The sequence below is a fragment of the Pseudonaja textilis genome, chromosome 3, assembly GCF_049901715.1.
Source record: "Pseudonaja textilis isolate UNSWEBS1 chromosome 3, rPseTex1.2, whole genome shotgun sequence".
Taxonomy (NCBI): domain Eukaryota; kingdom Metazoa; phylum Chordata; class Lepidosauria; order Squamata; family Elapidae; genus Pseudonaja; species Pseudonaja textilis.
Genome location: NC_141992.1, coordinates 18,572,284 through 18,644,372, shown reverse-complemented (window position 1 = coordinate 18,644,372; position 72,089 = coordinate 18,572,284). Strand labels below are relative to the sequence as shown.

The window sequence follows — 72,089 nt, the reverse complement described above, 5'->3', positions numbered from 1 at the left end:
GCTGTGCTTTATGGGGCTCTACTCACCCACATCATCTCCCTCAGGATGAGAATCTGCAGGCATGCTTATCTCCCTGTGCCCATTAGGGTATCTTTCCAAATTTATTAGGTTGAGAGAGAGAGAATGGTTCTACTCACAGACCAAGATCAGTTGGCTGGTGATAAAATCTGAGAATAAGTCCAGAAATACAGAATGGGGAGGCCATGCCAGCATCCCTTCTTTATGGCTGTGCAGACCTATGGAATATGGAATTGGTATGTCTAGTTTGATGAAAGGAAGGATGAGGGGTGACATGATAGCAGTATTCCAATATCTCAGGTGTTGCCACAAAGAAGAGGGAGTCAAGCTATTCTCCAAAGCACCTGAAGGCAGGACAAGAAGCAATGGGTGAGAACTAATCAAGGAGAGAAGCAACCTAGAACTAAGGAGAAATTTCCTGATCGTTAGAACAATTAATCAGTGGAACAAATTGCCTCCAGAAGTTGTAAATGCTCCAACACTGGAAATTTTTAAGAAGAGATTGGATAACTATTTGTCTGAAATGGTATAGGATTACTTGCTTAAGCAGGGGGTTGGACTAGACGACCTCCAAGGTCCAAGTCTGTTATTCTATTCTATCTTTTCTTTCTTTTAATTCTTTGCACTAGATGATTGATATGTTTCTTCAGCATCTTGTCTTCATTTTATTTAATCTCCATACTGTTCTGTCTGCCTGATTTGTAATTACAGCAAGACACTGGAGTATGGCATCTATTACATTAATTACACACAAGTGACAAATGGTTTTCATACATCACTTCCAGGCCCTGGAATCTAAACCCAATTTTTTCTATGCAGACAAGAGACCAGAGGCTTAATTCATTTACTCATACCTCCCTGGGGTTGGCCTCAGAGGTGGTATTCAACAGGTTCTGACCAGTTCTGGAGAACCGGTAGCGTAAATTTTGAGTAGTTCGGAGAACTGATAAATACCACCTCTGACTGGAGATTTTACAGTAGCCTTTCCCTGCCATGCCCACCAAGCCATGTCCACAGAACCAGTAGTAAAAAAAATCGGAATCCCACCAGTGGTTGGCCTGTATGCTAACAGGAGGCCTGAAAAGGCCATTTTATTTCTTACTAGAAAAGTAGAGATCCAGCAAATGAAGCCAGGGGAAAAAAGCAAACCGTGAAGTTAAAGAATGCTAAGAATTCTGAGTTTGTTTTAACTGTGAAAATGGTGTGGTTCCCAATTCTTCTTCACAAAAGCTATACTCAAGGCTGGACAAGCATTCTTCTCCTCACAGCAGTTTTCCAGATGGGAAGGCATGTTATCTTTGTGGTTGTATTTGAAATAAGTACTGAAAGCCTACCAATGGAATTGAGATTTTGACTTCTGCTGCTGCTAAAGCATATGTATCATCAGCTATGAATTCCACAACTGTAGCTCTCCAATCATCTAACTTTTTCACCCTTACACATAGACAATATCACCAGCAAGTGAGTCTGAGATTTGCAGCTCTTTAAGAGAGCCGATCTTACAATGTAGGACACAACTCTAGCCTTCTTCAGAAGACATGATCATGCACTGAATTAACATGGAGAGGAGATGCGGTGATGATCTGTCATGGTGAATACAAGCTTGCTCCATCCGTCTCATCCATCTCCAACACTGAAGCCATTGTCATGTACACAGGCTTCCCTGCTGGAGACATTTTGGCTGTAAACATGGATGATTGAGGTGGGAAATGTTGGTGTGCACTTCAACCACTCATGTATCGATTCATGCATTGTCAGAGGTGGCCCCCAGACCCCTGCAATAATTCTTTCTCTGGAATTCAGTGCTCTCATGGGAAATCAAGAGCTTGGCTTGAGTAGATAGGATACTTTATTGCACATACAAGCAACCTTTGTTATGATGAAGGGCAGCTTCTACTGAGGCTAAGCATCTACTTGAATGCACAATGACACAAGTTTACATCCTGATCGTTTTTTCCCGCCCATTTCTACGGACTACTTGCAGTTCATTTCTCATGCAGGCCAGTCATTTGTATCAGCCCTGGGTTTATAAGGTGGTTGCATCTGGTCCTCATATCTTGAAGACCAGTTGCAACCACACTTGACTGGAGGAGGATTTGCTTTAAATATTCTGAACCATGATCTACACTAATTAATCTGATCTACACTTCCATGTTTCCCTCAAGAGTTGCAGCTCAGGCCAGTATATTTCAGCCCTTGGAAATTTAGGAAAGTGGTCTATTTTCTCTCCCCTACAAATCCTTGGTCTTGGAAGAGGTGGAGTCTTTATAAATCTCCTTCTACTGGAGGAAGGAAATTATATACATGCTTGAAGGCAGCCAAGGAAAATTCAGATATTAAACAAAAAGAAAAAAAACACTCCCCAACCTTCAGCATATATTTCGTTAGAGGACTTTACCAGCTGATTGATGCATCTCCAAGGCATCTCCTTTTAAAAAACCATCTTATCTTTATTCTAATACCCATGCTTCTCCCTCCCTCCCTCCCTCCCTCCCTCTCCCTCTCTCTCTTTGTGTTTTTTTACTAAGACTGCTCTGCTATTGCATTTAACAATGACTCAGAGAAGCTTACATTTCTCACATAATCCACATTATCAAAACTAACAAAATAATGACATTCTTGATAATCCAGTCAGATGGTGCTATTTCTACTAAAATCTATTCATAGCTCACCCATCTACAAAGGCCTTTTAGAAAAGCTGATCTTAATTGATTTCCAAGCTGCAGCATGGAATCAGCCAAATTTATCTACAGGGTTACTGTATGCTCCACCAGCAAAACAATCTACTACAGGGAATGTTCACACTCAAAGTTCTTGATGGTGAAATTCTCTGGGATCAAGCCTCCTTAATACATGTCTTTCAAGTTTCAGTTACTTATTCAGATTCCATGACAGTTCTTGTAAAGAACTTTTTCAGATACACTTTTTTTTAATGCAGGTCTGGGTTGAGCATAGAATACAGAACACTTTTAAGTCATTGGTGCTGTTCCATCTGCTACAATCCAACCATTCTTATAAAAACACTAATGAAACATTTTGTATTATCTCAGTACTAGATAATGTTAAACTAATGGGAATTAAAATCCAATGTTAGTTAGTTTACTTTATTGTCATTGCACCTCGTACAATAAACTTAAATGCCATCCTCAGTGTACATTACACACACACAAAAAAAACCACACATCCTTCACATAGCAATAGCACTTAGACTTATATACCACTTTACGGTGTTTACAGCCCTCTCTAAGTGGTTTACAGAGTCAGCATATTGCCCCCAACAATCTGGGTCCTCATTTTACCAACCTCAGAAGGATGTAAGGCTGAGTCAACCTTGAGCCTGGTGAGACTCAAACTTTCAAATTGCAAGCAGCCGGTAGTCAGCAGAGTAGCTTGCGGTACTGCACTCTAACCACTGCACCACCATGGCTCATTATTATGTACATGCTATACAATTGAAATGAAAACCCCTGATATTGCATTGGCAGATTGAGGTGGGCTAATTTATTTTCCTAATTAATGTCATGGAAAGAATGCAGAGAAGAGCAATAAGGATGATTAGGGTCCTGGAAGCTAAAACATATGAAGAACGTCTACAGGAGCTGAGTATGTTTAGTGTAGTGAGAATAAGGACTAGGGGAGACAGGAAAGCAATGTTCTAGACTACACAACTCGATCAGAGCAAAGCAATAGATGCAATCTACATAGACTCCTGTAAAGCCTTTGATTCAGTGGTACACGACAAACTACTCCTAAAACTAAAATCTTATGGTATCTCTGGACACCTGCATAACGGGATAGAAGCATTCCTGTCAAACAGACAACAAATGGTCAAAATTGGGAGCGTCCTATCAAATTCTGTACCTGTCAACTGTGGTGTCCCCCAAGGCAGTGTTCTAGGACCAACTCTTTTCATACTCTACATAAATGACCTCTGTGATCATATCAAGAGCAACTGCGTTCTCTTCGCTGATGATGTAAAGCTTTCAACACCACAGACAATAATGCTACCCTTCAAGAAGACCTCGACTATGTATCAGAATGGTCAAACAAATGGCAACTTCAAATCTCAATAAATAAATGCTCTGTCCTACATATTGGCAAAAAAATTAGTAAATAAAATACAAGCTGAATAGTCAAGACCTTGTTGATGATCCAGACTCTGTCAAGGATCTTGGAGTACTCATCTCTAATGTTCTAAGTGTTAGAGCCCACTGTAACTACAGAGCCAAAAAGGCATTAAAAGTTGTTAACCTAATCCTGTGTAGCTCTTTCTCTGGTAATATTACACTAATAACTAGAGCATACAAAACATTTGCTAGACCAATACTTGAATACAGCTCATCAGTTTGGAACCCACATTACGTATCTGATATTTACACAGTTGAGAAAGTCCAGAAATATTTCACAAGAAGAGTTCTCTACTCCTCTACTCGTTGCAGAATACCTTATGCCGCCAGACTTGAAATTCTAGACCTAGAAAACCTAGAACTACGCCGCCTTTGGTCCAATCTAAGTATAGTATATAAAATCATACATTGCAACCTGTTAATGAATACTTCAGCTTCAACCATAACAACACAAGAGCAAACAATAAATACAAACTCAAGGTTAATCACACCAAACTTGATTGCAGGAAATAAAAACTTCAGCAACAGAGTGGTCAATGTCTGGAATACTCTACCTGACTCTGTGGTTTCTTCCCCAACCCCCCAAAACTTTAACCTTAGACTGTCTACTATTAACCTCACCCCTTTCCTAAGAGGTCTGTAGGGAGCATGCATAAGCGCACCAACGTGCCTACTGTCCCTGTCCTATTGTTTCTTTTATTTTTCTTATATGTATCCATGTATTCATAACTATGTTTTTACTTATACCTATTATCTTGTAAGCAATTGACAAATTTAAAAAAAAAATATTTGAGGGGCTGCCACTATTTTCCAAAGCAACAGAAAGCAAGACAAGAAACAATGGATGGAAAGTAAGGAGAGAAGCCACCTAGATCTAAGGAGAAATTTCCTAACAATTAATCAGTGGAACAACTTGCCTCCAGAAATTGTGGGTGCCCCATCACTGGAGGTTTTTAAAAAGAGACTGGATAGAGACTGGATAGTCTGGAATGGTATAAGATCTTCTGCTGGAGCAGGGGGTTGGACTAGAAGACCTCCAAGGTCCCTTCCAACTCAGTTTTTCTATGTTCTATATACAAAGCATATGTTCCACCCCAGAAAACCAACTCTCATCCAAAACCAATACCCCCCTTTTTTTTTATCAAGATGCTGTCTTCAACATTAACATGAATAAAACAAATCTGGCTAGAAAGATATCTACAATATTCTATTAGGCATTGGTAGATTAGTATCCTGTCATTTGAAAGGTCCTTGTATTTATATGACACTTGAGTTTTGAAGTGATCATTTTTAGAGGACTTTGACAATGTGTATTTCACAAGGTCCCTCCTGGGCAAAATAAAATATTTGGATATGGAGAGATGGCTAAGAACAGCCAATGAATCATTGGAAAGCTTGAGAGAAAAGAAATTGAACACACAGTTCAACTCTGGAGCAGTATGGTTCCTTTAAAAAATGTATCCTGAAGCATTGCTAAGTTCACTTGAATTAACTTTAGGAATCAGAATCTGTTGATTGTCCAGAGGAAATAATCAAAGCTGGAGAACCATACAAATAAATGCAAAAACCAACATAGTAAACCAACAGGACTCTTCTGGCAACCTGGAGAGATTGAAAAACTTAGGCGCATTTAATTTCTCTTGGTGCATTATTCACAAATAGGGCATTTCAGCACTAAAGAAAAAGCAGGGTTGCACTAGAGCCGTGATGGCGAACTTATGGCACGTGTGCCACACTTACCTCACTATGCATGCACGCATCTCACAGCTAATTTTTGGCTGGTTTGAGGCCTTTTTCAGCCTCTCAGAGGCTTGAAAAAAGCCTCTACAGGATGAATAGGCCCGTTTCATCACTTCCTGTAATACCGGAAGTGATGAAATAGTCCTATTATTCGGCCTGGAGGGTTTTTTTTTTTTTTCAAGCCTCTGGGAGGCCAAAAAAGGCCTCAAACCAGCTGTGAGGTGCAGTGCAGGTAAGAGTGTGTGTGTGTGTGGGGGTATTGCATGTGCATGTGCAGGGGGCGTGCACACATTGCCTTCTGGGTGCTGGCACGCGAGCAGGTGGGTGCCAGCACATGCACAATTTTTGGCACAGGAGCAGGGGTGGGATTCTACCAGTTCATGCCTATTCGCTAGAACCAGTTGTTAACATTCTAAGCAGTTCAGAGAACCAGCTGTTAGAAGAAATTACTGGCCTAATCCTGTAAGGAAGGCAGGAAGGAAACATTCTGGTGTTGCTTACAGAAACTGCCTCTCCATTAACCCTTATTTCATTCTTGGCAGGACTAGATTTCCTGTCTCAGGAACTTCTCTGGAGTTATTTTCCCCTTCCTTTGCTGGTACTTTGCTTGTGTGGAGTGATCATTCAAAGTTACAATGGCACTGAAAAAAGTGACTTATGACCATTTTTCACACTTACGACTGTTGCAGCATCCCCACAGTCATGAGAGGCCAGGTGAGGAGATGCGTGCCTCGATGTGAGTGATGTTGAGTAGGCCACACCCAGCCAATAACATGACCACCAAGCCATGTCCACCCAGTCACATGACCACCAAGCCACACCCACCAACTAAGCCACACCAAAAGAACCGGTTGTTAAAAAATTTGAATCCCACCTCTGCACAGGAGCCCAAAAAGGTTAGCCACCACTGCACTGGAGACTTCTTCTGGACATCCCTCCATCATTCTGAATTTAGTTATAATACACCAGAGACTGCTCAGAGCTGTTCTGAAATAAATTCAAACTGATTTGGACATCACGACCCTCCAGAAAAGAGCATGTTCACCTGTTCTGAGTTTGCAGGGAATTCCACATTGAAACATTTTTTCTTCTTCTGGCCAATAGCTAAACACAGAACTGTCAGTAACTGGGACTCACTTCCCAGGCAGAAATGGAGAAATGTGTTCCTAAGCACCAAAACAGAATAGCAGAATTAGAAGAGACCTTGGAGGTCCTCTAGCCCAATGCCCTGCCCTAGCAGAAAAGCTTATATTGTGTCAGACAAGTGGCTGTCTAACCTCTTCTTAAAAACCTCCATTGATGGAGCATTTTCCCCTCCATTCCTTCTTCATAAAAAGAAATGAATATGTTTCTGTGTAGAAAATTAAAAGTACTTTAACAATTCTAACACTCCTGGTTTGGCAATTCTGCATTTTGGCTCCTGTACCTAATCGTGCAAGTTAGAAGGTGGGAGCTAGGGGAAGCCAAGTATATCTTTCCAGAGTAGACAGATCATTTTTTGAAGCAGAAGCCAGCAATGCATTGCTTCTTTCACACCGCCTATGAATAAAAAGCCTCTGGCACAGGGGTATACAGAAATTGCTCACAGTTGCAAGACCCTGATTATGATCAACAGAGAACTGGCTCTGCACTTCCCTCTAGAAGACCCTTAAATTACCAAGGTGCAAAAAAGCCACCAAACCCAACCCAACTTCATGCTGCCAGTTGCTGCTTTTAATTGTTTTTTTTAACATTCCTTTTCCAAGCGTGTATGCCGTCTCCCCAAAAACTGGATGAAAATTACATGCTGCAGTGCAGACCATTCTGAGTGGAATAAAAAAAAGAGAGGGAAAGAGAGCAAACACTATTTCCAGCCAATAGGTTGGAATTATATACATAAAACCATGTTGTAAATTTGTTATACAGAAGTTGGATCCAGTCCCATGTTTTGTATGCTTTCTATAATATATAACTTGGCTAATTCACCCAAAGTTCTTTTGTATTCTGTAGGAACTATTTCCCAATAGAATAGGCATAATGTTGAATTTGGGTATTTAATGTTTGTCAGAGTGTTTGCAGTGTGACTTCTATAATGAGAAAACCCAGGAGCAAAACACAGCACACAGAGACAGTAGTTTAACAGTAGTTTATATACAACAGTTATAGACAAAAATATATGTGGTAGGCAAAATACCTTTACAAGCAATCTTTTTTCTTAACTCTGCTCCAAGAACTTCTGCAAATGAATACTGGACACAAGGAGAAAGAACCTCTAATGGCTACCTCTTATATAAACACCTCTTAAAGGGATAGAACCCATCCCCAGTCTTAAAGGGAAATACCCATGCTATGCTGAGTCATTCTTATTGCATCAGCTTATATTTCATCAGCTTCACTGCTGGTCAGCTCTTAAATCCCAAGATCTTAACATTGTTTCACTTCTGTAGTATTGATTTATGAAGCATTTGTTGAATGATCTAAACAGGAATTAACTTTTTTTGCGAGTCCAAATCTATTTCTTGCAGTTTTGAATAGAATCATGCTTATCAGTTCAGCTAAAGCAGCTGCAAACATGGTACTTGCAATTACTGAGATATTACAATTATAGATAGTCCTCAACTAACAATCAATCGTTTAGTGACTAGTCAAGTTATGACAGCCTGCAAAAAAATACTTGCAACCTGTATTCAAAGTTCCACTGCGCCCCCCATGGTCACAGGATCCACTTTAGGTGCTTGGCAACTGGCCTGCACTTATGACTATTTTCAGCATCTTGCAATCATATGACCAGGACTTATGACATATTTTGCTGGAAACTGGTCTTTACTTCTGGTTCCCAGCAAAAAAAAAAACCTCCACCATTGCTGACAAAGAGTTAACCACTAAATGCAGGTATTCTCATCCTTTTTGCTTATGTGGGTCACACTGAGTGAAGTGGAGTTGTCTTGGGCCACTTCTAGAATACATACAGGGGTGGGATTCAGCATTCTTCGCATTCTATAAAATTGAATTGAAAACCTCTGATATTGCATTAATATTGCTCTATACAGTAGAATTCAATATAGTTATTACTCTGGGATACAAGCTGTTTTTCAGCTATTTGTCCTTTTTATCATCCTGTACCGTCTGCCAGATGGTATTAGTTCAAAAAAAAGGGTGCCCAGAATGAGATGGATCTTGGGGAATGTTTTGAACCTTCTTAAGGCAGCGGGAGCTATAAAGCTCTTCTGAAGAGGGGAGAGGGCAACCAATGAATCTCTAGGCAATGACATTAACCCTCTGGAGTGCTTTCCTATCTGCCACTGTGCAATTGGCAAACCATACAGAGGTGCAGTATGTTAAAATATTCTCTATGGTGCAACGGTAGAAGGTCACCAGCAGTTTTTCATTCAGTTGTTGTTTCCTGAGATGTCTCAGGTAGTATAATCTCTCCTGGGCCCTTTTGACCAGTGCTGCAATGTGAGCACCTCAGGTCAAGTCCTCTTTTATGAGGACCTGGACTTCCTTTGTTTTTCCTTTTGCCACTTGGAAAAAAGCACCTTTGGGACAACCATGATCTGGATGACTGAGAATCTCCATAGACATAGTGCCTTTTGAGTTTGCCATTCTATAATTAAACGCATTTGAAAACAGTTGCGCATAAGCATCTCGTCATCAGAGGACACCATTACTGCTAAGATCACTCTCATTCTCCTTTTTAAAAAACACAAATGAGCAACTTTTACTTCCTAACACCATTATGTTACCGGGCAGATGAAATGCTTTTAGGAAGAACTGGATGATTAAGAGGAACAAAAGAGGAAATACGCTATAAAGACACTTTAGAGCACTGGAACTCACTTCACTTATACTAAAATATTCAATTTATGGGCCATTTTGAATCCATTGGTAATTTACTGCCTTAAGTGCAGAGGAGATTTTAATACAAACCTACCCCCCCCCACCCCCCGCTTTTACCAGCTTTCTGTCCCCTGCCCCAGTTCTTCATTCTGCATGGAAGGTGAGCAAATATTTCACATATGAAACCAAGCCTACATTTTGAAATGTTGCAATCTTTGGATAGCTGCAATAAAGTGGGAGCTTCCTGTATCAGGAAGTGGGCTGCTGGGGGTTCGCAGGAGTTCAGGGGAGCCCCTAGCTAAGATTCTGTGAAGTTCAGAGAATCCCCAAATCCCACTTCTGGATGGCCCTGTCCACCCCTCCCCTCCCCTCCCCTCCTAGGAGTCCCCACGCGGCCTGTTTTGGATGCAGGTAAGTGCAGGGCATGCACAGAGGCTCAGGGAGGGCATAAAACGGGCCTCCCGGAAGTTCAGAAAGGCCAGAAATGGGCCCATTTCCAGTTTCCAGTGAGCCTCCGGAGCCCGAGGAGGCTATTTTCGCCCTCCCAAAATTTTTGAAGCCCAGCTCTGCCCTGTATTCCTCTTTGGCAGAAACCCTTTAAGTGAGTTAAGCAAGTTCACAATATTTAAAATTAGGGCTTGTGAATGTGGGAACTTGCCATCTAGGAATGCTTGAAGCAGGAAAAATATGCTTCTAGCAAAGGAAAAAAACAATATCCCAGCAGTGACCAGCAGTTATGTTCCTGAGTGTTGGTCCAGCAACATCTGGCAGGCCACAAAGATTCCCAAATCTTAATCCGATCCTTGCCCTAAAAGCAACTGTGCCCAAGTGCTTTCCTCAAAAGTGATGGGCAACGATGTCCACGGTATTAAATTTAGACCAATGAATTTGGAAAAATCTAACTTGCATCCATTGCTCTAAAGAGGAGTTATGCAAAAATTGTAGTGGGACACATGGTACTCTGTATATTAAAGATGAAAATATATGGGGACTTCTGCGGAGGTGGGCTGCTAGGGGTACTCAGGGGCTCGGGAGAGCCCCTAGCTAAGATTCTGTGCAGTTCAGAGAACCCCCAAGTCCCACTCCGGCCTGGCTCTGGCCACCCCTCCCCTCTCAGGATTCCCCACACTGCCTGTTTTGGATGCAGGTAAGTGCAGCAGAGGTGGTATTCAGCAGGTTCTGACCTGTTCTGAGAACCAGTAGCGGACATTTTGAGTAGTTCGGAGAACCGATGAATACCACTTCTAACTGGAGATTTTACAGTCTCCTTCCCCTGCCACATCCACCAAGCCACACCCACAGAAAAGGGAGTAAAAAAATTTGAATCCCATCATTGAAGTGCAGGCACGCATGGAGGCTCGGGAAGGGTGAAAAACGGGCCTCTCAAAAGTTCAGGAAGGCTGGAAATGGGCCAGCCTCCAGAGGCCAGGGAGGCCATTTTCCCCTCCTGGAGGTTCAAGGAAGGCCTCCGGAGCCCAGGGAGGGCAAAAACAACCCCCACCATGGTGCAGGAGGCCGGCTAGGCCATGCCCACCCAGCAACTGGGCAAAGAACCCGTTGTTAAAAATTTTTGAAGCCCACCCCTGGACTTATGTGAATATACCTTATGTCATGTGAATATTGAACATTAGAAATTTGTAATGGGAAGAGTATGCTTTCTGGATAACTTCACAAAAAATTGCCAGGCATACTATATTTTTGTTCCCCAAGATTCCAATAAGGTAAGCACAAAAACTCTGAAAAACTGTTCTCTATGTATCTCTTAAAATTAGCAGGGCTTAAATTATGATTGGTAAAACAGCAATTTTATAAGACTCATTAAGAATAGAAACATTCTTTTCAATTAGTCGTACCTGTTAGAACTGGGGGAGTATGCACAGCATTCAAATACCAAAGAGGAAGTCCAAAGCTTTGGAACAAGAATGTAAAAATTCTACTTTAGAATTTCTGTGTGGGTCTCGTCTTAAAATCTTACAAAACAGAAAATAGGATACTTCTTCCTACCTGTTGAAAGATTTGTAAAGAAAGCAGACTTTGTTTTCTGAAAGTGTTATCTGTAGGCTAAGAATTTCATATTGAAGTTGTTGCTAATGATATAAATGCTCACCCTCACCCTATATTTAAGTAAGTCCATGCATGTGCGTACACACACACACACACACACACACACACACACACACACACACACATTGAGAGAGAGAGGGAGGGAGGGAGGGAGACTCTGTATAAAGGGAATCCTACATATATGATGACATGCCTGGATTGTTACAATCTTATGCAGGTTAGGATTGCAGTTGAAGTTCAGTAGAAGAAAGGCTGATTTATAAATCTTTACAAAGATATTCTTATTGCCTATCATGTTTTTTGCACGATAAGCACAGATATGGTCTATATATTTAGAAGCAGTAGAGATCAGTCAATACTGATTGCAAAAACCATTGATACAACCAATGATGATTAATACGCAAGCATCCCTTATTTTCTTTACTAATGAACCTACACAAATGTGAAATTCCTTTAGACTGAACCAAGCTACATCAACTAGTCCATCCCTGATCTTTTTTTTTTCCCCCAGTGGTATCAGACAAAGATGATTTTTTAAGGTACCAGCCATTTAATGAGTTCATCTTCATCTTTTTTCAGAATAAAGATTTATGGTCTTCAATGGATAGCCTGCCTATGACTAAATGTCAATGGTGAGCAGGACTAAACCAAAGATTAGGTGGTGGAATAGTAAAATAGGCAGAATATTCTTCTTTTGTGCCATTCATAATGATCTGTATATATTTATAATCCTTTCTAACCTTACTCCACCTTACCTCCTATCAATATAAACCCATCAATATACTAACTATGCTATAACTTAAGACACATCGAAATCATATTTATATCCATCTCAGCATTCAAGAGTTCACAACAAGATTGTTGTACTTTGATTCTATCATCTTTGTTTTTATTTGGCATATATTACTTTAATTTTAATGATGTCTAATTTTTTTTAAATAAAGTCTATTGCCCCATAACACTGTTATTAAAACTTAGATTATATAATACAGATTTATTCATTTATCTTCATAAACTTAGAATGCAGTATTGCAGGCTAATTCAGCCCACTGCCAGTTCGATCCTCATCGATTCAAGGTTGATTCAGCCTTCAATCCTTCTAAGGTCAGTAAAATGAAGACCCAGATTGTTGGGGGCAATGTGCTGACTCTGTAAACCGCTTAGAGGGCTGTAAAGCAATGTAAAGCGGTATATAAGTCTAAGTGCTATTGTTATCAATGTTATGTATAATATTGAGATGCAGAAGCTATTATTTGTGCTTGCAGAGAGCAACTACAAAGTATCTTCTGTGTAAAACACCTTTAACTTTCCTTTCCAAATTTGTGGATCATGTAGGAATATTCTAGGTCCCGTCTATGAGTTTATACTGTCCCCCTGTGGTCACAAGACTTACAAATTATTCTAAAATAGGTTTTCCTAAATGTTGCTGATTTTAGGAATATCTAATCAGCCTAACACGGCAATTAGCTGAAGTGGGTGGATTGGGAATTGCAATTCCATTACATCTAGATGGCATGGGATACAGGAAAACTGAACTAATGCAATTATAAGCCATTTAATTCCATTTAGCTATTTTGAAGAAGCTGTAGTTTGATAAGGCATGTAAGTTCATCGTCTCTTCAGCCAGGAATCCAAAGAGCATTCTGCTAACAAGTCTCCTATTGTGTTGCATTGGAAGAGACCCCTATGTTGGAATAGATTGAAGGCAAAAGAGGGACAGCTGAGGATGATGGTTAGTGTCACTGATGCAATGAACATGAGTTTGGTCAGAGTCAGGAAGACAGTGGAGGACAGGGTGGCTGGATGTTGTGGCCCGTAGGGCTGCAAAGAGACGGACACAACTTAGCAACCTGTTAACAATTGTATTGAAAGACATCCCATGAAATATGTCCCAAGATGCTTTTTCAGGAAGCAACTATACTTTGTTTTCTTTGAAGAAGTTTCGCTTTTCATCCAAGAAGCTTCTTCAGCTCTGACTGGATGATGGGGAATGGAAAGATTTATATTCCTTGCAGACAGCTGGTCATTTGCATTCTTTTAGAGTCATTGAGGCCATGTGTGTCCTCAGGGTCATCCGAATAATGCCTGCATCTCAAATGGAAGGAATATAATAAGAATATAAATCCTTCCATTCCTCACCAACCAGCATTGAAGCTTCTTGGATGAGAAGCAAAACAACTTCAAAGAAAAACCAGAAAGTCCAGTTGCCTCTTGGAAAAAGCACATTTGGGACAACCATGACCTGGATGACTGAGAATCTCCATAGACATGGAGATTCACTTCATAGACATCCTATGAAGGAACATCCAACACCTCCCCAAACTAATCTTACCCTTAGGTAATTTATCTAGTATGTTTCCCTGTGAGTTAAAAACATTGTTTTTGTGATCTCAACCCAGGAACAACAGAGAATAAGATCGTGCTATCTTCTGTGACTTCCTTCCATAACAAAAACGACCAGCTCCCACCTTAGTTTCCCTTTATAACATAATCCCCATTTCCCTGACCATCTTAATTTTTTCCTTCTTGGAATCTGTTTCACTTAGTCACAATCTTTTAAAGTGCAGTTTAAGACTAGACCCAGTACTTATGTGGAGACTGACCAATGCAAGAAGGAAGACAACTTTTACTTCCTACAATTTAGAAAGCAATTCAGAAAATATTCCTATTGATGCAGTCTCAATTTATCTCTGTGCTTTATTTACCATGTCACACAGCTGACCTATATTCAGTTTGGAATCAAGTGCAATTGCAAAGTTGTTGTAGAAGTATTATTTATAGAAAGAGAATTAAGTATTTGTTGAATAGTATTATTTCAGTATGTCAAGATGCCTTGAAAGGCACTTCCACGGTGCTGTCCTCCAATTCACAGAAGTAGCAAAGCCCTTTTTTTTTCTGCTGGCGTAATTATCCAATATGATTAAATATTTATTACACACACACACACACATACACACACCTTTATTATACAGAATCAACACTGATGTAACAGCCCTATTCAGTTGATGGGTTGGTGCAGCAGTGTGTTGCACAGACTTGAGTGGAACACGGGATGGGCAACTTTTAAATGTCCAGATATTATTGGACTCCAAATTCCAACCATTTTTTATGTATCTAAATGGAAAAAATGATTTAAAATGGAATTCCGTTGCAAACATACTAGAGCTGGCATTTGTAAGAATAAAATAAAATCGCTTATTTTCAGTGTTCACTAGCAAGCATTTGTACAAAAAGGATTTAAAGCTATTGGGAAATTAATGTCAACTAGCCTTGGGGTGCCCTCTTGTGGGCTGTATGAGACAGACAGAAATGTCTAAGATGGAAGTGACTCTGAAAAGCAAAGTGTCCCAGGAACAAAATCTTTACTCAAAAAGAAATTATTTTTCCAAAGCAGCACTTTTTCTTTAGCAGAAAAGTAAAGGAAGCTTTTCGTTAGCTTCCTACTAAGCACTGCTGCATGGGAAAATAATTTTACAAAAGGTTGATGGGCTCACTACCTATGGTGCAAAATCCATTTCTCTTAAGATTCTCAGGTTTAGGCTATCGGGCTAATAAGATTATTATATTAAATGGATTTGAAAGTAATTTTTATGAACATACAATGTGGAAAGTGTGTTACTAGTTTTTCTTATTTAGAAAATTTTATTTGCCGCCTTTGTTATATCGAACAACTGTTTTTTAAAAAATAATGAGACCTTATAACTTAACTATCCAAAGAATTGGATATAAATCACAGGACTAAGTTTCTGCCATGAAAACACCTGAAGGAATAAACCCCTTCAATTACACTTAATGTTATTTATCTTTATTCCATTTTTATTGTTTTTATAACTTCGGTGATAAATGTATCAAACATTCCTTCGTCTTATTTTCCCTGCAACTACCCTGTGAGGCGGTGGGTTGGGCTGAGACAGTGAATGGCCCAAAGTCACCCAGCTAAGCTGGCTTTCATGCCTAAGGCAAGGCTAGAATTTGCAGTCTCCTGCATTCTAGGCCGGCTACACCAAACTGACTCTATTCTATCAAATCTTATTTCAAGGGGGCCATCCACTGCTTTCATTTAAATCTGAATCTAGCAAAACTGGATCACTGCAAAAATGCAATGGAAGGTTATGCTTCAAAAATCTTGAACATTACTGAGAACAAGATCTTTGGTTAGAGGTACAAAAAGTTCCCCTGTAACCACTCCATGTTCTGCTCCTGTACTCTACTCCCTCCAAGCCAGCATCAAATCTAATTTACCAAAGCACGTATGATTTGCACATAAGTTATTTAATGACCCGTGTTTTTCCAACTTGGGTAGTACGGCTAGGGAATTTGGGGAGTTGAAATCCACTCAACTTGAAAGTGGACAAGTTTGAAAAACATTATTATTAAACTAAATAGTTGAAACATGCCACATGGGAGAGCTAACATGCAAACCAAAATGCAGCATGCTTGTTTCTTTTAGTGATCTGGCTGAACGAAGGCAAAACCTAAACGTTCTTTTGACATGATTGCTTCTTGGCAAAGCACACATTGTTCCTAGTAGACCAAAGGAAAAACTTCATTTCTGGTGGTGTCCTTGTTAGGATCTTGTTGCCTTTGTTAAATGAATACAGCATCACAGCATAAACCAGACCTGGGCGTGTTGTGGCCCTGGGAGCAAATTTAGCCCTGTCTGGCCCACCTGAGGTCAATTGGAAGGTAGAAAATAAAATATAAATAAGCACACCACAGGAGGCAGGAAAAGAACACACTCTTTTAGAGCAGTAGTAGCTCAGTGGTTAGAATGAAGCATTTTGCAGGCTAATTCTGCTTACTGCCAGCAGTTCCATTCTCACCAGCTCAAGGTTGACTCAGCCTTCCATTCTTCTCAGACTGGTAAAATGAGGAGCCAGATTGTTGGGGGCAATAGGCTGACTCTGTAAACCACTTAGAGAGGGCTCTAAAGCACGGTGAAGTTGCTATTTAGTCAGTTAGCAAGATAACTTTTCGGCATCTATGACAGAAAAGTGGTGGCTCTGCACTCCCTCTTCCCTCAACATGTGGGTGTTAAGTTGTTTATTGCTTCGGCACTCCGTAACGGTCCCAATATCTCATGTGGTCCCTTGGAAAAATTAATTGCTCACCCCTGGTGTAAACTGTGCCTCTTCTGGACATAACTGGCACCCTGCAATGCTCTAAAGCTGCCTTCATCAATGTGACTCCCCTTGTCCTCCACCACATGGGCCACTCTTGACCCCCCCAAACTATGAACCAACATTTTCCCTATTTGGCTCTTTTCAAATATATTCAGAAGACCCAAAAAATAAAGGACCACAAAAGTATTTTCAAAACAAAAACAAAAATCAAACCCCTCATGTTTGTATTTACACCACATATAACAAATTGCACTACATTGAAAACGCAGCATAAATTAAATGATTTTTATGGTGTCTACAGTTCAACAATGTAAGGATTTAACAATTACAAATCATGGTAGAAAGAAATAAATATAACAAATTGTACCAGCATTTTCATCACTATTACCAAAAAGAAGAAAAGAAACACACAGTAGTATCCCATAGTTAATACTGATGGGCAAAACCTATTTTGGAGACTTTACAAATAACTACAAATAAGCAGCATCTTTTTCTTTTGACCTGGTTGGTACCACATCTCTGCCCAGAAAGGTTTATATGGACTATGCTTAAGGACTCTTTTGCAATATCCCATTAGCTCCAGATGTATAGATCAGCTCAAAGAATGATCAGACCACTGTGAGACCCTGCTGCGTATATGAAGAGTTGAAGTCCACACAAAATGCAGAAGTTGCTGCAAATATAACATCAGAGTGTGAAGGAAAGTAGTATTACTCCCTCCTGCAACTCAATCCAACTCTGATATAGACTGGAACAATAGCCAGCCAGGGCCTTTCATAGAGACTTACAGTAGGACAGGAAAAAGCTTGTGCTCCAGTAATTCCCGTGTTTACAAAGGGAAATGGGACTGGGAACTAAGGCCTCTGTTCATAATTTTTCCCCAGTTTTGAAGGGTGCCTATAAGCTTCTCAAAGGCTGCACCAGCAAAAAGCAAGATATGCTTCTAAAACCTGTAATTAAATACAGTCCTGGTCTTTTTAAAAATTATTTCATTAAGCTCCATTACTTAAAAATAGAGAGAAGAAAAAAAGACAAGACTCATTGAAGGTTCAGGCAAAAATAGATTAGCCATCTTCCAAATGTATTCATCTTCAAAAATAGGCTATAAAAGTGCAAAACTAGGAAAATAAATCTAGATTTTATGTACACATGGCTCAGCTTATGAACAGGAAAAGGGTGAATTTTGTACAATTTCCTGATACACAGCACTTCATTCCATTGCCAGTTTTATAGAGATGTTTTTTTTTTCACACACAGGAAGTCAGAAAATTAAAACGCTTCCAAAGTTGCTTGCTGGGTGTGAAGAAAACTTCCAAGAATGTCTACCTAGCTTCTGCATATTTACATCTGATAGGAAACACATTCAACAGTGCAAAAACTATTTTTGAAACCATTTTTGTTCTGGAAACTTGGGTATGTCAAACAGAAAATAAACATTTAAGCTGTTGTTATAAAGGCTTTTACAAAATGCTTGGAACAGCCAGCTTCAACATGTACAATTCATTTTTTTCAGCCCGCAAACCATTTTCCTATTCAATTTTCAGTCCTGTGCAGTTGGAAACAAAAAAAAAAAAACCCTCTAGGGTTTAAAAACAAAATAAAAACAAAACAAACGATCTTTCTCCATTAAATTTATAATTCAACTTTGGGCTGAACTACTTACAAAGTGTGGACAGACGAAAATTACCTCACAAGACCCCTTATACACACAACTTTGATTTTGGCAAACAATGCTAAGCATATGCCCCGATTTTTCAAATGAGACCCAAGCAGTACATGTAGCTTATTTGGAGAAGTATGGCTGCAAAATCTCTTTAAGGGACCACAAGTCTCCAATTCAAGGCAACTCCTGCGTGCATCACAATGTATCTAAAATTTTATCCTGACCCAAAGCAAATAATCTTTGAGATGGGGACAAGGAGTGAAAAAAAGCATGGCAACCTGTGAGAATCTTCCATCTATGAAGCCACGTGAAGGAGGCAGATTGAACCTTCAGTTTGTCAAGTAAATATGAAAGAGTTGCTATATCCATAAATATATATATATATATGAATTGGTATAGTTGGCATTGGTATTTGAGAGGAATGTTACCTTCCCTCTTAGGCATATGTACACAATCTATTTACATCTATACATTTTTTGCAAAATGATTCATATGTAGAGGTGAAAATGGTATTTTAAGAAAAGAAAACGGGGTGAACTGAAGTACCCAGAAGGAATAGTTAGAAACATTCTGTGTTCATTGTAAGAGAGGAATTATGTCTTTATGTCAAAGGTCTGACTAACTTTAATCTCTATACTAAGGGTCTCCAACCTTGGTAAATTGTGGACTTCAGCTTCAGAATTCTGGGACTTGAAGTCCACAAGTCTTAAAGTTGCCAAGTTGGAGACCCTACCCTACACTATCCAAGAGTGCAATCAATTAATTCCATTCCCTTATGGAAGGGATGTTAAAAGAAAAACAAAACAATTTTCAATTTGAGAAAATATGATGTCTTCAAAGACACTAGGGTCTTGCTTGGTGCTAAATGTTCTTGATATAATCTGACGGGCAATAATTGTGCTTAAAAAGAATGTAAGTAGTACATTGGGGGTCATTTTGAAAATTTTTTTTTAAAGAAAAAAAACAAAACCTGAAAATATTTAGGCAAAAAATCATCTCTGTATTTCAATGTACAGCTTTACCTGAGATGCAAGGACTGCACACAATATCAGCAGCACTCACATATGCAAAAATATATTTAAGTTGAATATTTGGTCTACGGTAATTCTAAGAAAAAATAATAATATTCAAGATTGGGAAACAATACACACACTTAGACAACACTGTCTTGGACAACAACGTTTACATTGCTTCATCCAAACAGGATCAAATCTTCAGTTACACAACTGTAGTGTTTTTCCTCTGTGCACAGTAAAATCACAGCTTAGTTTGGTAGCTTTCGTCATTCTATCATTCTCAAGAGATGAACTGTAAGGGGATTCAAAGTCTGTGTCTTCATACCTGGAATACAGAGGGGAAAAATGTTTTCAATTGACTCACAACAGATGCATAAACAGTATTTTTAGCATTGTTTCTAGATATTGTAAAGGGATTGATCTTTCTAAAGATTGACTACAAAAAGCAGGAAATATGGTATTGAGGTTTAGGTAAAAACATGTCTCTGGGGTCAGATTTCATTTTACGTAATTTAAGGTTGCAATGGAAGATGGCCTTTGGAAACTATGATGTGTCAGTTGTAAAGTAACAATATTTTCCAACAGGACCTGGTGGAGCCCTGAAATCAAGTCTGAGTTCTAGTTACAAATCTTCACTTCAGAGCCACCTTAGGAAAAAAATATGATTACTTTATGGTGAAACCAAAGACACGAATCATACATACTCTGAAAACTTACAATGCATAACATTTCTGGTAAGCAACCCCCTCACCCCAAATTTTCAGATATCACATCACCACCTTCATAGGGCCGTGATGGCGAACCTGTGGTACACATGCCAGAAGTGGCATGCAGAGCCATTTCTGCCGCCAAGCAAACTGTCGCCCGGAACAAATCCACTGCGCATGTGGGTGTGCCTCCCATCAGCTGGCTGATTGTCGGATATCTGCTGTGCATGCGCAGGGGTGGGGGATGCCACGCTCGCTTTGCATTATGGGAGGAGGCACGTATGCACGCATGTACTTTCGGCATGCGACAACGAAAGGTTAGCCATCCCTGCTATAGGGTGTATATGTAGAGAGGTCCCTCTAAAGACATTTATCGCATCAGAACAGATAAGATGGGCATCCCCCTTAAATACTACCATCCATTAGGATCTTCCTCTTGAAGTTAGGCAGACTTCCACTCTCCTAACACTGAAGACCTGGCTTTTTCTCCAAGTACTAGGATAGGGTGAAGTGGACGGAAAGATTTAATGTTGGACTTAGCTTTGGTGCCAGGCTTGTGATGTTTATGGTTTTAATAGATATATATGTAGAACCTCTGGCCACGAACACTACTGACCACGACTAAATCGGGTTCCGACCAAAAAATTCACAACATTTTTGAATCTGGTCTCGAACACATACATGGGTGGTGATCAAACACGGCCACGGCCCATTTCCCTTTCTGCGCCAATTTTTTTTCTTTTTTGCAGGTGCATGCTCAGTCAGTCTCGCTTCCAGTCATGACCAAATTGGGTTGCAATCGAAGTTACGGAATGAATTATGGTCGTGACCAGAAGTTCTACTGTATGTTGTTTTATTCCAAGTGTTGTTTTAACTGTTGGTTGGGAGCTTCCCAGAGTTTGATATCAGATGGGCAGCCATATAAATGTTTTAAATAAATAAATCAGCACTGTTGCTCTTTCTTTTGCTATTGTCATATCTTGCCTTTAGAAGATTATATTGCAAATCAAATGCTGTTTGATACTTTAAAATAATCTTTGCCAGGATTTATCAAAGTGTGTCCTGTAGTTTGGAAAAAGCAAACCAGTGAAGGCAGGGCCAAATGACAGGTCTCATCACTGGAAAATCTAAGCCAATATCCTGAAACTAATCTGTCTCAAAGAGTCCAGCCCTCTATACTCCAGAACAGTATGGTGTGTTAAACTGTGTTCTCTTTCATGAAAATTTGCTTATTCTTAAAGATAGCAATCCGGTTAGCCCAGAATTACTCTTTGACTTCTTGAGCATCTCTTATCTATTTTGTCTCTTTGGCAGCAGAACAACCTTGGGAGAAAAGATTTTAGCTAAATGCTCTTTAAGGCTGCTCCTTCAGTGAAGCAAATTAGATCTGAGCAGAAGTCGAATTTAGATTCTGCCTTTCTCTCCCAGTAAGATATACTGATGAACCAGCTTCTCAGGAGCTGTAGAGCAAGCATTAGATAGTGATGGATACTTGGAACTGTAATTCAGCAATATTTTCCTACCTAATATAAAGTGAAAGCACAGTAATTTTCTGGAAAGGTTATTTTTACTTGCATGTAATGCTTTTTTAATAATTTGAGCACTTTTTAACACATATTGTACTTATTCCTCTAGACATTTCCCAAACTGAAGGCATAGAAATTCTGTATCCCCCAATTCAATCCTGAAAAAGGGCACTGGCTTATCTAATATGCACTTTCTCAGCATGTCGGTGGAGAATCCAAACTCGGTTCAGTTTCTGAGGAGAAAGGAATTGTGATCTGAGAAGAGGCTCTACATCTGCTTGCCACTGGCGAAGCCAAAGCAGTTGGCATGATGTAATGGTGAAAGCGAGAGCCCTAGAGGAAAACCGAGCCTCATGCAAGGTGGCATCAGCCATAAATTCAGCCGCAGCCACCAGTTTATTGATGTCTCGATAAAGCTGGATTTCCTCAGGTGGCATTGTTTGCAACTGATGAAGCCAGAACAAGGAAGTCCTAGTAAAAAAGGAAGCGGCCATCTCCTGTTTGATGGCCCAAGCATTGGCCTGATGTGTTCTGCAGAAGTTCAGTTTTGCCCTCCTGTCCTCAGCCTTCAGGGTCTCTGCTACGTCTCCAGACACGGTGGTGGCGGATGTAAGGGCTGACAATGGATCGTCCACTGAAGAAATTTGTAGAGCCTCTTTCTTCTCAGATCACAATTCCTTTCTCCTCAGAAACTGAGCCGAGTGTGGATTCTCCAATTGGCATGCTGGAGAAAGGCTATTTTTGAGATATTTCAAAGGTTACTGCCAAAATCTGATTTTTAAAATGCCAATATAGGAAATGTGTTAAAATGTATGATCTTATTAACTGCATTAATTTATTATTTCATTAACTTTAAGTAAAATCACATTTACTTTTGCCTTCGCTCACCTGTACTTTGGAATACAGTTCTAGAACACTACTTGGAATCTAGGGTAATTTAATGATTCCACAAAATTACACTCACTTTAAACTGGACAATTTACCAAAACCTTTAATTTTTCAGATGTTTGGGGACACGATTGTTCAGAGAATTGGATGTCTTGACACATCCAGAGACCATAGAGTTAAAGAAAATTCTTCTACAGTGAAGAGAAGCGTGACACTTTCCAAGTGCTCCTGAACTATAGCTCCCAGAGAACCCAGTCAGCAATGACTATGGTAAAAAATGATGGGTGCTACAATTCAGCAAGACAAAGTGACTTATAGGTTTTTCATCTGATACCAACAAAAACGTGAAATATATGTATTTGTGTATGACATGCGCCTTACCATCTGTTGAAGCCAAATCATGTTTTCTTATCATTCAGGCGGCTGTGGGTATTGCCAATAAAGCTCTCGTAACTTCGCTTTTGCAGCAAGGTATTAGATAGGTGTTGATATGACACTTGTTTTTTCCCTAGTAACAAACATCACAACACACAAAGGATTACAAATTAAGACAGGACTATTCAGTGCAAAAAACCTACCATATTTTTTGGAGTATAAAACACTTTTTCCACTCCCAAAAGCGGGTGGAAATGTCTGTGCATCTTACACAGTGAATGTTGCCAAAGCCCCAACTACCCCACCCTTTGGCCTCTGCCTCCCAGCAATTTGCCTCCTTGCAGCAAACAGCCAGTTTCAGTTTCAGCACAGCCTGATTAGCACAAGCGGCTGATTGTCGGTAAGATCTGTCTCCCGACAATCAGCTGTTTCAGGCTGCAGGGATTGCCATTGCCTATTGCTGCCTCAGTGTGTCCCATTTTTGGCCTCTGCATCCCGTTATTTGCCTCTATGTGCCTCATTTTCAGCCTCCACAAGCCCCATTTTCTGCCCATTCCAGTCTCCGCTGCCCGCAACGGATAGAAAATGGGGCACACAGAGGCCAAAAACAGGGCGTGCAGAGGCTGAAAACAGGATGGAGGCCAAAAAAATGGGGTGTGCAGAGATGGCAATAGGCTATGGCAATCCCTGCAGCCTGAATCAGCGGGTCGTTGGAAGGCAGATCCTACCGACAATCAGCTGCTTGTACTAATCAGGCTGCGCTGAAACTGAAATTGAAACAGGCCGTTTGCTGCAAGCAGACAGAGGCAGATTTTTTTTTCTTGTTTTCCTCCCCAAAAGCTAGGTGTGTCTTATACTTTGGAGCATCTTGTACTCTGAAAAATACAGTATGTCCCATGGCTACTGCAATGGCCGTAAAAGATTATGATTTCATTTGGCAAGTGTTCTCTGTTTTAAAGAATGTCTTATTTTTCCATCATTTATTGCTGAAAACTACGGATGTACATACCTTCTTTTGAAGAGCTGGGAACATGGCTGCTACTCGATCCACAGGAACTGGCAAATGCTCCTGGGCTGTATGTTTCATATGGTTTTAGAACAGTCATTGGATTTACAGCATCTCTGTCAGAGCTCATGAGCCCTTGTTTGAAAAGCAGGAGAGAGGCATGCTTGGTGTGTGAACATTCCTGAGGGAGCAGACCTGAATATTTGCCTGAAAGAGGTAATCTAGCAGTTTCACTCTCTGTCCGATGTCGAGCAGAGTCGATCTGTTCCAGAGCAAAGAGATTAGGCCTAAGTCTTTTAGAAGGCAGTCCTTCAAATCCCACATATCTATTCCCGGCGGATTTGTTATTGAAAAACTCTACTTCTCGACTAGCTTTGTTCTCCATAGAGCTATTGATGTTGCTATTGCCTGCCCCTAACTGAGAAGCCAAAAGTCTTGATTTCCCTTTATCTTGCCCTGAAGAGCGACCAGGGCTCTGGTGCATTTCCTGTCTACAGTTATTAATCGGAACGCCGATCATTTGAGGTTTGCACGATTTCAAGTTGCTTAGGGCCCAGCTGCTGGAGTTTTGTCCTGAGAGAATGGATCCTTTGCCCTGTGGGGTGGGACATGGCCTCCCCTTCTCCACAGGCAGAGATTTTGACTGAGCGAGCAAGGAAGGTTTGATTTTCCCAGAATTAAGAGGCAGGGGTGGCACATCCTTGCCCAAAAGACAGGGTGGGCAGCCTGTACGTCTGGCTTTATGAGCGGCCTTATTTCTAATGCTATTTTTTGTCGCTGCATTGAGGTTATTAGTGGACTTATGCATCAACCGTTGATGCATGGTGAGAACTTCTGGATATAACGTCCGGAAAGTACAAAAGGGACAGGTGCTGGTTGCTAAGGAACACCGAGAATGAAGAATTACTGGAGCATCCTGAGAAGAGGCGGTAGACAAATTTAAGGGCTTTTCTTGAACTGTTAACCTGCATTTTGAGTTTTCTGTAATGTCGTTCAAGTCTGCCTTCGTTCTGCCAGCATAAAACACATTTTTTGTTAACTCAGAGTTCTCTTTTTCAGTTCTATTAACAAGAATGTTTGCCTGATGTTCCACTGTGTTTTTTTCATGTTTTAAAAACCCTGAAACAAATGCGCCCTCTTTCAAGCCATCACAGTCAGAGTCTTTGCTCCTGTCCTGAGTTATACTTTTTGGCGCACTGTGAAAAGGGTAAAACTCTTCTTTCTGCTGTTTTACAGGTGGGGCTACTCCTTTGGCATCTTTGGCGTCTTCAAGGAGCCTTTTCAGATTTTTGGTTTCTGGAGCATGACCGCTTACTGACAAGAAGCCTGTCTCCTGGAAAGGCAATATCCCTTTACTGTCATTTTTCAGATCTGGTGAAGCTTCTGTATGCTTGTCCTTGTGATGTCTCTCTAAATGGTAGCGCAGAGAGGTTTTCTGTGCTGCCGCATACTCACAAAATTCACATTTGTATGGTTTTTCACCTGCAAAAATAATGAGCCAAAAGTCAGAAAACTCCCACTTCCTTCTTTTAATTCACCAGAAAACAAAAACGAGTACTGTGCATTTTCTTTACTGCTACTAAACATCTTAGAACAACAAATATTTTTGCCAGAATAATGGTTTCATTAATTGCACTAATTGGTATTTGGCTTTGATTTCATTTTTAGAAATTAAAAGGGATGGTTTGCTTAGCGCGGACAGAGAAAAAGTAAGGACAAGTTATATTGCAGCCTTTAATTCTTCTTCTGTCTTTATACTCATGTAGGACTCATTGTTAGCCTGCCTGCGGCTTTTTCCAGCATTGAGCTGCAAATCCTTAATATTTACCTTGTTCAGTCTCCTGGAGATACAAGACATGTTTCAAGACCTTCAGGCTTCCCAACTGCTAATCACAGCAATTTGCAGAGTAATTCGTTTATTTGTCAAATTCATAGCCTTATTTTACTCCAGAAGCTAAAGTTGGCGTGAACAGTACTCACTCTTTCCTTTACTTCCCCCCATATCACCCAACCAGTAAGATAGGTTTGGTTGAAACAAACACAAATATTGACTGGTGTGTGTGTGTAAAAGAGGTGAGGTGGGGAAAGTTAAGAAGCATGCCAACATTTTTAATATCAGAAGTAATGGAAGTCTTTGCTCCCAACACTGATTAAAATCCTAACAACTGCAGGCTATAAAGTGAGATTAGCAAATAACAGGAACCTTAATATTGCTGTTTTAAAATCTCTGCTAAAAAGCTAACTCTTGTATTCAAAACCAAAAAATAAATAAAAAATCCTTTGATAGTCAAGAGCCTTTCCAGATTTTTAAAGTCTCACAATTTGGGGATCATTTTTGTCACATTATCCAGAAACCTACACGGACAGCAGTGTGATCTCCTCAATAACTCTAGGGAGGTTTTATCTAGCCTTTTTTTTTAACCCACTCCTTTGGTTTGGTGGTCTCTGTTTCTCAGCATGCAACAAACTATTTTTTCCAACAAGTGTCAAAATTGAATCATATTCGTTTTTTTTACTTATTGAAAACTTTCTCCTTTTGATTCTTCACCAAAGGCATAATCTCAAGCTTTCTTTACCTGTATGAGTTCTGAGATGAATATTGAGGTAATAGTTTGAACGAAAAAACTTTCCACAGTAGCTGCATTCTCTGGTAGCTCCAAGATTTTTTACTTTTGATCTTTCCAACCCGTCTTCATTTTTATCTTTAGAGGGGCGGGGGGAATAAAAATAAAGAAAAGTAAGGAACACAATTCTGGACATTGTAAAAAAAAAAAAAAGGACACATTGTGCAATAATTGGGCAACCTCTGTAATTATTTGTTCATCCATAGATACCTTTTCTGAAAATAAACTTTTGTTTTAAATGAAAGGATCATAATAAGACAAAAATAGTAAGTGAACAGATTACTGTTATGTTAATGTACTTCCTAAAAGGAGAAAATGAACATGTATCTTTATTTATATCTGTATAACTGTATGCTGCAAAATTGTTAAATAAAAAAGGGAGAGGAAAAAAAGAGAGAAGAAAACAGAATTTGGTTTGTTTTGCAAAGATATCTGCCAAGAATATATACTGCTCCTGACTCTCTGGAGAGATTTTACTCTAATCTTTTTGGGGTCTACTGAATTTGGAATTGATATTCCTGGGAGGGAGGGAGGGAGGGAGGGAGGGAGGGAGGGAAGGGAAGGGAAGGGAAGGAGGGAGGGAGGTTCTTTCTCTCTCAACATACATATTTTTAGCAATATCTTATTCACATCACTCACACTTGCTCAGTATATCTTGTATATCTAATTCACCATCTTCCTGCAACCCTTTAGAACTACACAATTCATGCTATTACACAAAAATATTCCACCATAGAGCAGATTTTAACTATGACAGTGGGATACAGTGGCGGGCAAAAGTTTAGCTACCTATGGTCAAAAACTATTTCAAATGATTGCAGAAGGCAGATTATTAAACACAACGTCTTTCTTCAAACACATATGCCAATTATATACAGAGTTTGTTTACAATTTTTTAAAAATTAGAATATGCCAAATCCAAAAGTTTGGAGACTCCCTTGTCAGTATTTTATAACCCACCTTTTGCTAGAAATTGCAGTTTCCAAATCTTTTCTCTGGCCAACTAAGAATCTTTCTATCTCTCTTTTTGGATGTTTCCCCTGCTCTTCCTTGCAAGGTTCAAAAATATTCTTAGGTCTCTTTTGCATACACTCTTAAAGATAATGATACAAAAGTCCACAGTACAGGTAATCCTCGACTTACGTTTAGTGACCGTTCAATGGCACTATGATCATTTTTCACATTTATGACCATTGCTGCATCCCCATGGTTATGTGATCAAAATTCAGACACTTTGCAACTGACTCATATTTATGATGGCTGCAGGGGTCATGTGATCTCCTTTTGTGACCTTCTGACAAGTCAATGGGGGAGCCAGATTCACTTAACAACAGTGTCATTAATTTAACTGCAGTGATTTACTTAACAACTGTGGTTGCAAAATGAGTCAAAATTCACTTAACAAATGTTTCGCTTAGCAACAGAAATATTGGGCTCATCTGTGGTCCTAAGTTGAGGACTACCTGTTCTGTTATATCCAAATCTGCGGTCTTGTGAAGCAGTTTTGAGTTTACAGACTGCAACAGCAAGCAGAAAAACCATCCCCATGCCTTTCCTTCAGTGAATTATTTTTCTTTTATATTGATTAAAATTTTATTAATTTTCCTCAATACATCAATTGCTTTTCCTATGTTAAAACCAGAAAGCTAAAGATTGCAAAGTAAATTTTTAATTTTACCATTCAATTATATATTTTTCTGTTTGAAAAAATATTTCCATCTAAACTATTTTAATAGTCCTGGATATTTAGGTAGTAAAACAATCATTTCAGATTATAAATGCCCCCTAGGCAGCAAAAGACACTGGTAGGAGGAGAGATTTTCACCCCTACATACAGTACCATTTGTATCTAAAACAGTTGGGACATAAAAAAAATGACGTCTGGGCACAAGAGACAAATATTTTTCTGCAAATTCTTTTTTTCACATGGATGCACACATACGCAACACCTTCAAAAATATGCAGTGGCATTTGGCAGGCAGACGACTTCAGAAACAACTCACAAAAATACAGCCTTTCAATACAACTATTAGGTATTGGTTGGATAATTTTTTTCAGGTTGCATAGCAGCCCCTCCCCAGGGAACACAATTTGGGAGTTTACACTCTGCAGGATTTAATCTGAAAAGCAGATATCGCGATAACAGGTAACATATGTACTAGGAAGAATTTTAAGTGAGATGGGATACATGGATAGAGTTGTAGCTTAGTTGTAATTAACAAGTGGGGAAATGAAGTTTCCGAGAGCCATCGTTCAAGCTGAAGCAAACACAATGATAAAGGCATTTCTAAAATCGTCCTGCAGTCACATGTTTTCGTTCATTAGAAAACATCTTTAATTTAATTTTTGTAAATAGCAACCTCACATCTCACTGCCTTATGTGAATCCTGCATGATTTAAAAGAGAATTCATTCTACTTAATTTTAGGGAAGAATCCTGCTAAATTAGAATCCTATCAGATGCATGATTTCCAAAATTGAACACTGGAGACAAGTATTTATTTCTTCAGTTACCCTTGCTACATTTTTATTTATCTTATAGTATTTGTGCTTTGTTTTTTATACTGTGAGCTGCCCAAATCTCAATACAGAACCACCAAATCATCAAATTTATAAAAGTCAAATTAATTAGCATGCAGAGCTCAAGGTTTATCACTAGAGGGCAGCAAGCACTGCATTATGCTCATTTGAGCTTGTTTCAAGCTGTAACAGCAGTAACTATATAGGTAGAAGTGAGTTCAAAAATGAGGCAATAAATATTCTGGTTGTTTTATAAATAGGACCTATGTGGCTATCTCAAAATTTCTACCAATCTCTCCAAAGTACAAATCAGAGTACAGATAGTTCTCGACTTACATCTATTCATTTAGTGACCATTTGAAGTTACAATGGCATTGGAAAAAGGAACTTATGACTTTTTTAATGGAAAAAGGAACTTATTTTTTCACACTCTGCAGCGTTCCATGGTTATGTGATCAAAATCTGGACAACTGGCATGGATTTAAAACGATTGCACTGTCCTGGGGTCATGTTATCACTGTTTGCAACCTCCTGAGAAGAACATTCAAGGGGGAAGCCAGATTCATTTAACCAACTTAACAAATGTGGCAAGATTGTAAAATGGAGCAAAAATTTACTTTAAAAAATGTCTCAATTAGCAAAAGAAATTTCTGGCTCAGTTATGGTCATAAGTTGAGGATTACCTGTATTGCATAACAAAAGGATTTACCAATATCTCAGCTGTGGTGGGAAAAAAAACCCTAGCATGTTTAGCATTAAAGGAATGAAAATATCCATCTGTCTAATCCTCGATTACACTATCTTTTTATACAACTCTACACAAGTGTCGTGTGTATATGAAATATGCAATGCGTTTCAAGATTATGCAAACCTCTTTCCATTTGGTGTAGATGCAAATTATGCCATGACTTAAAACTAGTGTAGGATGATGGTGTGACAATATTCCTTGGAAATCAGTTAGCGAAACATATTATCCCTCCACATTATCTTTAATACAGACATCCTCTCATGCCTAAATGAACAAAATACAATTTTATCATGAACAGTTCTTAAATTGTCTCACCTGAAGTCTCTATTATCCCATCCTCAGAGCTGTCTTCAGATCCTCCCTCCAGTCGTTCGGCTCCATTCTCATCCAGGGTTGCAAGGTCAGGAAGGCATGTTCTCAGCTGCTTCCCTTCCCCACACCCGCTTTCTAGATCATTCTTCCGCTCTTTCTTATGGACTCTCGAGTGAAGGACGAGTTGGTGGTAAGTTCGAAAGGCTTTGCCACACTCTGAGCAATGGGTAGGTTTGTCTTTGTTCTGGGACAGTTTAGAATCCATATGCAATGAAGGCACTTCGCGGCAAGGGTATTTATTAAATTTGTCCCGTGGCATGTTACCAATCCCTGTGTAACTTCCACCTCTGCTTCCCTTGGTCTTTCCTGCGCTTTCAGTCTGGTTTGCTTTGCTCGCGTTCCAAATCTCTCCAAGTTCTTCTTTGTCCGAAGAAGAGTCATCATTGTCCGTGCTTCCCTCATGACCTGCGTCTTTCGTTTGTCCGTGACCAATAGCAACTTTACCTTTAGTAGCCAGCTGCCATGCCTGATAGGTACTGAACGGATCCAACTCGGCAATCCATTTCACGGGCTTTTTCTGTTTGCTGTTATTAGAAGGTGCAAGTGGCTTTAGGTTTAAAAATTGCAGAAATTCTTCCCTATTTTCTTTACCGTCCCCTTCCGAGGGACAGCCATTGCTGCTGACTAGAGAATCTTTGGTATGCACTTTGCTGTGCTCAATTAAACTTTCCTTATTCTGAAATAGAAAGCCACACACCATGCAGATTTTATAAGGGGATGTTATGCTTTCTGCCACTTGGTCCTGAACCACCTCATTTATCGTTACGGGACTCTCGGATCCGGGCAGGGCCTTGCTGCGAGAGCCAGGTTTTCCAGTGTGAGTCCTCATGTGATTTTTGAGGAACCAGGGTTCTTTAAATCTCCTTCCACATACACTGCACCAATAAGTGAAAGAATCCTTGTGCTTCCTCATGTGGGCCTCAACATCAAAAGCATCATCAAATGTTTGCCCGCAAACCACACAGCTGAAGTCTTGGCTGTCCTTTTCATTTACATCCAGGGGTGGCAAATCAATTCTCCCTTGTCCTTTATCAAGATGGCTTACGTACTCCGCTTCCACACGCAAAACTGCCGGTTCACAAAGTGTCGGCCTATGCTGGGTTAAGACATGCTTACCAAGATCTTCTGGATGCTTGAAAGTCTGTTCGCAAAACATGCAGTCTAAAGATAGGCATCCCTCACCTTGCATTAAGAACTTGTCTTGCAAGTTCTTATAGGAAATTGTGTTGGCTCCTTTTACTGGCATAGTGGCATCATTACTATCCATTTGTGAACCAACAGTACTGGCTATACTTTCTGGTCCATCCATGTACACCAAAAGAGGCTGAGTTGGCATATTTCCTTTGGAGGTTTTAACAAGAAGTGTCAAGTTGTTTTTAGGTAAGAAATAGGACCACTTTAGATATTTCCCCAGTTGATTGGTAGCAGATGTTTGAGTCCTGATGACTCCTTCCAAAGAGGGTTGTTGGGTATTCTGCTCATCTGTAGATGTAGCTAACCTCTGCCAGAAAGAAATGATTTCATAAAAAATGTACTATCTCTTTCTTTTATGAAAGAGGTGGAATTGCTTATGTTGTTCTGCAGTTTATGTAACTTGCTTTTAGCAAAACCGGTCTGTTCACGTCTCCGAGTTTAATACTTAAGAGCTTCTTCTTAAGCTTGAAGAAAATTGTTGTAGCTCAGAATCAGCGAGAACATCACCACCTATGTGAAGAGAATTTGAAAACAAATTAATGTTAATTTAGGAATAAAAATGAATCAATAAAATAGTTTGAAAACAAAAGGACTAATATACTTTTATGATACCAAGTATTCTTTCTTCAATACAATGCTTTATACAGTGCAATGAAGTCAGGAGGAAATTTCTGTGTTCTTTTGACACAAATATACAATATGTGATTAACAGTTTTCCAATGCACTTTTTACAAGTGCTCCAATGTAATCTAAGTTTAAAGATGTGCAATCCAGCTACACATTCAGATTTTACTAAATATTTATCTTTAAAATGATGCAATTATCAAAGGAAGTTGCTAATCTCTGCAAGGAAACTGCCTTAGGGAGTTACTGTAGAACATTATCTTCAGCACTCAGTCATAAAGAAGAAACTGCCTCAGTGAAAGAAACAGGACAATTATTCAGCCATTACACTTGCAGAATCCTAGAAGTCCACATTATTATCCTAAAAAAAATCTAGGAAATCCCATTTTTAAGGAATAATATTGTCTTATTACAAAACCATTTAAGAAAGGGTTTTTTTTTTGCAAGCCCTTATGTCCCAAAGCATTTTGTAAGGGCTTAGATGTTTCTTTATAAAATAAAATGGCAAGTTTAAAATAAATCTAATAGCATTATTTTAAAAAGAAAAGGAAAAAAAGTATTTCCTCATGACAGAATCTGCTGTCAGTTAACAGCTAATATGCAGCTATTTTGAAATCATGGGGCCACTCCAAGTGCCAGCCATTTGGAAAGCTTGTTTATGCCCCTTTGAATAGTTCAAAACTAATCTTTAGGTTTAAAACAATTGGTTTTATATAACAACTAAATATGAATATGGATGTCCATTAAAAATAATAATTTCAATATGAAAATTATGAGGGAGATAAACAAGCACAGCTAAAATATTTGATATTTATTGTCTCTCAATAAATAGATCAACTACTGAAACACACATTTACTGGAGGAAGGATGGTTAAGAGCTAAACAATATGCAATGCATAAATATTCTAAATTAGCGTAACAATATTTAGCATAATGCTAAATAATAATTTAGTATAATTAAAATCACCAACATATAACTTCAAATTTTCAAAAGTTACTTTTGCATCTTTTTTAGTGCTTATTGTCCAGACGCCTAAGTAAAAAGAGATTTATTTGGGGAAAAATAATGTTTTCCTAAAGGTTAATAAATCTGATCCAATTACAAGTATTACATGCATCTTTCCTTTTATTTTAATCTACATGTCATTTGGCATAGTCAAGATAGGAGTATAAAGACAGATGCAGATATTCACATAAATGTATTAATTTGCAGACATATTTCACAACATCAACCAAGTGAAAAGTATTATTGAATCTGAAACATATTAAATACTATTTGATTTTACCTGTTTATTTGGTACAATCAATAGAGATGTAGATAAGAGATATTGACCTACAGACATCTATTCAATACACGTTTCTTAAATCAGTTGGTCTTAGAATACCTTCCTACTTTTACAAGTTATGGATGACCCCTTCCCACATTTAAAAATAGAGAACTTCTGCTTGTGTGGCTTGTGTTTTTTACCAAATTAAAATTAAAATGGATGCACTTATAGAATACTTATTGGATCCTATAAAAATAACATTAAATTCATTATTTTCATAGAAAAAAACTGGTATTTTCATCAGATTTTTTTTTTAAGGAAAACAGTGACACTCTTTTTTGCAAATATCTTTAATGTCTAGCAAATAATTTTGATTTCAAGGATCCCTGAGAGGATCTTGGGATATTCCCAGTGGTCCTAGACCCACACTCTAAGAAAGACTGTCCTAAACAATTTGAAGTAGCTTTTGTAGAAAAATTGGGGGCCAGAATGCCACGTGTGTCATCTTATTATCTCTGGAAGAAAGAAAGATTACACTGATTATGTATTACTTGCTTCTAATCATAATCCTCTTTTGCAACATTGCGAATTACAAGGTACTATTATAAAAGATGATTTAACAAGTGAGTTGCAATATTTGGGCAATTTTCCAATAGGAACCACTATTTAGTTTCAAAAGTCCATCCTGAGAAGATACAGTAATTTACTGAAGTACTGAAGTAATTTACTGAAGTAAATTACCAGTACCAAGCTCATGTGTCAGAAAAACAAAAATTCCTGCTATCAATATCTTGATCCAGGCTGGTCTGCCTTCTCAGATCTTAGCATCTTCCCAATAGGTAAACTTCAACTCCAAACAATTTCAGTAAGCCTGATATTGGCTTGGAATTCTAGAAGCTGAAATGTAAGATCCCCAAATACATTTATTCCCCTCCTTTTCTATAGTACAAATACCTTTTGCAGATATTTCCTTCTCATCAGAGGTCCCAAAGGTGCTTTCTCAAGAGGCAACTGGTTTTTTTCTGGTGCTTTTTCGAGAGGCAACTTTCTGGTTTTTCTTTGAAGGCATTTCACTTCTCATCCAATAAGTTTCTTCAGCTCTGGCTGGATGGTGGGGAATGGAAGGATTTATACTCCTTGAAGGCAGTTAGTCATTTGCATTCTTTTAGCAGGTCGTTAAAGTAACCTGAAAGTTTATCTGTGTTATCAGGGTCACCTGAGTAGTGCAAATGGATGTGGAGCCTTTTGAAACTGTTGAAAGGACTGTGCTGTAGACTAAAGATAGATGATGTCTTTTCCCTCCCCCCTCTGTCTTTCAATTTTGACCCACTTTCAAAGCAGCCAAACTCTTGGACTTTGCTGTCTTCAAAAGACTGGCCTGTGTCTTTTAAATGCAGATGGACTGCTGAATCTTGTCCTGATGGGTTTGTTCTCCTATTTCATTTCCCATCATCCAGCCAGAGCTGAAGAAGCTTTTTGGATGAGAAGTGAAACATCTTCAAATAAAAACCAGAAAGTCCAGTTGCCCTTGACAAATCTTTGGGACAACCATGGTCTGAATGACTGAGAAACTCCATAAACCATTCTCATCAGATATAACTATTTTACCCTTTATTATTTCCAAACCTTGTGATTCTGACACACCTTTATTCCAAGGGCCTCAAAATAGAATAGATTTATTTAATATTCCCACCCTAAACCATCATTTTACTTTAAAGTAGTACACATTGAGAATGTTTGTGTTAACAGACTGATATGAAATTGGTCAGTAAACCTTAAAGCTGATTTAAGATAAGTTTGGTCTCTCTATACCTGATCCTTAGAGATATATAGTATATAGTGCAGTAAGACATAATATTTTATTCATTTACATTTATATTCAATTAGAGCAGTGCATGAACCCAGTCTTTCATCATTTGTAAACCAATTTATTGTGTGCTGCAATACAATCTATTAACCAACTATGGTTTATTCAATAACATCATGGCAAAAGCAATTGTGTAAATACAGTACATAAAACAGGCCTGATCCTTTGATAATTAGACTAGACTAATTCTTGAACAATCTCCATTATCAACAGCATTGTCTGTTAAATATTAGAAATCTATTGTTTTTTGAGGTCTACTATTTTCTAAGTTTTTAGTCTCTCCTCTCTCTCTCTCTGTGTGTGTGTGTTATGCAATTAAAATTTTTGTGACAGACAGATCAATGGGTATTGTGATGGTTTAAAGTTACTCCTCTGCAATCCAAGATAATCCTACCAAATGTATAAGCACACCACAAATTTTGAGTGGATTGAAATCCAAAACTTCTAATTACTACTGAATTAGCAGCCAAAATACTCAAATGTGAATTTCATTCTAATATACAATTTCACTAGGGCCCTTTACAAATAAACTGCCCAGATTTCCCAAATGCAGTGCAAGAGAATTTCAGGAAGTTGAACATATGTGTTGTGTGGGGTTTTTTTTTCTCTTCAAATCAATGTGAAGTTAAGCCCCTTAAAATCAAATCACTGCTTTCAAAATAATATCTCAAACATTTTTACAAGGGGAGATGACAATTATATTAAAAGGGTGTATGTGTAAAGTCCCAAAATTAAGCAGCCTTAATGCCTTTCTCACACATTTCTCATAAATCCTTTAGAGGCAGGAGCTAAACTTTTTATGTAGAGGTAAAACTTCAGTATATCGAATCAGAATAGAGCTGGAAGGGACCTTCCTGCTCAAGCAGGAAATCCTATATCATTTCAGACAAATGACTGCCCAGTCTCTTCTTTAAAATCTCAAGGGATCAAGCACCCTCAACTTCTGAAGGCAAGCTTTATCACAGACTATTGACAACTGAGACTATACTGTAATTCAACTTATTTTTGCAGGAGTGAACTTTGTATTTACAACATTTATATTCTATTATCTGCATGAATTCAGATTTTAAAAATATGTGTAATATACTTTAGTACCCAGAGAAATAAAGATACGGGTCTCTCTAGCAGCTGCCATCAATCTCTCTTCCAAAAGGACAAGCAAATTACATGTCTTTTAAAAAATTACACCGTCAAAATAATTTTGGCAGGCTTTTTTTTTAAAAAAAAAGCTGAGATTTTCAAGAAGCTGAATTATATGTTCAATGCTTTTCAGAACTATGGCAGATATCCACATGTATCTCCTTAAAATGACAAACTTACTGGGGGAATTTAATTCCAATATGAAACTTGTAAAGGACATCGGCAACAGATAGCAGGGAAAACAATGGTGAAAAACTTTTTTTTTCTGTGCTAGACTTTTAGACAATGTGAAATTGTGCAGCTATGATTTTTTTTTAATGGCATGGCTTTAAAATTATCATATTATGTGCACTTTTTTAAAAAAAAAACTAACTATTCTGATAACAAAGAAAATAATATTCATTCTATGTTAAATAACATTTCAAACATAACATTTTATTTTACTCAGACTTAAAGAATCTCTTGTTTTTCAAAATAGCGCTTATATCAGTAATTCTTCAGTATTTAGTTCCTGCTGTGTTCATGCATTTTGGTAAGCATCAGCCTTAATAACAGAGATAGGCAATCTAATCCTCTGAAAAAGTTTTGGACTTCAACCCCTATCAGCCTCCACCAAGAGAGATGATGACAGGCAATTGTGGAAGTGATACTGAAAAAAATATATGCAGGGGAATGGATTGCTTAATTCTGATTAATAGTTATTTTCCTTTCTCATCATATTGACCATTTGTCATTGAAGAATTGTTAGACGTTGATACAAACCACTCCTGCCTCCCCCAAATCATACAATTCTACTTTCTACCCCCCATTTTGAGGGTAAAGGATAGGGCTTCATCCTGAATGTCACTAAATTTGTATATAGCCGTCTACCTCCTTCTCTTTTTAATATTTTAAAGTCGATTCACTGCTGCTGAGTTTTGGGAAGCTGGGGATCACAATTCTAGATGCTTCCAAAAAAAAAAAAAAGTCATATGCTATACAAGCCTATCAGTTTAGATTTTAGATATACATTCTATTTTTAGGTATTTTGCTTACTAAGCATTGGAGAATATGGAGCAATTCATGCAAATAAGAGGCCAGGCTGAGAAAGCCAATGTTTCTGAAACCCCAAATTATACTGATCCTTTTAAATTGTGGGGCTGTGGACTGCATTTCAATAGACGAGTGGGACATCACATAAATATGGAGCTGGGATAAAAACTTAAGTTTAATTATTTTTGTTTTTGTTTATTGGTGAACAACCCAAAACAAATTTGTGAGCAGTTGGTGGTTTTTTTTTAACATTCTTTACAAATTTACATATGCTGAAGATTCTCCTTTATGTAGTTTTCATTAAATAAATGTTCCCTCTGCTTTATATATTACTAATTTGGCTTGTTTTTGGACTTTTATGTTTATCCTGCATAACTTCAAATAAAACAATCAACTATGATAAAAGGTATTTTATAAGATACTATTGAAAAATATCAGTTTAACAAGGAAGGCAATAGTAATTTCTGTTTTTTTTTGTGTTTCAAAGTTTTAGGTAAATGGCAGGCCAAAGTACAGCAAGATTTTGCCATTTCTTTTCAGTTTCCTAATCTAGCCTAAAGTCAAGTTCCTTTCAAATTATTCTCAATTCCTGATATTTGCAAATACAACATTGAATCTTTTGAAATAGAGATTTATTACTCTTACTTCCCTACATAGAAGGATGTTTTATGCTACAATATAATTATATACTCAGAGGTCATCCTAGAAGCTGCTCATATCAGATCCCCAAAACTGTTCTTGCATTTCTATTATATATTTTCATCTGCTATCTATTTGGTAAAATTTTGGAAAAAAGAAGAAATGGTGTGTGTGTGTGTGTGTGTGTGTGTGTGTGTAAACAGAATGCCTTATAAAATTCAGTTTTGTGAAACTGAATCCTGTTGGATATTGAAGATTGAAAATAATTAGATTTATTCTTCAGTTCTATAAATGAGAATTGTTTTGATACAAAAAGCTACTTTATACATTTTGAAAAATTGAAGAGCCTGGAAATTTCAACCACAAAAACATTGGAAAGCTACCTACTTCACAATTTCATTTAATGTAATCTCCTTTCAGAGCTGCTAGATGTCCACATTGCTTTAAAAGGAACATTACAGCCTTCTATACAGAACAAACTGCATTTCCATTGCTTAATTTTGACCTTACATCCCTAAGATTTGACCAGGCACTGCAATATCTCAAACTTCCCAACTGAAACTTGAGACTTGAAATATTTGCTTTAGGCTGCAAACAATATGAAATGGGAGATGGCAAACCTATGGCACTCTAGTTATTGCTGAACTACAATTCCCAGGATTCCTCAGCTATGATCATGCTAGTTGTGACTGATGTGCATATTCAGCAATATCTATGGGGCAGACAGGCAACTAGCAAGGCCTGCTTTGCTCTTCATATCTTTTTAAGCAATGCTGAAAAATCTCCAGAACTCATTCTGGATCCTAATTCAGAGTCATTCTAAAGGGCTTGACTAGATATCCAACCTTCCTGTAAAGATGAAGAGATACCGGCATTCTCATAGAAACTAACTTCTTTGTTCAAAGAAATTTCTTTTCTTTCTTCCTTTTGTCCTAGCATTTATTAGCAGCTTTCCCTTGCTTTTCACCATACCAACAACCAACACTACTCATGTTAGAGAATAATTCCTCAAAAACAACACCCTTGTCTCTTCTAAAAAGGAGGCTTAGAAGTAGAATGGAGTTTTACACAGCAGCCATACACCCTTTCTGCAATCAATGTGGCCTTTTGAAGAACCAAAAGTGTGAATGGCATCTACACCTCATTAATGGCTAATCTTCAGCTCACAATGAAGTACCATTATACTTATATTTTGATCCCAGAATGTACTACAGAACATTTGCAAATATGCCAATTCTCAATAGTATGATTTGTTCAGCTTATAAAACACCTATTTTACATCTCTCTCTTTTCTCCAGAAAAACAACCAGTGATATCACAGGAATGTGAATCTTTTAAGCTTCCATTTTTCTAAAAAAAGAAAACAGCAGTAAATACAACATTGATATTGATGTCCATGTATATACTGTACAGATAACATAGATTTGCTGTACTGCAGAGTTTAGTTACTAAAACACAGTTCTAACAGCAACTAGGTATTATTTATAAAAATCTAACCTAAATGTATTATTATAATGTGGTTCCTTGTTTATATCCTAGTGTCCCACCCATTATGGTTTATGGTATGTGACTAAGCCACTATGACCTGTTTAGCAAACCATGTTTAAAACACCCAGTTTATCATTTACACATAAAACAAGCCAATCTTTTCCTTCAGTTCATTACAAAAGCTGGTACCATGCCACTAAGAAACCATACCAGATTTTCTGTCCATATTCAAAATTGAAATTCTATCAAATTAGGCACCTCCTAAAAAGGTATACTTGGAATTTTACTCCCATTAGATTTCTGTATATGAGTAACAATACCTAAAAATATTTGCAAAAAAAAAAATTAAAGAACATGCTAACTTTCAAACTGTTTTAGTTGCATTTTTATTTTGAATAATTATTTTAGTAACATTTAGAACAATTTGTTTCTTATGTAGCTGTTACTAAAGAAACAATTATTTCCTTTTATAAGGTATATATTGTTTTTATAATCTAATGTCAGATAGCATATATGTTCATGTCTATATAATACAGATATTAAATATACATGAATACAAAATAAAGTTAAAATAATTGTAATAGACTCTATTTTCTCTCACTTTCTGAAGGAAGTGTAAAAGTGGCTCTAGTTAGGTGAATTGCTATTTGCTTTTTAGTTGTAATCTACTCTTTCTGTAGTGCTTATTTTGAATATACTCAATTTCCATAAATTCATAGTGGTACTGTCAATATGCCAATATCTTTTAAAAGGTTAACATTTAATCAGTCAAAAATATTGGATAAGCAGAATTTCAAAGAGATAATTTTTAAGTCTTTATAACTGTTACTTTCACAAAAGTTGCATAGCTCATTCTAGCTTCAGAACGATTTCCAGAAAAACTAGTCTTACCACTAAGCTACAATATAAATTTATCATTATAAGCACAAAATTTAAAATCAACGTGAGCCACATACTACTGAGAAAACTTTTATATTTAGTCTGAATGTACATATCCCAGCTGTCCTAAGAAAAGGATAAAAGCCATGGAGAATAGAAAAATCTAGATCTAAACTTAGAAAACCTGGTCAGATTGTTTCTTTTGCACATAATATTTTGAGATTGCATGGACATTTCCGCTCATAAGTTTCAGAATAGTAGTGATATTATTAAACAGATTGTATTAGCCTAAAATTCAATCACAGTAATCAATATTCACTCAATTTACTCCTCTATTGGCAATTTTTAGATACCAAGAAAGGAAATATCTAAATGCTCAAGAATTCATCTTTATTTTCTTTCACATTATTCTAGAAGCCATGCTTTGGAGCCAGTGTCAAAAATGAGTATAAAAGTCTATAATATCTGTACCAAGTTCTCAAACGGATGTGAAACAACTGTCATTCTTAATTAACTGTGTCCTTGTACTTTTACCAATTTGATTCTTCTAATAAGGAACCAGTCCTCTTGGTTTCAATCAAGTTCAAATTACAGTTGATAAATTTTTCCAAAACTATTTTTAAACAGGAGTTTTCTTTGAATAATCAGAAAATTTCCATTCAGGCTTAACTATGAATTGGTCACCTTTTGTTCTCAAATTAGATATATTTAAGTGTTGTAACTGTATTGTTGTTCTTGGAATCTATGATATATATACATTTTTGGTCCCATGGTTTACAATATCCTCCCTTCCCTACCCTCAAAGGATATAATCTTGTCTCTGCCAACGGATGCCTCAGACAATGTGTGTTCAAGTTCATGAAAGTTTATAACACAAATATACTAATTTTGTAGAGGTGTCACAAATGAGTCACATACTGAATACATGACTCATACATATGAATGCAATCACATGCATAATGTCTTCCAATATCAAATGTATATTTGCCTAAATGCCAGAACGACAAATAAATTAATTTCTTCTACTAGAAAAATTACCTCCATTTAAATTAATTCAACCAAAACAGTACTATGGACTGGCCTTGCCTGATCATATTTTTAATATTCTACTAAGATCTGAAGGAAGGTAAGTATTTGCCATATTCAGAGTCTGGAAAGAGAGGAAGAAATATTTCTTATAGAACAGCCTTCTCATTGCATGGTGGAGTATTTTTGTAATGGATGACTGTTGCAAAACTAGCTTGAAGTAAGCGTTCAGGGACCTGCAACTGGGAAGAGAATGCCCAAATCCCACTAAATCTGAGCTATTCCTGGATATTATTGCCTTTCCTTTCTACATCTTTCATATACATCAGTCTCTTACAAATACCTGCCACTGAACAGTTGGAATATTTTTATGGCCCCAACAAACATTACAATAAAATGTATCCCAAAGTTGGAAGGACATAAGCATTGGAAGTTCTTCAAGATGGAAATTCCAGAATATACCCAGTGATCCTCTCCTGAGCCATTTTCCTTTCTGCCATTTTTTTTTATATTTTCCTTTTTGGGGATATATAGATTAGCTTTCCAATGTTTGCCACAGAACAGGATAACATAAAATGTGCTGTCCATGAAGACATAAAAGGCGTACTGTTAATCTATTTCAATTCAAAGATAAAAGATTTTAATAGCCTGATTAGAAGAATATCCATTTAAATTTGTTTCAAGTTTATCACTTGGCAATACTGATATACAAAATGGAGGAGGAAAAGAGGCAATAGGATGAAGACAGTTTCCAATTTCGAATGCTGAGTCATATGCCCACCTGTATTCTGACTTTAAAGAAAAATTTTGAGTTCAAGTTCTTCTGAAACTTGAACGGTAAAGCAACTTAATGCATAATTTAATTTAATGATAATCCATTTGGATTGCAACTAAAAAAAGTTTAAGTACTTAAAAAGGATTTGTATTAAAATACTCAAGTCAATTTTCTTTTTGTAAATTATGCTACGCATATCTTAGTATCCTGAAGCTTTTAGGATATCCAGAAGCTGGCAATTTCAATCTCTTTCTAAAGTGTGCATAATACTGCAACAGGATATCCTATATGAATTCTACAACTATTTAGCCAATAATGAGTTATTTGCTAGGATCTTATCTTAGGTAAAAGAAAGAAAGAAAGAAAGAAAGATAGATAGATAGATAGATAGATAGATAGATAGATAGATAGATAGATGGACAGACAGACAGACAGACAGAAATATGCACGAAGTTGTATTTATAAATTAAAAATGCAGCTGGGCAAAAACTATAGAGGATAAGCAATACTACAGTATTGAATGTAACAATATACATATTTGTATACATATTCAGATGAATTAAAGCCCTGAATAATTTTCAAAATGAAACTTGAAAAACAAGCTTATCAGGTAAAAGGTTTTGGATTATTCCTCGACCCTTTAGATTAGAATTTCCCTAAACAGTGTATTTCTTTGCGTGATACATCCCCCAAATTCAATTATCAAGTAATCCATTTAGATATATCATGCAGTTCTGTTTTAAACTTGGTCTGGCAGACAACAGAATAGTTTTACTAAAAGCCAAAAAGGGAATTTGTTGCTGGAATATATAGGGTATTAAATTCAGGAAATGCATCACCTGTTTTATGTGTTTTCAAAGTTGCCTGAATATATTAGCTGATATTTTTAAACTTAGTAAATCTTTTATTTAAAAAAAACTACTCAAAGATTTACTTAAAAACTGGTCAAGCCAAAAACCACACCTAATCATATGGAGCATAGCTCATCCAGGATCCTCTACTCAAATGAAAAATTATCTGAAAAGCTGGTAGGAATTTCTACCATAAGTGAATTCAAAATTCATGCATAGAAATAGGACTATGTAGTCCAACTTTTAAATTGAAGAAACTTGTAGGTTCACAAATAAAAAGTGCTTCCCAACAGAATTTTCCTCTGAATGAAAACATAGCTTGTCTTGATATCTGCAGGTACAACTTGAGTTAAAACAGTTTCAAGAAATTGTCATCCATTATCTAAATAAATACTAAGGCTATAGCTAAAATTTCATGTAGGTGACTCCAGTTACCCAAGCATACACAACAGAGCAATAGTACATATTTTTGACCAAATAATCTATTTTAATTTTCTTCTTTCTCTATCTTGCAGGATACTTATATGCCCCTTTTGAATACCAAATATTTTCTTTTAGACCATGTAATTACAGTCATCTGGGTTTAAGTAGCATATAAAGCATACTTCATTAAACAATCAAGAACACAATATTTTCAATTATCCTTGATAACAAGGTTAAAAGGCAATTTCCCCTGTTTTCCCTCACTTTTATAGCTGCCGTATGTCCAAATATATTTAAACAGTTCTTTCCAAATAGTGTTCTCCAAGGTATGGACTTCATCTCCCATAATCCTTAAGTGAGATTAAGGCTGCATTTGAGGATCACGTGAAAATATATTGCAACCACTTTGGTTCTGTTCCAAACCTTTTCTAGCTTCCTTCATGACACCTACATAACATATTCAACAAACAAGCAAAGTCATAAAAGGACTCATCTGCATTTGAAAGTCGATAGTTCAGCATAACATAACAGTTGATGAGTCCTACAAATCTAGAGTTAGGGAGAAGCAATAAAGCAGTTGTTCGCTGTTATCCAACACCTCTCCCAGATTAAGTAAGTGGAACAAAATTCCATTTTTTAAAATAATACCAATCCCATGCTGATTTTTTTAGTGCTGATTTTTATGCCTACTCCTCATTCACTAACTACAACAATTTATTTAAAATCAAACTAGAAAATGCATTCTTTAATAGCACTATATAGTGTTTTAGATAAAGTTGTGGCCTAGAAGACTCAAGTTATATTCCAACCTCAACCATATAAGATCATAGACTGATTTTGGGCTAGTCACTCTTTTTCAGCTGAGTCCACTTCACAACACTGTTGTTATGAAGATTATATACGTCATTTTGTGCTCCTAAACAAAAAATAGGTTATTCATCTCATGTATAAATTCAAGACAATTATTCTAAACCCTCAATATATTCAGTTGTGTTAATTGCTATAGAATAGTGCTGCATTAACAGGCCTTGATTACAAATTAAATTATTTTTACATTTGGCTTCTTACTTTGACTATTGACAATTTTTAAATTATTGTGACTAGTCAAATAGGCTATAAAATTATCTGGGTTAAAGTGAAGGAGCAGATGATTTATCTAATACACTGTAATTGCTTCTTAAGGAGCTGAATAACACTATGAGCATGTATATTTATATAGTGGAAAATAATTAATTCCACTTACAATCTACCTCAACGCAAACAAGAATATTCTTGGCTTCATCTAATGATGCTAACTGAAAACTATTAATATGGTTGATGTGAACCCTTCACCAGCTAAACAACAAAAAGTTTATGCTCTTGGAAATCTTAATTGTTGGACAAAATGAGATCCTTTAACTTTACTGAAAACAAAGCAAAAAGCAAGAATTCTCTAACTGCTTATCAACTGTAATACTAACTTGGAGGACAACCACATGTGGCCTTATATTAGAAAGAAGATAAAAATAGAAGTGTTGCTAGCTCACTAACTTTGAACAAGAAAACCTCAATTTACAATAGTTATGCCACTTTTACACATAGTTCTACAGACTGCACATCCCATTTTTAAAATCCAAAACTTCTATTAAGTACATAGTAACAAAAATAAAGCAATAATGACAGGCTTTAGTTTCCCAATTCAAATCAGCATTCATAAATCTCTGAAACATCATCTCTCCCCACTCCCAAATATTATTTTATTCTTGATTCTCAATTGCTGGAGGCTTGCACAAGATTCAAGTGTCATTAAAAATGCTAAAAAGTATTCATTATGAATAATTATCTTTGGTGCCAAAGGCGTAGCAAATGTAATTATGTGAAGCAAAAGACAAGAAGGACCAACTGTATTGGACTCCTGATGTTCTAATCAGGCAAAGAGAAAATAAAGGAAGGTCTGAAGCCCATAATGACAGCCCTGCTGTGGGAAAAACTGTGCTCAAACTGCAAAGGATGACATGAGATAAATAACTGGTCATCAGCTACAGTTATTTAATCTTCCTGAATCTCTGTGGAAGCAACTAAATTCAAAGGTCAAGCTTCTTTTTCAAACTTACCTAAAGATAGCAAAACTGGTCATTTTCAACTCTAGATTATAAAAAGGGAAGGAAGGAGGGAGAAGTCATTCCCTCCTACAAGAATTAGCAATATGGGTTTTGATTTTGTGGCATGCATTATATTCTTCTATATTATAAGTATATAAAAGCAAGTTCTTTTCTTCCAGATTTTTTAAAAATAAAGTCATGTTACTACTTCCTCAACTAATAGAGCTTACTGACACTGACTGTTTCACATAGTTATCATAATATTGAAAGCCAAATAAGGTCTGCAATCCTCTTTTCTATTCCTCCCCCCTCCCCTTGGGCAGGAAATTAATAATATGAATTTTCATTATTCCTGAACATACTATTTGAGAGTATGCCACACCAAAAGAAAAAGCACTTACTTTCAAGTAACATTATTACTGTGGGATAAAGAAATAAAGTATACTTCTCACTTTGATCTTATACTTGTAAGAAAGAGATTAATCCTGAAACAATGCCATTCTACAGATGGATACAGGATCTAACAACAAGTAATGCATAAAATGGTTTGGAAAAGTTTGATAAAGAACCCAAGATGAAACAAACCAGTGTAAGAGAAGTAATGAAGTATACCTCCTTTTTCAAGCCCATATATCCCCACCCCCATCCCTTTCCATTCGTCACCAAAACAAAGGAGATATTTCAACCCATCCATAGCTCTCCATCTGGAATCTAATGCAATTTCCATTAAAGAAGCTAGTAGCCATTTCCTTAAAATCCCCATGAATACTAGCTTTTCTTTGAAATTTCACCTTTTAGATCACAACTTTGTAAATAATATTTAATTAAAATAGACCCCCCCCAGATAATACTTCATCCACTTTAACATGGATTAGCATAAAGAATTAACTGTTTAAAAGACGTGCATATATCCACAAAAAATTACAATCTCCAGCATTTATGGGTTATTACAAAACTGTTTACATCACACCTTTGAAGGAATTCTTACATTATATATACCAGAGACTGAATTTAGGGAGGTGGGGATATTTAATGTCTTTAATTCCTCTAAAATGACATGTTTTTTTTTAAAAAAAGTAACTCAAATTAAGAATCTTTTTTCAAAGGGACTATTCTATATAGCTATTTAGCTCTAAGAGAATTTTCAAAGAAACATATACCCAAAATAAGATTTGTTTCTAAGCAAGAATCATCAGCTGCCATTAAAACCACACCTTAAAAAGTTCCTACAATACAGCAGAGAAGCAAGTACAAACTAGTGGTGGCTCTTTTCAAATAAAATAGCAGTAAACTTAAAGAGTTAGCAAGATTTGATATTTGAACATGAGTTTTTTTTTTAATTAAAAGGATAAAATGCATGCCATCAAATTTTTAAAAGGCTCTAAATACAAATGTTTTGTTTTGCCTTTTTAAAAAACATAAGTGGAGTCAAACAACCTTTCACAGGAATATAAATATTTAACATTTAAACCTGACAACACAACACTAAAAGATAAAATGCCTTCCTGCTAAGCGCAATAGTGCCTCAGAACTGGAAGGCAGCTGTTGTTCCCTCGGCCTTCTCTTTTGTTGCACCTAATCTCATGTCAAGTCATTCAACCAGTTCCAAAGAGATGAAGACATAATTGAATCAACCTCATACAAAAAAAACTGTTCTTAAATAGCAATATGGAGACATTAATTATTCTATACAAGCCAACAACAGTATTTTTCTTCCTCCATCTCCCATCAAAACACACATACACATACACAAAACGCCCTTGTATAAATACATGCATGTACAGACAATGAAACTGAAAACAACTCTCAGATTTGGCAAAGACACTAAATAGTCAGCTCAATCAAAAGGCTATAGGAATAGATCCTTAACAGCAGTTTTTGTAATGCAATAACATAACTTGAAATAAAGCTTCAGGAGCCCAATCCAATTTCAAGAAAACCAGGATAATTCTCACTTCCCATTCACAAGCAGCTAAGTATTATTAGTAATTAATAGGAGTCATATTGAATTATCGAGTTGAATGAAGTTCACATTTAAGAAGTTACAGATGACCTATTACAAGCTGGCATTTCAACTGCAGATCTTAAATACTGACTCATCAATTCACATAAAAATAGAAGAGGGAAATCAAACTCCACCCACTTTCCCTCCCCCACCTTTAAAGAAAGCAGTTTAACCTACTTATCTGAGCCATTTCTTCTTGCCCAAGAAAACATCTAATTATGAGCAATCCTCCCTTATTTAAAATGGGTTTTGAAACATCCAGGCGACAAGAAGACCCCAGAATTTAGGCAAAAAATATTTTCAAGCTCTTGTAAGCAGGATGCTCAAGGTACCTTTGCAGATACCAAAATCAAGCTCTCACCTGCCAACAGAATGTAAACAGTGGTCAGCAAGTTAATGCTTGATATGTTAGTTGGCTGGAAGGCCTTTTATTTCGTAGCCTCCCTGATTGTATCAAGTCAGCTTTTCAAGGCCTAATACTGTGAAGAATGATATGAGTCCTCCCACCACCCCCCTTCACATTTTCGAAAGTGTGTTATTTCCTTCTTCTCCTTCACATTATAGAAACTTCCCTTTTCACATTCTTCTGTAAAAAGAAGCCTGTCTACAGGCTTAAGTTCCTTTTTTTCCCCTTTTCACTCTGTACTATATTCCTCCTGCTCAAATAACACCTTCCCTATTGGAAATGCTGTAAATTGTAAAGGTTCCAAGGTCAATTCAGAAAGGGCATTTTAAAAAAGGGATAGGAAACTAATTTCCTCCCCCTCCTCCTTTTGACAACAGAGCTTCCAGCAAAGAAAAAACCCAAACTATCTGCAAATTTAGATGGAAACAAGTTAGACCGACAATTTTCCTATAGCTCTTACTTCAAAAACTCTTAAACTTCAATCCAGATACTATACTCACCAGGGGATTCACATGGGGGGGGGGGGATAGGGAGCAGGGACTTATGGGATTGCATATCGAAAGGCTGCTTTTGGCGACCAATTTCTGCAAGTCAAATAAACAAAAAACAAGCGCACCCCAAATGAAGACGCAATCAATTAAGAAATTAATGCAACCCTCCCTGTAGGGAAAGGTATCAACATATGGAAGTGAAATCACTCCGTCAGGCTTTGTGAATTGTTATTTTCCTCCTCTCCCGGCAGAGCTATTGTTAAAGGAGCCAACTAGTTTATTTTTAAAAGTGCAAGGAGAGGAGGAAGGTGTTATTTTTTACAATGATCTCTATAATCGTCAATAAAAAAAAAACACACCACGGGAGCAGATTCAATTCCGCCCAGGAAACCCTGAAAACGAAACTGACAAAATGGATCAATAAACTTCTCATTAGCAAATCTGCCCCCCCGGCCCCCCCATCTGTGCCAAACACACTACAAATCTTGCTTCCAGGAACATCTCTGAGTCACAAAGAGGTCCTCCCTTTCCCTTCTTCCCTCCCCTCCCCCATTCGAGATTAAACATACTGAATATTGAAAACAAAATACCTATATAGAAATGTAGTAGAAGTTTCACCAACATTGACTGGGAGAAGGCAGGGAAGGGAGAGAGAGAATTGAGAGGCAGAAGTAAGCGAGGCAAAATCGTTTCTTTTTTTAAAAAAAAAATCACGAAACAGTAAGAAGTTTAGAGGAAGCAGAGGAGCTAAATGTTTGTCTTCCCCATCTATCTTTCTACCTCCCTTCCCTGCCTCGCTTTGCAGGAAGGTGGAAAAAAATAAGAAGAAATGCAGGGTCATAAAGAGAGCTTTTTAAAGGGTAGTTATTTTATAATATTAAATGCCTTTACCTTTATGATTCTCCGCTGCCAAGTGGCTGTGGTAGTGGCTGGTAGTAGTGGAAGATAAAACTGACACAACAGGAGTTGCTGCGTTTGAATGAGAAAGAAGAGAGGAAGGAGGGATTCAGAAGGAGGGAGGGAAAGAGGGAGGCGGCTATTGGGAGTTTTTGAGGCTGGTTCGTGAGACAAGCAAAGACACACGCACACACATACACACAAACGGGATACACACCTGATCCTTTTGGTTTCATTCTCCAGATGCCATGGGGGGGCGAGGAAAAGGGGTTTAGCAGGAAAGGGAAAAAGGAAGACAATGCAGAGAATCTGAGCTGCTCTACCACACAATGATAATCCAGCTGGGCAGCATCCTTGGCAAAATTAGAAAGCAACATTTGGCTATGTTTGTACCCATCCCTGCCCCCCCCCCCCTTTATGGGGGGGAAGACTGTGTTTCTTGCATTTGTTTTACATAAATGGACAGATCCTGTAGGTATAAACGGTCTGTGAAGCAATTGCTCAAGGTGGTTTATAAAAGTAATCTGCGAATACACAGGAACATATAAAACGCATACTCTGTAAATGCCTTGGGGCGGGGACCTATTTTTTATACACGCACACCACACATATAATATGTAAAGTTCTATTAGTTAGTCATAATAATTTATATATAAGTGAATTATATTCATGTCATGTTTATCTTGGCATGATATTCACGGCCTTTTAAGCCGCCTTAGAAATTCCTCCTCCTCAGGGACTCTTCAGGAGGAAGCCCCGCTACAATGCACAGGACTTATTCCCCACGCGGGCTTGCATCTTTCGTGGAGCCGTTCCTCTTCGGCAGTTTCACCCACTCTTGAGTAGGGGGATTATCACCCGCCGCGCGCCCCATCCTGGACCCCCCCACCCCACGAATTGCTCAGGCTGCTGCGTCCCCTTCCTTTGTTTTATAAGGGGAAGGGCTGAACCTCCGGAGAGTCACCCTGCAACGGGGGATGGGGGGAAGGGTGCCCCCCCACCCGATCTCAGCATAGCTCTCTTTTCAGGTTGGGGGGTCTTCCACTGCCCCCCCTTGCTTTAGGGGCACCCAGGAAGCCCTGCGCCATTGGAGAGGGTAACCTGTCGTTAGGGCGACGGGAGGCTCTCTGGGAGCCTCCTGGGACTTCCCACCAAGGAGAAGCCGGCGTTAGCTTGGCCAGTCTGTCCTCCTCTACCCTCGCGCCCTCCCTGCCCAGCCGGGCTCCTCCCCGCGCCCCAGCCGTGGTCAGAAGGCGGGAAACGGAACGAGCCCCGCGGCGCTGAAGATATTGGCCCATCCTTCTTAGACGCGCGTGGTGGTGGCTCAGTCCCGTGGGGTGGGAAGGGGTTGGCGCCAAGAGTGCCGAAGTTTGCCGTGGGGATTGCAGCACTCAAGAGATGCATTTTGCGGGAGGAGGAAGTTTAGAAGGGCGGGGGGTGTGAACCGTTCCTGGGTCAGGACTCTGCCAGGGTTGCTTCGCCCTGTTGTTTGCTGCACCACGTGGAGAAGGGAGACGTGGAAAAGGGATAAGGAGGGGCAGGAAAGCGGGAGCGTTTCAGCAAAACAAAAATAAAAAAGCCCGGGCTTTCAGCTTGAGGAAAGACTTAGGCTGGGGAGATACGGGGGTGGGGGGTGTCTAGTCATGCATATGGATGGGGCTTTTCCCCACGTACACATTTGCCTTATCGCCAGCATTGCTCCCCGTGGTGTCCGTGGGATTGTTTTATGTAGAGGCTGGAAGAAATGATGGTAAACTTACCTAAGGGCATCCTTAACAATGGATAGGAAATCTGCTAGAGACGGCTTTTGAGCATTCTTACGTGTTAAGAAGACTGAACGCCAGTGCTAAACTGTTTAAATAGGTTGCATTATGCAGATCGGCCTTGCAACAATCCTGTGAAATTGCAGAATAAATAGTTATACTGGCAACTGGTATCTGAAAAGACTGAGGTGGAATTTAAACCCACTTAACCTCTAATTCTGTATGGAGATACTGAACTGTGAACAATTAGAATAAGGCAAAACTTTATGTAAGATTAACTGTAGACAAGATTAATCTGTAATTGATTTGACTTTTCCTATCAGCCTTACATGAAAGGCTGTTCTCTAGTCTTTTTTCATATGCTGAATACTAAGATAGCTTATACAAAAAAACGATGACTCTGAGGCATTAATCTTTTACACATTTTCCAAGGATAAAATCAGTAGGCCCTGCTTTTGATTAATGTAAATATAGAATTGTTTTAATGAATATACTTTTATTTTGATTATGTACCATCAAGCTGTTTTTACCCCTATCAACCACATATTTTCTTTTACTTTACTGTAATTTTACTTTTATTTTGCCTTTATTTTAGAAAAAGAAGGATGAGCAAAACAATTTCAATAAAGGATAACCATGTAACACTGAAAGCATTCATACTTAATCTACAAATAGGAGCAATTAGTTCATAAATGCAAATAGCATCAGGTCAACCCTGAGTAACTGGAATCCTATTAGCAATTTTATATATTTTTTATCCTGCCTTTATTCTTATTTTTACAAATAAGAAAATGAACCTATTCTTTCTCCAACAGCCCTGTGAGGAAGGTTGAGCTGAGAGAATGACTAGCCCAAAGTCACCCATTTGGCTTTTATTCCTAAAGTGGGACTAGAACTCACTTTCCTGGTGCCATAATCACTAGATTAAACTGACCTCTTCAATTTAGTTAATTATTTCTATCCCACCTTTAGTGTTTTACAGGTAACGCAAGGCAATGAACATATCCAATATGCTTTCCTCCTCCTGGTTTCCCTTCCACAATAACCCTGTGAAGTGGATTGAGAGAAACTATGACTGGCCCAATCATGAATATATATTTATTGAAGCAGTGGCATTTTAAACCAGGGTTTTCAGTTCTAATTCAACAGCCTAACTCCATGCTTATAATTAGTCCTTGACTTACAACAACACCTGGGACTTTCCACTGCTCACGGTTTAACTGAGCTGCGTCTGGTTTAATGACCCCCCCCTTTTTTTTGCTAAGGTTTTAAGCAAGCCACTGGTTGCTAAGTGAATCATGTAAATTTGTCTTTCCCCATTGGCATTGTCATAAAAGCTCAGGGATGGTTGGGAAAAGGCAATCATATGACCTCAGGACACTGCAACTATTTTAAATACATTTGACTTAAAACAGTTCATTTAGTGATAGTTCAAAGTTACGATGACACTGAAAAAAGTGACTTAGAACCATTTTTCACACGACCTTTGCAACATCCTTATGATCATGTGATCAAAATTCTTGGCAACTGGTTCATTCTTATGACCGCTCCTGTGTCCCAAGGTCATGTGATCGATCACCTTTTATAACCTGAATAAGCGAAGTCAATGGGGAAACCAGATTTACTTACCCACTGCAGTGATTCACTTAACTGTGGGAAGAAAAGTCATAAAGTAGAGCAAACTCAATAACAGAAATTTTGGGTTCAATTGTAGTCATACGTTGAGGACTATACATGCCGGATATCAGGTGCCTGAATTTTTATCATGTGACCGCAAAGTTATAAATGCGATGACCAGTTGTAATTAACAAGTAAATGGTTGTAAATTGAAACCTGTATTAATACTAAAATGGGGAGTGTGTTAGATTTTGAGAATGAGTAATACCACCTCTGTATATAAAATGTCTGTGTTTACCCAATTCGATTGAGTCAACTATGCATCAGACATTGCATAAATGGCCTGCATCATACACAAGACTAAAATGTGATTTCTACTTTGATATCAAATGTATTACACAAACTCAGCCACTCATACCCTCCCTCTAATAATAAAGTGTACTCTTCTTTTACATAGATAGCAGAGTTTGGTTATAAAGGAAAAAATAGCAAACAGAAAATGAAGATTTGGCTTTCCACTCAGATAGACTTGAGCAGAATGAGGTGCTCCTCTTAGAATAGCAATAGCACTTAGACTTATATACTGCTTCATAGTGTTTTACAACCCTCTCTTAAGCAGTTTACAGAATCAGCATATTGCCCCCAACACTCTGGGTGTTGTGGTTAGCAGGCAGCAGGTACGGACAGCTGAGGAGAGCGAGGACTCAGATGAGGGGCCAGGACCATTAGGGAGTGGACTGCTGCCTTCAGAGATTGTGGGGGCTGGCAACAGTGATGACGAGGTTCCCAAGGAGCCTGTGCCAAGTGTGCATGCATGCAGGATTGCTCATGGGAAAGAGCAGTTACAACAGCATGGGCGACTCGGGGGTAAGGCTGCAAGGTAATGGCTCCTCCTTCAAGAAGATAAAAATCAGCTGTGAAACTAACCTTTGCAGAAGGCAAAGACATTTTGAAACCACAGCCTCATGGACATTCCAGTATCCAGTATGAGTTTGTATTTGAACATTTTTGTCTTGCAAAGTATTTCTTGTCTGTTATCTTTTGGCAAGCCTCACACAGTTTGGCAAGGCTTGTGCTTATTACAGCTAATCATTTTGTAAAAGTATTACAAGGTTTTTGTTCCTTTTGGATTGTGTTTGATTTGTCAGAACACTGCGTCTTCATTTTACCAACCTCAGAAGGCTGAGTCAACCTTGAGTCTAATGAGATTCGAACTGCCAAATTGCAGGCAGCTGATAGCAGAGATAGCCTGCAGTACTGTATTCTAACCATTGCGCCACCATGGCTCAGAAGTATCTCTTGGTGGGTTATAACAGAATAAACACAAAAGCTTGTGCTGAATACAAAGGTACTACAGTATTGAGAGGAAGGGGAATGAAATAACAGAGAACCTAGTCAATAAAACCATCATTTTGTATCCCATAATAGCAATGGACAACAAAAGAGAAAGAAACTATAGGTGAGGGTGGAGATTGCCAATGTATTACACAGTTATGGTAGGTAATGATGATAAACCAGGATTCAGATAGCAACAGATAAATTATTCTACCATCAATTAGCCATCCTCATTTTTGCAACCCAGATCTGCTAGCCCTAGCCACTGTACTTAGTATATGAAAAGGGAGGCAATATCTCTGGGAATCCAAATTACCCAAATGTTGCTTGAAATAGGGCCAATAAGCAACACTTGAACCACAAATATGTTCTTGGAGAACTCTTTTAAAATGTTGTGCATGCATGGTTAAATCTTTTCTTTCAATACAAAAGTGGCAATAATGAATCCTGTTTCTTCTATTTGATTTTGGCATATTTCAAGCAAATAATTGCACAAAATAACACCATGTGGTCCTTTAAATCTGAAAAAAAGGGAACTGATCTGTTTTGAATAGTCATTTTAGTTAGTAAGAACTAGGCAAAAGATTGCTAAGAAAACAATTATATGATGGAAGACCTAGTACATAATTACTTCTCATTTTTTGTCATGCTTGTAAGAGTATAATAATATTTATTTAGAACATATGAACACTTTCTCATATGTTATGGGGGGGAGGGGGGTTAAGCCAGAATGTTCTTGATAACTGGGTAGCCCGGGCACTAAAACTACATGAGATGGGAGATGTTTTGTATAGGTAGTTGGATAATGCAATAAAGTGATAGTATAATTAGAGATATAACCTGGTGGGCATTTATTCTAAGCTGTCCCCTTTTCCTTCAGTAATGCCTTATGTACATTTTAAAAATCATTTCTATTTATTAGAAGCCAAAGAAGTCGAAAGCAGACTCCAGATAATGGAGATGCGAATGCTCCGATGGTCGGTAGGCCTCACCCTACTCGATCGCGTCAGGAACGAAGAAGTGCGTAGACGGTTCAACGTCGTGCCCATCCCCACGGTCATGAGGCAGTCCCGGCTACGATGGTTCGGCCACGTGAGCCGCGCCAAGGAAGAATCCATCATCAAATCTGTAATGAAGGTGACTGTCGGAGGAGCGAGACCGCGTGGTAGACCTAAACAACGCTGGATGGACACGATCAAGGCCGATCTAGAGATCGCGAAGGCAGACCCGACACACGTGGCAGACAGAGAGGTGTGGAAGCAGTACTCAAGGACATTAGCGGACCTCGCCCGAGCGCGAGACAAACGCTGAAGAAAAAGAAGAAGAAGAAGAAGAAGCCAACTGAGAGAAAAAATAATTATAAATCATACACAGGTAAGAGATAACAGTGCATCTTTTGTACATACAGGTATTTCTATGGTATCAGCTATAATTTGAGCCTTGGATTTGTAATAAGAGAAGCTATCAATTCATGGTTTATAATCTCCATAGAAACTGCAGAATTTTAAGAGTTTGTCTTAAATAGGTCTTAAACATTTGTTCAGCAACCTTTGGAGCTCAACTTGGTGAACTCTGCAGATTAATGTATCTAAATTAAATCTCCAAAAACAATGTATTTTAATTTCTCAAAATGCAATGTAAGTGAAACATTTACTGATATGGTTTCTAGGAATTTTCAGAGAGACAAAATGGAGAGATTAAATTGTGATCAAACTCCTATGGAAAAACTGATTCACCAAGGACAGGCTAAATGCATTGTCTGTAAGTTGAATTCTCTTACTTTTTACCTTTTCAGTAGCTGTAGGAAATCTATTTTAATATTGCACATGTTCTGTTCTGAAAAATGAGGGTAAGGATACTGATCTTGCAAAAAAAAAAATTAAAAATCCACAAAGACTTAAGATGACAGGTGTCTTCCACTCAAAGATACGTTACTGTCATTGAGAGTCCTCACTGTTCTTGGTTCATGCATTCTTTAGTTCCTTTGCTTGAATAGTGAAAAGTTGTGCTCAACTTTAGCGCTTAATGATTTCCCCATAAAAAAATAATTTCAGCCATTAATTTCTGTGGGACCAAAGAAAAAGTTTTCTTTACTCATTTAATATGGCCCACAGGATTCCACAAGCACTAAATTGTAGCCTCGCTCTTTCATTTTCCTATTTTTGTTCTGCATTTTGCTTCTCAGCAGGGTTTCTTCTAGGTACATGTCCTTTTTTGTTCGTATTGAAAACCAGCTAGATAAGATAGAAAAGCCCTTATATTTTCATAGACAAATGAAGAATTTATTCTTTTTACTAATACATTGGCAGAGCAACTGCCATTGTGCCCAGTGAAGGTAGAACAGTGTGCTCAGAAAAATGATTGTGATCAGTGCAACAATTTATGTTTGGGTTATTTTAAGCTGATTAAAAAAAAATTAAAATGATGGTCAATCTTCTAATCGTAGACAGTTTTCCAAAACTATTACATTAAAAAATAATTTGCTTTAAATCAAATCACAAGCTAAATACTATAATCTGTGTTTTCCAAAGATCTTTAGTATGTATTTGAAAAAATTATATTCTGTTTCCTTCAAAAACAGAACACATATATTTGTCATTTCTAGAAGGGAGTGCTTGATGTAATTGTGAAGTTACTATTCAACACACACTTATTTCATAATGACTGGGCAATACTGTGGAAGGAATAGAGAATAAAAATGGAATGGAATGGAGAATTTTAAAAGGTTTAACTTTTTTTTTCTTTGCAAACTATGTGAAAAACAGCACAATTGTTGCGAAGAGGAAGTTCCTACATACACTTATAAATCAAGTTTTATGCCAAAAGCATCTTACTATCGTGCATATAAAAGTGAGAAGTTACAATAAGAAACTAAGATTGAACAGCATCTTCCCTATACTGTGTTCTAAATTGGGATTTCTCAATCTTGATGACTCTTAAGATGTGTGGACTTCAACTCACAGAAATCTTTGTCAATGCTGTCTATGGAATTCTGGGTTTTGAAGTTCACACATCTTAAAGTTGTTGAGGCTGAGAAAAACTGTCTTAAATGAAAGAGAGAATCTATGGGCTTTGGGATGAAGAACTATTCTAAACATAATTTCCACTTTGCAGTTCATTCAAACTGGTTAGAAATATAATTACAGATAGTTCCTTGACTTATGACCACAATTGAGCCCACAATTTATGTTGCTAAGTGAGAAATTTGTAAAGTGAGTTTTGGCCCATTTTATGACTTTTCTTGCCAGGTTTGTTAAATGAATCATTTTTTAAATTAATAGCACAATTAAGTGAACCTGGTTTCCCCATTGACTTAGCAGAAGGTCACAAATGAGGATCACATGACCCTGGAATTCTGCAACCGTCGTAAGTATGAGCCACTTGTCAAGCCTCTGAATATAAATAGCATGACCATGGGGATGCTACAATGGTCATAATTGTGAAACACGGTCATAAGTCACTTTCAGTTCCATTGTACCATCAAATGGTCACTAAACAAACTATTGTAAGTCAAGGATTACCTGTACCGTGTGTTTTCTTTCCTGTCAGTTTGGGGATGCTCAGATTATGAAGCATGCGTGCATAAGCGCACCAGTCGTGCCTACCATCCCTGTCCTATTGTTTCTTTTTATTTTTCTTATACGTATCCATCTCATGTATTCATAACTATGTTTATACTTATACCTATTATCTTGTAAGCAATTGACAAATCAAACAAATAAATAAATAAATGTTCTGTTCTCTTTCCTGTTGAACAATAAAAAAATAAACAGGGCCCAATCTTAAGATATTGTTGGTCCAGGAACAACAAAGCAAAACACCCCTTATCCTCCATTCCAAAGCAAAAAGTAGGAACAAAAATTTTACTGCCATGCCACATTCATCTTTTAAGTATGTGTCTGTTTGGTGATTTGCCCACTCAAATCCTGATCATTAATCATTAGTGGAATTGCCTGGTTACTCTCCCATCATTCTTCCTGCAATCTCCATGTCAAGCTGTGAGCCTCAATTTTGCAACCAAGTGTTTTTTTCTCAACCTACTCAACCCTGGTTTATTATAAGCTCAAGCTGTATAGCGCTTATACTGTTAGCCTCTGCTCCCTCTGAAGTAGAAGAAAGGGGAAATTATCCTAAGCAAAAATTTCTTAGCATCACTTCCACATCGCCAGAGTTTCTGTTTCAGTGGCATCATTAAAATCACTTTATCCTCCTGCTCTACACAAAGGACTAAACAAACTTGGTAACTTTAAGACTTGTGGACTTCAATTTCCAGAATTCTGGGAGTTGAAGTTCACCAGTCTTAGAGTTGCCAAGTTTGGAGACCTCTGCTTTACATGTTTACTCCTCCTATTCCAAAGAAAAGGAAGAAATAGAACTGTGAAGAATTTTTACCCTAAGTCAAGTCAGCATTTTTCTTAAAAGACCTAGGAGGTCAACTACAAGGAAAAGCAACAAGACAATATAGTTCCTCCAACAAAGATTCAAGCTGTTTGCAAACTGCTGGTTTTTTGTCATTGCAGAAAGAAAGTTTCATTCTGATTATTTTAGAGGGGCCACAATTGCTTAGATGTTAATTGTTTAGATCTCAAACTCAGCCAGTAGGGAACCCTGCTTTTCACCTGGCTTAAAATCTTGATACAGAATTGCCCTTTCTGTAATATTGAAACAGAACTTTGTACGGTAGTCTTCGACTTTAAGGCTAAAAGTAGGACCAGAATCTCCACTGTTAAACAGTTGAGTGAACTGTGCCTGATTTTGCGACCTTTTTGGCCCTGGGTTGTTAAGTGAAGCACTGCGCTTAAGTTAATCATACAGTCATTAAACAAATCTAGCTTCCCCCATTGACTTCATTTTATTGGAAACTGACTGGGAAGGCCGCAAATGACAATCACTTAATTCCAGGATACTACAACCATTGTAAATACAGTACATTCTGGTTGCCAAGCACCCAAATTTTGATCACGTAACTGGGGATGCTGCAATGGACATAAGTATGAATACTGGTAGTAAGTTCAAATAGTTAACTTCAAATAGTTGCTAAATAAATGGTGGTAAATCAAGGATTACCTATCATTCAAAAGAGAATGCTGGATACTGATAATGATAGATATGTAGAGCAAGCAATATTTGGGCTGATTTGCTTCCGAATATTGTACCACAAAGGCCGAAACGAGTAGCATCTGTGACTTGATACAAAGAGAATTATTTTATATCCCAAGTTTTGAGATCAGCACAGGAACACTTGTTTTGATCCCTCTACAGTATTTTGATAGGATCCTTATCCTCTTCCTGCAAAAAAATACTTTATTAAAGCATCAGCAATACATAGTTACAGCTAAATATTACAAAACATTTCTTGGTTTCCTTTAGCGACTCAAGTTTGACAACAAACATGATTTAAGACAAACTTTAGAAGTTACAGGGTGATTCTTTGTTACAAGGTGTTATGGCTTGGGTTCTCTACAAATTGCATCATGGAAACCTTGTTTATACTTGTTATTTCTATATAGATTTCAAACTTACAGATGTGCATAATTTTGCTCACTTGAGCAGCCTAGTGTAAATGAATGTTGCTTTTGCTAGTACTGTGCAGTATTTTGTTCGCTGCAGGTTAAACCTGACTTACCAGTTCTTGGAAAACCATAATTAGTTCTGAAACTGCACTTGCAAAAGGATCAGTGGGAAATACAGATTTCAAACAACCCTCACCATTTTATTAAAAAATAAATTAGTTACACACTAATTCAAAACAATTTTTCAAAAATATCTTAAAATTATATAACAATGGTGATTAAATAACACAATAATAACAGTAGTGATTAAATAACACCATACATCAGTAATAAAAAATATACTGTAGACAGTAAAAAACTAGTAGACATTCTGCACAAGGCTTTCATCCAGAAAGAATATTTAAGTTAACATTTAGTGTGTTCTTATTGATACTACTGATAAGGTTCTATTACATATTTTTATTCATACATTCTCCACCTGAAACTTTTTCCTCCCTCAAGAGTTCATGAGTTCCTTCACTTTAACAAAAGCTTAGCTTGAAAAGAAAAGCTAAACAAAAAATAAATGATAAGTGTAAAACTGGATGCCTGATTGAAATATATTTTAACTCTGAATAAAATCTTTTTTTTTTCCTGCATGGCTTTCTATTTCGTTTTTCAAGTTCTGAGCAGAAAACATATTGCTTTGTGGTTTGGTGGTGGTAGTTATTTGGGTACAAAATAGAAACTAACTTAATACTTTCCAATACTTAGAAAATAATTTGAAAATCATTACTCCCAAAAGTTGTAGCAAAACATCCACAAAGGTGGGCTTTCATGTACAGATCCCAACTGTCTCAAGAGTGACTCCAGATAAAAGGATTTGGGAGCAAGTGATGAGGAAGATCCTTTTATTGAGGCCAAAGTAAACTATATTTTGATGAAAGAAAGGGTTTCAACTGGCATAAAGCAATTTCTTGTGCTGGAACTCAGTTATGCTACTTTGATTTAAATAGGATTGAAAAAGAACTAAGGATGAAATAGGATGGCAGCAATCTGTGCTACATTATTCTGTCATTGATTATAATAAGTCTCTTTATTAGCAGGACTTGGCATGGAGCCTTTACAGAGCCTTATAGATCTGATAGATCAACATATTTTTTTGTTATTTAGAACAGTGGTCACCAACTGGTGGGCCGGGGACCACTGGAGGTCCGCAAGAAAATTTTGGTGGTCCACAGAGAAATGTCCCCCCCCAAAGCCCCCACCAAAGCAATCCAGGCTGTGCAGGAACACAAGTCTGTGCCACCCACATGGCCCACCCACCCGCTGGCACCCACCCTTCGGCCGAGTACAAACTACCTTGAGTAGAGCCATATGAGCTGGAACTGGAAGGTAAGACCAATGGCGGGGGAGGGAAATCCGTCCCGAGGTGGCTTGCTGATGTTGGGAGGAAAGTCAACCCCATATCCCAGAGCTGTAGTAGTCACAAGACTGGCCCTTTGGTCATCCCGGAGCAGCTCGTCCAGTCCATGGCAGGCCGGTGCACCCAGTGGAGGAGTAGCTGCTCCGGGATGACCAAAGGGCCAGTCCTGTGACTACTGCAGCTCTGGAATGTGGGACCAACTTTCCCAACAACGTCAGCAAGCCACCGTCAGTCAAAATTCATATTAGTGGTCTGTGGGATTTAAAATTATGAGTTTGGTGAGGTCCAAAACCTGAGGTCCAAAAGGTTGGCGACCCCTGATTTAGAATACTGGAAAGGGCCTTATATTGAGTCACTCTAGCCCAGTATTAGTCCATCTAACCCAGGGGTGTCAAACTGGCAGCCCGCGGGCCGGATGCATCATGCACAGGCCACACTCACCCCAGTTCTGCGAAAGAAAAAAATATAATATGTCACATGATAGCAACATGACACAGCGAGTTGCATGATCTAACCTAATTAGGGCTATTAAGTGAGCTGCAAGAATCTGGACAACCACTGGATTTCTGCAACAGATTTCTAGATGTGTAGCACTAAGTGAAAAATTGATGACAGTGACAGTATCCTTAACCAAGGATAGAAATTTGAAGTTTCTATGTCTACAGAATTTGTTCTATCTGTTAGAATCCCTTCCCTTTGGCCAAAGAACTCTGACTTTCACAAGGTACCATATAGAAATTAAATCCTATACAAAAGTTCATATCTGTTGTCAGATTAGACTCTATCCCCAATTTAACTCACTTTTTCAAAAAGTGGTAACAAATTTAGGAATTTTTTTTTCTTATGTAGTCCTAGGCTGCATCAACAGGATAGTATCAACATCATGTAAAATGTAAGTATGCTTTATACTATCTTAGTAAGACTACAAAACTATGTCCAGTTTTGGTCACCATAATACAAAAAAAGATGATGAGACTCTAGAAATGGTACAGAGAAGAGAAACAAAGATGATTAGGGGTCATATGATGAACATTTGCAGGAACTGGCTATGTCTAAGTCTAGTCTACAAAGAGAAGGACTAGAGGTGACATTACAGCAGTTTTCCAATATCTGAGGTACTGTCATAGAGAGTGGGGGGGTCAAGCTACAGCTGTGTGAAAAAGTCCTGCATGGTTTACAGTTTATGACATTTTTTGGATAGGCTATTGATTTTATGATATTTTAATGATATTTCACTTAAAAACCACCAGTATTTATTTTAATATAGCAATATTTGCATAGCAGTTAGCATAAAATATAATAAAATCAATGGCCTATCCAAAAAATGTCATAAAGAGTAAACCATAAAGCGTGCAGGGCTTTTTCACACAGCTGTATATTCCAAAGCACCAGAAGGAAGGACATGACAAGAAATAAAGAGATGGAAGCTTAATAAAGAACTAAGCAGAAATTTCCTGACAGTGAGAACAATTAATCAGTGGAATGGCTATGGCTTGCCTCCAGAAGTTGTGGTACTCCATCACTGAAGGTTTTTAAGAAGAGATTGGACAGCCATTTGTCCGGAATGGTGTAGGGTTTTCTGCTTGAGCAGGAGGCTGGACTAGAAGACCTTCAAAATCCCTTCCAATTATGTTATGTATTCTATAAAGACACTTCCAATTGAAGGGCTAAGGTACAGGTAGTCCTCAATTTATGAACACATTTGAGATCATAGTTTTCTGTTGCTAAACCAAAGTGGTTGTTAAGTAAATCATGTCTGATTTTACCTTTTTTTACAACCGCTTTTAAATAAATCACTGCATTTATTAAATGAATTTGGCTTCCCCCAATGACAAAACCAGCTGGGAAAGTCACAAATGATGATGTGACCCCTGGATGCTGCAGTTCTCATAAATACATGCTGGTTGCAACATGCGCAAAGTTTTATCATGTGACCATGGGACTTCTGTGATGGTTACAAGAGGCTGCAAAGACCAGTCTGAAGTTAATTTTTTGAATGCCAATGCATCTTCAAAAAGTTGCTAAACAAATGGTTGTTAACTCAAAGACTACCTATAATCTTCTCTATCCAGCAGTGGATAATTAAAAATACCATCTCTCTCTCTCTCTCTCCCGTGCATGTGTGTAAAACTGAATTAAAATTTATTGTTTCTAGGAAAAAAGAGAAAAAAGTTGTTTACAATTTTTAAACTATTTAAAGAGCATTTTATGATGTACCCACGTTATGTGTATTAATTTCTGTCCCCAAAGTTCATTTAGATACTGGTACCAATATATGTATTCTTAAATATCTGTTTACATATAATCTAACACTGTATTTTAGTTGTTGGAGAATACCAGAGAATGCCAAAATAGAATAAATGTATATATAATTAAATGAAGTTAAGCATTCCCCTGAGTGCAATGGGACTTGCTTCCAAGAAAAAATATGGCGTATCCTATTGAAAATGACAGGATTTGATAGTAAGAAACTATATGTAAGTCCTTGAAAGTACGTCCTGCAAAATACAGGCTTCAGGACAGGCAGGCAGACATACACATACACACACAAAGTTTATTTTTCATGTGTGTGTGTGTGAGAGAGAAATAAATTGGCAATATAAATTTGAGCATTATGTCTGAATTTTCCAGACCTATTTTAGAAAGCAGAGGGGAATAGAAGGCTAGTGATGAACATAGCAATTGTCCTTTGGATTTGATTTGAAGATCCATCATCACTGTAACGCAACACTTACTCCACTTCTATGTTATTAAGCTAAATCAATGATATCATTGCCTTCCTAACGTGCATCACATTTAGCTAATTCATGGGAAGAGAGCCGTACCCCATAGCAGAATGTGGTAAACTTCATATAGTGGGATCCTTATATTTTAAATGGGGAGGAAGCCCAAAGCAACACACTTGTTTTCAGCTTCGTGTGGTGTACCCAGACAAAAAGTTAAGTTGCATTTAACCAACTTTGAAATTAAATGCATACAGTTAATGTTATTATTTCCGTGTCTGTAGACGTTCCCCACCCCCCCCCCGCTTTTGCAAGAAGAATTGCCACAAACATTGGATGGAGGGGGGGAGGGGGAAGACCCAGGAGAACTACAGACAATTTGTGCTGTTGCAAATTGCGAGTCCTCAGTAAACTGCCCCCTCCCCCAGTTTTAGGAGTGCGGTGTACTTTTCTGCTAAACTAACTACAATTCTCAAAGCCATAGTATATAAGCTGCCTCTAAACTCTATATTTAGTTCATAATTAAGAAAATCCATCTCTCCTTCTGCAAGCTCTATCAAGCATATTCACTGGAACCCATTTTTTGAACGAAGAAAATTATGTAAGTTCCCGAAGCCGAATCTGCAATGCCTTGAATTCAATTAATCTTGCATGCCTATCGGTAACAGCAGATGACACACGAACAACTGGTGATCTTCCTTCAGATAGAGACTTGCCTAACGTTTTAATTACTTCTACCCAAAAAGGCCCTTCCTTTACAGAAAAAAAGTGAGCTATTTTATTTAAGATAGCTTCTATGTAGGTTTGACAACAAATAGCATTAGGAAATTTAACAAGTCCTTCCTCTCTCTCTCTCTCTCTCTCTCTCTCTCTTTTTTTTTTTTTCATTTGTCTGACTTTAGCCTGAAGAACTTACTCAGTACGTGTTTACAGGAAGTGCTTGCTAGGCAGACAGTTTGCTATTCTGGATGGAGTAGTTGATTTGAGTAATAGGTTCACATGATTATATTTGCAAAATTGCAAGTGCGAAAGTTTTGAATTCTAGGGTCCTCGTTTAACTATCTTCTTTAACCACCAAATTATATAATTGCATGTTACTTTCTCCTCTACTTTTTCAGTTCAGTAACTAGTACATTTATATAACTGTATATAAACATTCACTCTCTATAAAATTGTCTGTATTTTTCTTATTTCTCTATCCACTCTCCACGCCTGGGAAAAACTAGGAGCTAGCAGTTTAGATATGTTTGCCACTTCGATTTGAACAAATATTTTGTAAGAGACAAATGGATAAACATTTTTTTAAAAAAAACAGCTTTAACCTCATTATTCAGAGAGTTTCACAGATCTTGAGTTTTAGACTTGTGAAGGAAATTGCAGGCAGCAAACAAAGGAAAAAGCACTGATAAAAGGGATGCTTATAATAATAAAAGATGGAATACAAATAAATATTGTTTATAAATAACTCAAGACGACGAACATACCTAATATTCCTTTCTCCTCCTATTTTCCCCACAACAACCCTGTGGGTAGGGCTAAGAGAGAATGACTAGTCAGGCAGGATTTGAACTCACAGTCTCCCAATTTCCAGCCTGGTGCTTTAACCACTAGATAAAACTGGTTCCAATAAAATTCAAATATTTAGGTACAGATTTGGAAGTGGCTGTGATTGGTTATTTAAAAATACACTATTATAAAATATCAGCCTTGTTAACACTCTTATTCTCAGTTCTCATGTAATTGTATCCTGTCTGTCTGTCTACTTACCCTTGTACAGCCTTTTAAATGAGAAGACACTAGGAAGTAAAGGACTGTCTTCATTAGCATTTCAGATGCAGATTGTTGGACTATTTGCCCACTGCAAAATCATGGGTCAACAGTTTGGTAACTTCCAAATATTTAGACTAAAACTCTCATAATCCCACATCACTGGTCATGTTGGCTGGGATGAATAAGGGATTCAACCCTTATTCCAAACTAAGTATCTCTGCTTCTGGTAAATTTCAGTTGGACTTTATGACCAGCCAGGCTATTTAGGCTGTACCTACCCAACAGGGTTGTTCCAAAAGAAATTTGGAGTATTTATGCTACCTTAAAGTCCTAGAGAATCTAACAGTTGTATAATGAACAAACACATTTAGCTTCTTCTTTGCCTCCTGTGGCAGGAAGAGGGGGACTAGTTTAACTTTTCTGCTCATTGTTTACGATATTTTACAAAACGTGTAGACTGCTTTAATGTGGGCAAATGGTTTCTGTATGCCTGCAGTCTAATGCTTTACTCCAAACTGAATTATTGTCACGTGATATGATTCCTTTTTGTAGCTGACTAAAGGCTGTTTGCTTATCACAAAAGGCTAAATGCAAAGGTGGTGATAAAGACATTTTCCTGCCAGGGCAGTGACTGAAAAAGGAAGGCTTTTGAAATATCCTGCCCTTTCATTGCCCCCAAAGTTCAAAACTTTGGTGACTATGCCAGCCTCAGCAAAAGTATTTTTGTATATTTTTCAGTTGCAATATTATTTTAAAAGACAATAGCATCAGGAAAGTTCATTTCAGAAGTTCATTTCTTTAAGAAGTATATTTTTTTATATACATTGTCAAAAATGTTGCCTGTGTAGGCTGTGAATTTAATGAAAATGTTGTTCCAAGTATTTATTTTGCTGAAATGACAATACACTTGCTTAGTAGATTTTTAAAAAGGAAGTACCATGATATGTATTTTGTCACTGTCTTTGATCAAGGAAAAAAAAACAATAGAGTACACGCCTCTATAGTTGTAACCTGTAAATTATTCCTCCAATCGTTTAAAATACTTATTTTCCCATAATTAAGCACTCTACAGTGGTGGCTGTGGAATTCTGGGAGTTAAAGTCCATACAATTTAAAGTTACTAAGGTTGACAAACACTGATTTAAACCAGTCCTCCAGTGGATTTATGGGGAAGTTCATGGAAAGTTAAAAGATTGAATCTTTTAAAATTGCTATTGGGCAAAATGGTTTTGTTAGAAGATGCACTATTTTCTACAGTAAAATTATTAATTTCATAATAGCCTAATCAAGGTGAACAGTCACCCTTCCAATTTATCTACTATATGCTCAAGAGGCCAGGCCAGAGATTATATGCCAATATCCTTGTACTGGCAGTGATTAGGATAGGCTGACATAACTGATTCCAAGTATAAATTAACATTAAGCCAAAAAGAGAATTATTTGCTTGTTGAATCCACACAATGCATGAATCCAAACTTTGTGATCTCTAAACTATGTTTTATGGTTTAATGTATGATCAGTTGTCTTTTATTTAATAAATCAGTTAAAGAAACCATTGTTTAAGAAATGTTTAAACCTGGTCTGAATCTACATCAGAACTGAAGCAAAGCTTCCGGATAGGACAATAATGCATTATTATAAATAAGTTGAAAGAGGCAAGTGAAAGTCTTTTAAAAATGGTTCTGAATTACACTTGAATTCAAGATTAGTCCTTAGAGTAAACCCACTGAAATTATAGGGATTTACATGAGTCACAAACTCTAGTCATACTAATTTAAAATCATTTACTTGAAGTGTGACTAAGTCTAGATTCAGTCCATAATTTTGAAATTTATGTGTGAACCACCAATCCTTAGAGTGATTAAAAACTTCCCACATGTTTCATTTTACAAAATAAAATGTGTGGTAACAATGTTTTATTCTTTTTTTATTCCTCCATTGTGTTCTAATGAAGCAGGAAATAGCTTCATGTTTACCTAGAAATAGTCATGGAAGAACATTTTGCATTAGAAAGAGAGACAACAAAAGACAATTTTGATAATTGATGGCTTCATGCAAAAACTTATTTTATTTATTATGGAAGAGTGCCTAATGCTGGAGCCTAGAATTTAAAGTAAAGAACTGGTAATATGAAAAAGATAGTGATTACATAATACACATAAACAGTTAATTCCAGAGAATTTCCAAGCATAACAGCTGGTATTTCAAAGTTTTAGGAACTAATACCCTCCTTCAAAAAATATTTTTATTTGAAATGCAAATAAGCCCCATTTAATACAATAATACAAAATATCTTAATGTAATTAATTAATCCCCATACAGAATGATTTATTTACTTTAAAATTGTGCAATAAATGCAGAAGATCTTTAGTCAAAACAGAAGGTACTCAGAATGATTCTTTCTCATGGGAACTTGCAATTAATGATTACAGTAAGAAATTTTCATGTTTACAGTTTTAGTCGGCCTGGGATATTCTGTTCCAGGGTTTCTTGAAGATTTTGCTCTAGGGACCCTCCCCATTTTTACAAATTATGGAGGACCGCAAAGAGCTTTTGTTTATATTCATCGATAATTAGCATATCAAAAATTAAAATGGACACATTTGCTGCCACTTCTCACAATTGTTTGATGTGATTTTAATATGGTTTTATTTTCAACATAGGCTGGCAAATAATTTGGATTTCAAGAAACTGAGGGGCTCTTTGGGGACCCACAGGGATTTTAGGGTCACCCACTTTAAGAAATGCCGCTTTCTTCCACTGCTTCTGAAATCTGGTGACTTTAAGGAGAGTGGGCTTCAATTCCCATGCTGACTGGAGAATTCTGGGAGTATGTGTATTTATTAATTCATTCCTCACCTTTATTATTTCAAAGTGGGAAACATATGCAATGCTATTTTCTTTTCCTATTTTCCCTACAACAACCCTCTGAGGGAAAGTGACTGGTCCAAAGTCACCCAGCTGCTTTCCATGCCAAATAAGGAACTAGAACACTCATACATCTTTAAAGTTGCCAAGGTTCAGAATCCCTACTCTTTTCTATTCCCACTGGGTCTGGCCTTGTATTTTCTAGTCCTCAATGACAATCCCTGAGCATTCTTAGGTGCTCTTGGTTTATTTTTCTTCCATCTATCTCTCTTTCCCCAATATCCCCACATTCTGCAAATTCTGATCCTCTTGATAACCTTGATGACTGACCACATGGTTTCAAAGAGTTGTATATTACCAAATGTTGGTCACAATAGCTAGCAGCAGCTGAGCAACCCAGGCTGATCATGGAAAAAAGCTAAGCTGTGTTTAAGAGAGCTGTGCAGTGCTACAGGAATAATTGGTGCATTAGAGGGATGGATCTGAATATGTAGCTCCTACCTGCAAATATTCAAAGTGCCCCTCTTCTCTTGAGATGGAAGGGCTGCTGTTTGCAGCCACCACATAATCCTTGAAAAAAACGTGTTAGGTAGTTGATATATTCACACTCTACAGAATCCAAAGCACCTTTCTGGAACTAACTGCACTGATTAACACTTGGACCAAGAACTCTGGGAGTAAAGGCTGGGGGCAGGCAGTAGAACAATCAATGGCAAATGACTTCTGCAATTTTTCAAGATGACTATGTGAATATGTCCAGTTAGATTTATTTAAAGTTCTTATCAAATTTATATTATAGTTAAGCTCAACTTAAGAAGGCATTTACCTTTTCACCAAGTAGAAATAGTGTGGAAAGGATTGCCTTCAAAATTAGTGTTCCATCATTGGAGGTTTTTAAGAAGGCAGTCACTTGCCAAATGGTATAGGGTCTCTTGCTTGGCTGGACTCCTCCAAGACCCTTTCCAACTGTGTATATTGTATATAATGTTAGCCTAAGATAGCCAGCTATTCAAAGGAATTTGTATCTTTCTCCAACAAACAAATGTATTAGTTGGCTTGTACCATTTAATAAAATTGGTTAGGGAAATTTCTGCTAGAGGCTTTCTGATTGTTGCCTTTTTACCAAATAGGTAAAACCATTTCTTAGACTTATAATAAATCATGACCACTACTGACTTGGATTCCAATTTTCTATTTTAGTAAGGACTTGATGTGGCAGACAATTTGAAAAAGGAAAATATAATACAGAAAAATTACAAATACTAATAATAATCAAAAGTACTAAAATTTGTATTTAATTTAACTGGTCTGGTGATTGACCTTTTGACCGTTCTAATTTCTGAGCCTGGGCTCAAGCTTGGGAGCACTAGAGTTAGAAACGTATTTCCTGCCAATGAAACAGGTTTTTTTTTAAAGGGCCGCTTTTAAAAAGGTCTCTCCTTCAGATCTTAATACCCTTGCAGGTTCTTGATGAGAGAGAAGTCCATTAGGAAGTTAGGATTAAGATATTTAGAATTTAAAATGTCAGGGTCAACACCTTAAATTGCATCCAGTAAACAAACTAGCCATCAAGAAGATCCTTCAGTTACAGATATTTGTATGATTTCTTGCCTGATTATTCATTCTGTATCTGTTGCCACTTCCAGATAGCAATAGCACTTAAACTTATATACCACTTCTGTTGTTCTGTTGTTTACAAAATCAGCGTATTGCCCCTAACAGTCTGGGTCCTCATTTTATTGATCTTAGAAAGATGGAAGGATGCCAAGGTGAGTCAACCTTGAGCCTGGTGAGATTTGAACTGCCAATTTGCAGGTAGCCGGCAGTAAGCAGAAGTAGCCTACAGTACTGCACTCTAACAACTGTGCCACGGTGACTCATGATGCTTTTCAAAGGTAGCCTGTCCCATAGCAGGTTGCAGTAATCAGCAGGGATTTTCTACTATAAAACCTAGGTCAATACATAATCCCTAAAGCCATTAAGAATTTCAGTATCCATCATCTCCACTAGGTATGTTTCACAAGTCTGAACAGCATACAATTGGGAGAAAAAAGTTATTGTAGGAATACTGAATGACAATCCTAAGATACCTCATGATGGTGCCTATAAAGGAGAAGATTTGTAGCTCAGGATTGAAAGGAGGCATCCTTGGTGCTCTCTGAGCTTGGTTATTTTCTTGCAGATGTTACATTACCCAAACTACCGTAGATAACATCATCAGTGCTCTGATGTAGCACTGATGCTTCTTTAGCTGCAGCACTGATGATGATACCTAGTTTGGTTAATGAAACATCTGCAAGAAAACAGCCAAATCAGAGGGCACCAAGGATCTCTTACCTCATTGTGGATCCATGATACCTCATATGGGCCAAGTGGATTTGAGTTGCTTGATTTGTTCAACAATATCAGGAGTCTAGAAGTTTTTATTCTTGACCTGTCCCTTTTCCCTCTTGCTTTCAGCACGAGCCAAAGAATCAAAATGTTCCACGTGCTTCAATACATGCAAAAAAATAAAATAAAACAGGGACAATACAAAATTAGAACCTTTCAGAAATCTGCAGAGAATATCTCAGCACGTGACCCTGTAGGTTTAAGTTGATTTTTGGTTTGCGGATCAAATGTAGCACTGCGATAAAGCAAGTGGAGCCAAATTTAAAAAGTATATATTTTAAAAATAAACTAAAAATAAAACTTTAAAAATGAAAATAATTTGATGGAATTGTTCCCTTAATAATTTTCATAATTTTCGTTGACATACTAAATATTGTAGTTGGGCAACTTGCAGAATAGAATACAGAATAACAGAATTGGAAGAGACATTGCAAGTCTTCTAGTCCAATCACCTGTTCAAACAGGAGACCATATACCACAGGTGTCAGACTCGTTTTTTTGCCTTTGCAGAGCCAGGGTGGGTGTGGCCAGCATGGGATGCATCTGGCCCACAGGCCGCCAGTTTAACACCCCTGCCCATTCTGGACCAATAGACATGCCATCTCTTCTTAAAAACCTCCAGTGATGGAGAATCCACAACTTCTTGATAGGTTTCCATCCATTATTACTTACTTCTCCTATCCTCAGATGCTCTGAAGAATAGGCTGACCTCCTCTTCTTTGTGACAGCCCATCAAATATTGGAAGACTGCTATTATGTCATTCCAGTTCCTGCAATCATTCCTGATATGTTTTAGCAAATGTTTCACGAGCCAGCTAGGGAACATCATTAGGGCTGAAAGAGAGTGGGATTTGCTCTCTGTTTATATTTAGCAATTTGTCCTGCTAGTGTTGGTGCGGAGAGAATTTCTCATCCATTCATCTATCCAACTGCTATGACAACAGTCCCCAAACTTTGCGGCTTGGTGGCCCAGCTGGGGAGGGGGAGATGGGAACTGGGCCAACACATGTGCATGTGCACCGGCCTGCCTTTCATGTAAGTCAAGGGCCGCTGGGCCCAATTTCTAATAGGCCGTGGCAGGGTAGTGGGCCATGGCTTAGGGGTTGGGAACCCGTGCACTATGGGATCCATAAAGGAGAAGAAGCAGTATTAGAACTGCTTATTGTGTACTGTTCTACAATTAAGGAGTAAATCCTCTGTCAGCCTTAAGGCCACATTAGATCTTGCGTAGTGGTGTGTTGAAGGTTATACTCCAAAATGAATGGTGCCAGGTTCCATTTAAT

General features: G+C 37.7%; 1 protein-coding gene and 1 long non-coding RNA gene across 2 annotated transcripts in view; both read right to left on the bottom strand.

Annotated features, from left to right (window-relative positions):
- Positions 1-8,147, bottom strand: part of LOC148126014 (uncharacterized) — a 34,433-nt gene extending 26,286 nt beyond the window's left edge. The window contains exons 1-2 of the long non-coding RNA XR_015742684.1: positions 8,059-8,147; positions 6,760-7,051 (exon numbers count right to left, since the gene is read on the bottom strand). This is a non-coding gene — a long non-coding RNA (uncharacterized LOC148126014). The remainder of the gene's footprint in view (positions 1-6,759; positions 7,052-8,058) is intronic.
- A 10,368-nt stretch (positions 8,148-18,515) lies between these two features.
- Positions 18,516-49,527, bottom strand: ZNF217 (zinc finger protein 217). Its single transcript, XM_026697477.2, has 6 exons — positions 49,416-49,527; positions 30,279-32,039; positions 26,649-26,774; positions 24,076-25,554; positions 23,073-23,199; positions 18,516-19,895 (listed from the first exon to the last, which is right to left on the bottom strand). Exons 2-5 carry the CDS (start codon positions 31,669-31,671, stop codon positions 23,090-23,092), a joined length of 3,108 nt encoding a protein of 1,035 aa, XP_026553262.2. The 5' UTR covers positions 31,672-32,039; positions 49,416-49,527; the 3' UTR covers positions 18,516-19,895; positions 23,073-23,089.
- Between the last annotated feature and the right edge of the window lie 22,562 nt (positions 49,528-72,089).

Bases quoted from the DNA above. Each gene is read 5' to 3' on its own strand.
- ZNF217 (XM_026697477.2), bottom strand. From the start codon at position 31,671: ATGCCAACTCAGCCTCTTTTGGTGTACATGGATGGACCAGAAAGTATA. The intron at 26,775-30,278 runs GTGAGACAATTT...GCCCCTCTAAAG, and splicing joins TGGGATAATAGAGACTTCAG to ATAAAAATGAAGACGGGTTG. The intron at 25,555-26,648 runs GTAAAGAAAGCT...TTATTTTTGCAG, and splicing joins TCATCTCAGAACTCATACAG to GTGAAAAACCATACAAATGT.